General features: G+C 41.9%; 4 protein-coding genes across 4 annotated transcripts; 2 read left to right on the forward strand and 2 right to left on the reverse strand.

Annotated features, from left to right (window-relative positions):
* Nucleotides 1-6129: 6129 nt before the first annotated feature.
* On the forward strand, nucleotides 6130-11427 carry LOC110493624 (keratin, type I cytoskeletal 42-like). The gene is made up of 7 exons (XM_036948364.1): nucleotides 6130-6493; nucleotides 7817-7945; nucleotides 9649-9731; nucleotides 9961-10117; nucleotides 10462-10623; nucleotides 10770-10895; nucleotides 11203-11427. The coding sequence occupies exons 1-7, from the start codon at nucleotides 6185-6187 to the stop codon at nucleotides 11425-11427; spliced, it is 1191 nt and encodes a 396-aa protein (XP_036804259.1). The 5' UTR covers nucleotides 6130-6184.
* A 3411-nt stretch (nucleotides 11428-14838) lies between these two features.
* On the reverse strand, nucleotides 14839-17436 carry LOC118936556 (zona pellucida sperm-binding protein 3-like). Its single transcript, XM_036949612.1, has 11 exons — nucleotides 17280-17436; nucleotides 16936-17120; nucleotides 16756-16859; nucleotides 16391-16482; nucleotides 16051-16231; nucleotides 15777-15882; nucleotides 15609-15697; nucleotides 15446-15537; nucleotides 15217-15324; nucleotides 15057-15098; nucleotides 14839-14975 (listed from the first exon to the last, which is right to left on the reverse strand). The coding sequence occupies exons 1-10, from the start codon at nucleotides 17347-17349 to the stop codon at nucleotides 15082-15084; spliced, it is 1044 nt and encodes a 347-aa protein (XP_036805507.1). The 5' UTR covers nucleotides 17350-17436; the 3' UTR covers nucleotides 14839-14975; nucleotides 15057-15081.
* A 4889-nt stretch (nucleotides 17437-22325) lies between these two features.
* On the reverse strand, nucleotides 22326-24938 carry LOC110493625. The gene is made up of 11 exons (XM_036949614.1): nucleotides 24782-24938; nucleotides 24438-24622; nucleotides 24258-24361; nucleotides 23890-23981; nucleotides 23550-23730; nucleotides 23276-23381; nucleotides 23108-23196; nucleotides 22945-23036; nucleotides 22716-22823; nucleotides 22556-22597; nucleotides 22326-22462 (listed from the first exon to the last, which is right to left on the reverse strand). Exons 1-10 carry the CDS (start codon nucleotides 24849-24851, stop codon nucleotides 22581-22583), a joined length of 1044 nt encoding a protein of 347 aa, XP_036805509.1. The 5' UTR covers nucleotides 24852-24938; the 3' UTR covers nucleotides 22326-22462; nucleotides 22556-22580.
* A 16257-nt stretch (nucleotides 24939-41195) lies between these two features.
* On the forward strand, nucleotides 41196-47703 carry LOC110493626 (keratin, type I cytoskeletal 19). Its single transcript, XM_021567997.2, has 9 exons — nucleotides 41196-41501; nucleotides 44270-44398; nucleotides 44803-44885; nucleotides 45106-45262; nucleotides 45612-45773; nucleotides 45914-46039; nucleotides 46347-46567; nucleotides 47211-47299; nucleotides 47378-47703. The coding sequence occupies exons 1-9, from the start codon at nucleotides 41280-41282 to the stop codon at nucleotides 47482-47484; spliced, it is 1296 nt and encodes a 431-aa protein (XP_021423672.2). The 5' UTR covers nucleotides 41196-41279; the 3' UTR covers nucleotides 47485-47703.
* Nucleotides 47704-71543: the final 23840 nt, after the last annotated feature.

A 71543-nucleotide genomic window follows, 5' to 3' on the forward strand; every position in this document is an offset into this window, starting at 1 on the left:
AGGTGCTCCACGAAAGTCAGAAATAGCGATATAATAAATGCCTTACCTTTGATGATCTTATTCTGTTGGCACTCCAAAAGGTCCCAGATACATCACAAATGGTCCTTTTGTTCAATAATGTCCTTCTTTATATCCATAAAAACTCAGTTTAGCTGGCACGCTTCTGTCAATAATCCACCCAGTTTCCCTCCATCAAAATGCATACAAAATGAATCCCAAACGTTTCTAATAAACTTTTCCAAACAAGTCAAACAACGTTTGTAATCAAACCTTAGGTACCCTAATACGTAAATAAATGATACAATTTAAGACAGAGAATCGTTATTGTCTTTACTGGAGAAAAATACCAAAGAACGCGCTCTCTTCCATGCGCTTGGAAACACTACAGCCAAAATGGGAGCTACCTAGAAAAACAACCATTTCTGGCGAATTTTTCCAGAAACCAGCCTGAAACTCTTTCTAAAGACTGTTGACATCTAGGGGAAGCCTTATGAACTGCAATCTGGGAGGATTTTGCCTTATAATAAAAGTGATGGCCATTGAAAACAGTGGTAGGCTGACATTTATTTATTTGGGGATGGTTTGTCCTCTGGGTTTCGCCTGCCATGTTATACTCACAGACATAATTTTAACAATTTTAGAAACTTTAGAGTGTTTTCTATCCAAATCTATCAATTATAGGCATATCCTAGCTTCTGGGCCTGAGTAACAGGCAGTTTACTTTGGGCACGCTTCTCATCTGGATGTGAAAATACTGCCTCTACCCAAGAGAGGTTAAATTACAGTGCTAGTTCAGTTGTTTCCAACTCCAAGCAAAGATAGACATTTATTTACTTAGGCATTAATCGTGCAAACTGTCACACTGATCTGTTTCACCTGTCTTGTGCTTGTCTCCAAGCCCCTCCCATTTTCCCCATTAGCCCCCGTACATTTATACCTGTGTTTTCTGTTTGTCTGTTGCCATATTGTCTTGTCTCGTCAAGCCTACCAGCGTGTTTTTCCCATACACCTGTTCTCTCTAGTCCCTGTTTTCTAGTTCTTCCGGTTTTGACCATTTTGCCTGCCATGACCCTGCCTGTACCTTTGTGACACTGCCCTGGATTGCTGACCTCTGCCTGCCCTGAGACCGCCCTTCTGTACCTTACTGACTCTGCCCTGTGCTAGTTCAGTTGTTTCCAACTCCAAGCAAAGATAGACATTTATTTACTTAGGCATTAATCGTGCAAACTGTCACACTGATCTTTTTCACCAGTCTTGTGCTTGTCTCCAAGCCCCTCCCATTTTCCCCATTAGCCCCTGTACATTTATACCTGTGTTTTCTGTTTGTCTGTTGCCATATTGTCTTGTCTCGTCAAGCCTACCAGCGTGTTTTTCCCATACACCTGTTCTCTCTAGTCCCTGTTTTCTAGTTCTTCCGGTGCTGACCTCTGCCTGCCCTGAGCCCGCCCTTCTGTACCTTACTGACTCTGCCCTGGATTGTCGACTTCTGCTTGCCCTTGACCTGTAATTTGCCTGCCCCCTGTTTTGTAAATAAACATCTGTGATTTGAACTGTCTGCATCTGGGTCTGACCCAGCAGTCTCCTTCAAAGGAGCCACCATTGGGAGAAACAAGGATATACTTCCAGGTCTTATGGAAGGATTCCAGAACTTGGCGGAACGCCATGACCATGCCTTGAATGTTCTCTGCTGAGAGTGCCTGGAACCCGGAATCCCTGTTTGACAAGTTCCTTCACGGATTATCGGAGAAAGTTATACAAGCTCCCAGCCCGGGAGCTGCCTACAGATCTCGATTTGCTCATCGCCTTGACCATCAGGACTGATGGCCATCTATGGGAATGTACAAGGGAGAGGAGGTCTGCTTCCGGTCCCACTTGCTCACCCAAGGATCCCAATTCCGGAAGTCCTCTGGGCCTAAGTTCCAGAGAGAATCCGAGGTTACCCAAGTTCCCCGGAGAGTCTCCTAAGTCTGCCATCCTCCGGGTTTCACCCCCAGTCTAACGGCCAGTTGGAGTGAGCCAATCAGGACCTGGAGACGACTCTTCGTTTCCTCGTCCCCGCCAACCCCACCACCTTGAGCCAGCAACCGTGTGGGTGGAATACGCCCGCAACACCCTCTCCTGCTCAGCCACTAGTCTTTCACATTTCGAGTCTTAATTGGGTTATCAGCCCCCTGCTCTTCCCTGAGCAAGAGGGAAGAGGTCAGCATACCCTCGGCCCAGATGTTTGTCCGCCTCTGTCACTATACCTGGAAGAGAGCCTGGTCTTCTCAAGACCACCTCCAGGTATTGATGACAGGCGGACCACCACCGGACCCCCGACTCCCCATTATTGTCTCGGGCAGAGGATATGGTTGTCCACTCGGGATCTGCCACTCCGGGTGGAGTCCTGCAAACGTTCACCCCATTTTATAGGCCCTTGCCCCATCTCTAAGATTCTTAGCCCCTCTGCTGTTCTACTGTTGTCTCGTCAAGATTACCAGCGTGTTTTTCCTGTACTCCTGTTCTCTCTAGTCCCTGTTTTGACCATTCTGCCTGCCTTTACCCTGAGTCTGCCTGTTGGTCTGTACCTTACTGACTCTGCCCTGGATTACTGACCTGTGCCTGCCCTTGACCTGTCGTTTGCCTGCCCCCTGCTTTGTAAATAAACATTTGTGATTCAAACTGACTGCATCTGGGTCTTATCCTGAGTCCTGATACAAACATGTATTTGTTATTGTGGTATGGCATCTGTGAGATTCAAACCTATGATCTTCTGATGTATCCATGGAATTAGTCCACTGCGCCACCAGGATGGAGCTAGCATGCCATGTTTTTTTTACTCATACATAGCTGTTCATTTTAGTTTATTCAAACGGATCCTATTTCAAAGGAAACAAGCACTCATTAAGATCAGGTGTGGCCAATTAGTGGGCAGGCCAACACACCTTAACACACTTAACAGGATAGAGGATAAGAAAGTTTTGTTGATGCTAAGAACGGAATATATGTTTTTAAATAACATTCTTAGAACGTTCTTAGAGCGTTACTCATGTTTTCTTGTAGATTTTCTGGAAAGTTTTATTAATGTTCTGAGAACATGACTTTAAATAGAACCACAAGGAAACCTGCAGAAAACGTTATGCTGAAGAATTGAAGTTGTTTCCTAACGTTCTCTGAACAGTCTGCAAACATGACTTTAAATAGAACCATGAGGAAACCTTCAGAAAACGTTACGCTGAAGTACTGAAAGTCCAACAGAAGAACGTTGTTTCTTAACGTTCTCTGAACAATCTGAGAACATAACTTTAAATAGAAACCTGTAGGAAATGTTATGACAGCGTTCCCAAACTACGGGTTGCCTGATAAAAAAAAATGAAGAGAGAAACTCTAAAATAAATAAAAAAGATTGCGCTTGGTTCATAGAACCGGGATTACGTCAATAAACTCTTGTACAGTAGCCGCAAGTGTGAAATGTGACTATCTTTTGAATGGTTTAAGCTCCAAAATATTATGACCCCATCACTGAAAGACAAGACTCTCAGGAACACATACATGGTTTTATGTTTCCCTCTGTCGTGTCTTTGGCTATGCCGGATTAAGTGATATGACATGCTATTCTATAAAATAATGTATCTCTAATTAATATTACCTGATTAAGCTAATCAGGTAAATAATTAACTAGAAAGTCGGGGGACCACAAAATAATGTTTATAGAGCTGTTATCTTCTGAATAAACTCTTAAAGACCTAGTAATCTTTTACCTCAATAGCAGTCAATATTTAATAGGCACTTTATTTAGTCTCATCTGAAAGTTGCAAATTCTTGGTTATCTTCACGAACCCTGGCTAACAAGTTCAATCAGCAATACAAAATTTGGTTTAATTATTAATTTACTAAATACCTAAATAATCACACAGAATTACATATACACAGAATGTATCATACATTGATTACAAATTATGTCAGAGAGGAAAATGTCCCTAGTGGACAAAACAGATACGACGGCTGGTTACACAAAAAGAGGGGGTTAGGTTTGAGTGAAAGAGCGGGAAGACTGAGTAACAAAGGGAGTAGCTATGCTATCGTAAATACAGAATCTTATGCATTGTAAATAACCACCCATTTGAAAAAGGAAAATGCAATAAATATTTACTCTGAGCTGCACTTCGATCGGTTGGTCGTAGATGGGAGGCCGGGTTGTCCAGCATGGATCTCTGGTCCTCTGAAGACTGTCTAGTGGTGAACTGGGGCGTGGTAGAATGGATACTCTGTCCGTCCTTTCCAAACCCACGTTTACAGCAACTGCTGCTAACTCAACGGCTAGGAGGTATCCCTTCTGGAGTGAATAAAAGTTCAAAGTTCATACCAAGTTGCCATACTTTTAAGCTCATGCTATATTCTGGCTGGTATAGTCGAAATTCTTCCTTTCGGTAGGTCGTCACCTTCACATTGAAATTCGATGCCAATTTTGTTAGGTTCTTGCTGACGTTGGCTTAGTTCTGTAGGTGGTCATCAATGATGATGTTCTTTTCTACACAGAAGATCATGAAAAATTATTGACTAATGATCTTCTAAACTTTCCAATACCTTTCTGATGTGTTCAGTCACTTCGAACCATGCTTCCTTCAGATTGAAATACTGTCAAAAGTATTGTCAGATTTATTTGGAATAGACTGTCATAGCCTCAATTAAAAAAGTAAACATTGACCGCTGATTACATCACCTTTTTTTTTACATGGTGGGGTCGCAAAACTTTTTAATATCAAAATGAGGTCATGGGCCAAACAAGTTTGGGAAGCCCTGCTTTATGAGAAGGTTGTATGCAAAATAGCCACAGTACAACCACACTCTCACCAAGCTCTAAGAAACGTGGTTCTCAGAACGCTAAGTGCTAGATGGGATGTGGTTGTCTCACCTAAGCTAGTTTGAAATTAATGCACTTTCTGTAAATTGCTCTGGATTAGACCATCTGTTATGACTAAAATGTCAAATGTAAACATTCTACATACAGATACTGACTATAGTGAATAATATTTTTGTAAAACATTTTTAAATATTGATGTCACAAATTTATAACTTGTACATTTCTTTCTATTTAAAAAAAAAAGCGTTACATTTGACTGTGAAAACTAACAGTAGTAACAAACACATCTGTCATTGAACAACCTCATTAGATAGTGAAAAAACACACCAATCTCGTTCACAATGTCTTTAAACAATAAAAGCTAATTTACCAACATTTCTGAAAATGGATATAGACCGTTTTGGAATGAAACTTACTCAGGCTGTTATGTGGCTGTTTTACATTTGTAACCTTGAACAAAACACACTATCCAAACCAACATCTGAAAGCAAGTACTGAGTAGGCAAAATGGAATGTGAGGAATTATGAGGTTTATTCATATTTCAAACAAGGATGTAGTTACTGAGCAGGACATCTTTGAAGTCAGAAAGAAAGCATGAGAAAATCATCAAAGTGGCATACTCAAAATAGTAAGAATACCTGCTACACATCTTTGACAATGATTGAACACACTATCCAAACCAACTAATCTGAGAGCAAGTATACTGAGTAGACAAAGTAACACAATTGAATTTGTTGAATTTATGAACAGTTCATAATGGTTATCTATATTTGAAAAAGATGACTGTTACTGACCATCTTTTCAAATGGATAGAATTACAGAAAACCATCAAATATAAGTGAAGGAGTGACTTGGTGCAACATTTTAGTTTGGTAAAATAATAACATAAAAATTACAATATTTAGCCTACAAAGATATATTAAAATATTGCCAATTTCAGTAAACAAACCAAAACGTAATTGAAAATGGATATCTGAAACCATGTCAGCTTTACAAAACACATCCCGTAATGTTCTCAAGCTGTCTGACTTGCCAGTCGATACCTGTCAAACCCACTGTCCTTCATAAACCGCAACCTTTACTGAACCATTAATTTCCCTAGAAGTCCTTAGTGACTTGATGTCTCTTGTTACATAGTTGTTGCAAGCCCTATACCCACCCACTGAACAAAACAATTAGACATACCTTAATTCCAAGGAATAATGGTGACGCAGTCAATCATTCTTAATCCAACTGTATAAAAAGCTCGAGGACACGAAGGGGGTTATTTTACCTGACGCCTCCAACTCGGAAGAACGCACTTTAACCTCCCAGGACGCATCGCCAAACCATCTCTCGCTATGTCCATTGCAGCCAGTCGCAGTAGTAGCCGTAGATACCGCTCACTTAGCGGTGTCGGTTCGATTGGCTTCAGTTTGTCCGGTGGGATGCAGTTTTCTAGCGGTTTGGGAGGCGGTAGGTCCCGTATGAGTGTGTCCTCTGTTGGGAGCAGTCGCGCGCCGAGTGTATATGGAGGTGCCGGGGGATACGGCACCCGTATCTCTCAATCCACTTTCTCTATGGACGGGCCAGGCCAGATCACTATCGGTGCCAACGAGAAGCATACCATGCAGAATCTGAACGATCGTTTGGCCACCTACCTGGAAAAGGTAAGGCAGAGTGATGGAGATGTGTCTGGAGATTAGGTGCGCTCCGCGATATTACGCCCAACCCAGATTATGTGCGTGGAGATCGAAAGTCAAGGCACGAACGACAAGGCAGAGTGATCAATCTTTTCAGAACAAAACATATTCGATGATATAGAAAACTGCTATTAGAAAGTGATCTTTAATCTTTGATATATGGCTTTTTTTTTAAATAACCCCTATCATCAATAATCTCCACAATGTTCAATTAAATGTGATTATACAGTAGGCTACAGTAAATTGACTCCATAAAAAAAAGTATTTAAAACAACTTTTACTTAACTTGAAACTTTAAAAAACGATTTATTCCATCATTAATGTTTCTAATTGTAAAATTGCTATTGAGAAGAAGCAGTTACCCATCGTTTGCCTGTAAAGCTCCAAGGAAAGTCTCATTATTAAAAAGACACACCTGTATTACTATCATAAACGCACGTTCCTAAATACATAATGAGGACCAGTGGTGGAAAAAATACCACATTGTCATAAGGATACCTTAATAGAAAATTACTCAAGTAAAAGTGAAAGTCATGCAGTGACATACTACTTCAGTAAAAGTCCAAAAGTCTTTGGTTTTAGTATCAAAACATGTAATTGCTAAAATATACTTCAGTATCAAAAGTAAAAGTGTAAATCATTTCACATTCCTTATATTAAACAACCCAGAATGCACAATTATTTATTTACATTTTTTGTGCAGAAAGCCAGGGGCACTCATACATCATTTACAAACAAAGCATGTTGGTTTAGTGAGTTCGCCAGATCATAGGTACTTGGGATGACCAGGGATGTTCTCTTGATAAGAGTGTGAATTGGACCAACTTCCTTTCCTGCTAAGCATTCAAAGTGTAATGAGTACTTTTGGGTGTCAGGGAAAATCAATGGAGTAAAAGTACACTATATCCTTTAGGAATGTAGTAGAGTAAAAGTAACAGTTGTCAAAAACATGACTCGTAAAGTAAAGTAAAGTAAAGATACCCAAAAAACCTACTTAAGTAGTACTTTAAAGTATTTTTACTTAAGTGTTTTACACCACTGATGAGGACAATAACATAGCAGGATTTGAACATTTATTTAAAATTCCATTATGTTGGGGACTATCTAATGGGAGTGCGCATATTCACATAACGTGATGCCATGCGCCCCAAATGGCACCCTATTTCCTATGTAGTGCACAACAGGGCCCATAGGGCTCTGGTCAAATGTAGTGTTCTATATAGGGAATAGGGTGCCATTTCGGATAGACACATGAACTGAACTGATTCCCTCCACTCCCTGTTTACACAGGTGCGCTCTCTAGAGGCAGCCAATAGCAAGTTGGAGTTGCAGATCAAAGAGTTCTACGAGATGAGATCACCGACTCACAAGAAGGACGTCAGTGGGTTCTATGGCACCATCACAGACATCCGCAACAAGGTGCTTCTGGGTAATGTAGTCTAATGTAGCAACCCACTGGGCTCACACTGGTTGAATCAACATTTCAATGTAATTATATTGAATCAACATCGAATAGACGTTGAATTGACGTCTGTGCCCAGTGGGAAGAGAGGTGGGGATAGGATTGAGAGGATGCCAACAAGTTTGTGAAAGAGTCACTAGAATGAATTACAGTGCATTTGGAAAGTATTCCGACCCCTTGACTATTTCCACATTTTGTTAAGTTACAGCATTGTTTCCCTCATCAATATACACACAATACCCCATAACAAAGCAAAAACAGGTTTTTAGAAACTTTAGCAAATGTATAATTTTTTGGGGGGAAATTTCACATTTACATAAGTATTCAGACCCTTTACTAAGTACTTTGTTGAAGCACCTTTGGCATCGATTACAGCCTTGAGTCTTCTTGGGTATGACGCTACAGCTTGGCATACCTGTATTTAGGGAGTTTCTCACATTCTTCGCTGCAGATCCTCTCAAGCTCTGTCAGATTTGATGGGGAGCGTTTCTGCACAGCTATTTTCAGGTCTCTCCAGAGATGTTCCATCGGGTTCAAGTCTAGGATCTGGCTGTGTCACTCAAGGACATTCAGAGACTTGTCCCAAAGCCACTCCTACATTGTCTTGGCTGTGTGCTTAGGGTTGTTGTCCAGTTGGAAGGGTAAACCTTTGCCCAGTCTGAGGTCCTGAGTGCTCTGGAGAGAGTTTTCGTCAAGGATCTCTCTGTACTTTGCTCCGTTCATCTTTGCCTCAGTCCTGGCTAGTCTCCCAGTCCCTGCCGTTGAAAAACATACCACAGCTGCCACCACCATGCTTCACCTTAGGGATGGTGCCAGGTTTTCTCCAGACGTGACGCTTGGCATTCAGGCCAAAGAGTTCAATCTTGGTTTCATCAGACCAGAGAATCTTGTTTCTCATGGTCTGAGAGTCTTTAGGTGCCTTTTGGAAAACTCCAAGCTGGCTGTCATGTGGCTTTTACTAAGCAGTGGCTTCCGTCTGGCCACTCTTCCATAAAGGCCTGATTGGTGGAGTGCTGCAGAGATGGCTGTCCTTCTGGAAGGTTCTCCCATCTCCACAGAGGAACTCTGAAGCTCTGTCAGAGTGACCATCACCTCCCTGACCAAGGCCCTTCTCCCCAGATTTCTCAGTTTGGCCGGGCGGCCAGCTCTAGGAAGAATCTTGGTGGTTTCAAACTTCTTCCATTTAGGAATGATGGAAGCCACTGTGTTCTTGAGGACATTCAATTCTGCAGAAATGTTTTGGTACCGTTCCCCAGATTTTTGCCTCGACACAATCTTGTCTCAGCACTCTACGAACAATTCCTTCAACCTCATGGCTTGGTTTTCGCTTTGTCATTATAGGGTATTCTGTGTAGATTGCTGAGGATTTTGTTTTTTAAACCCATTTTAGAATTAGGCTGTAACATAACAAAATGTGGAAAAAGTCAAGTGGTCTCAATACTATCCGAAGGCATTGTAGATAAGTGATAGATTAGGGGTGTAATTCCCATTGCCTCTCAATGTTTATCTTGTTGATTGTTGAAAAACTGGGTTCTGTTGTAAATGAATGAACAGTAGACATGAACCAGATCTGTTGATCTAAACACATGATATCCTATACATAGTTGACTCTGTTATTACATCCCATTGACTGTGACTGTGACTGTCCTCCTGTTCCTAGATCCAAGCCAGGTCTGTGGAGAACTCTCAGATGATCCTGCAGGTGGATAATGCCAGACTTGCAGCTGATGACTTCAAGATTAAGTAGGTGCACTTCCTGTTTGTACTGTACACAGCCTCTGTGAGTGTACTGATTCTGTTTGTAACTCTTGGCCTATAGGTTTGAGATTGAGTAGATTGAATCCTCCCAGATCTACAGAAATGCTCATGGGGGTAGGCAGGGCTATGGATCAGTTTATGGTTGGGCAAGTTGTATCTTGGTTTGTTGTGAGGAGGAACTAATCAAGCCCTCTTCTTTCCTCAACCCCTGTAGGTTAGAGACGGAGGCTAACATGCGTATGAAGATGGAAGGGGATGTGGCTCGTCTGAGAGGAGTCCTGGACAGCTTTACACTCACCAGAGCAGAACTGGAGATACAGATTGAGGGTCTGAAGGAGGAGCTGGTCTACCTCAGGAAGAACCACGAGGAGGTCATTTCTCCTCACACACTCAAATCTTAACGCTTGTGCTGTTGGCTGAAGTGCCAATGTGCCAGGACAGCCACATGTGGTTTTTCAATTGGACACAATGGCTTCCCCTGTAGTTTTTGCACAATCAATTTATTTATCAATTCTCAGTGAGTTTGAAACCTTTCCATGTTTGGCCACAAGGGGGCAAAACCCACACACAACAAATCTAGAGCAACTTCACTGTTATTAGTCCCCAAATATAGAGTAACTGATTGTTTTCAGGTGCTTTTGCCCTTCCATCTGTATAAGGAATCTACAAATCCCAGGTATTATAGCACAATTTGTCCCCCTTTTCCTGTTGTTAGGAGATGCATTTGATGCGGACGCAGCATTGTGGTGCTGTGAATGTGGAGATGGACTGTGCTTCCTCAGTGGACATGAGCAAGGTGCTGGAGGAGATGAGGACCCAGTATGAGGGCATGATAACGAAGAACCAGAGAGATGCTGCCAAGTGGTTTGAAAGCAAGGTGAGACAACCTCTGAAAATAGGACAGGGGGACTCCAAAGATGTGGGCCTGGGTCCCTAAATGTGTTTTGTGAGAGGCACAATTGACATGTATTTTGTGAAGTGGTACTACACTTTTGACTAATACGGTGTGTGTGTGTGTGTCAGGTGGAGGTGCTTCAGAACCAGATCACCACCAGCACCACAGAGGTGAAGACCTCTCAGTCTCAGGTGACCGACCTGAAGAGGACCTTCCAGAGCCTGGAGATTGAACTGCATGGCCTGCTCACTCAGGTATGATGTCAAACCATCTGAGTGAATCAACATCCCTAAACATATAGCATTTCTCTTTACCCTACCTCTGTTCCTAAAATATGGAATTCCTTTAGGTTTTAAAAGAACAGTACATTCCAAAATCAAAGTTTGTTAGATGTTTTCAGACCTCCACAGTGGTCTAATGTCAAGGTGTTCTAACACCTTTATGCACAGCAATCTAACTATCTCTACCATTCTTCATCTCCCTCTTTATACATTTCTACTACCCTCTCCTTCTTTCCTTCTCCATTTTCTTCATCCCTTACAAACATAAACACATTCCTAGAAGGGGTACCTGGAGCAGAGCGTCGTTGATATAAACGGCCGCCACGGCTCCCAGCTGAGCCAGCTGCAGGTTTGTATCAACAGCATGGAGGAGGAGCTGCAGCAGCTCAACGTCAGCATCCAGCAGCAGGCCTCTGAGTACCAGATCCTCCTGGACATCAAGATGAGGCTGGAGATGGAGATCGCTGAGTACAGGAGGCTGCTGGATGGAGAGGGACTCAGGTGAGAGGGGATAATGGAGGGGCTGGAAAGAAGGAGGGACAAGGGATGGGGGGATGACAGCTGTTTATTGGCACCTCATTGCAAACAGTGGTGGAAAACGTACTCAACTGTCACACTTGATAAAAAGTAAAGATACCTTAATAGAACATGACTCAAATAAAAGTAAGAGTCATCCAGTAAAATTCTAATTGAGTAACAGTCTAAAAGTATTTGGTTTAAAATATATTTAAGTATCAAAAATAAAAGTAGAAATCACTTTAAATTCCTTATATTAAGCAAACCAGATGGCACCATTTCTTGTTTTTTTTTATTTACGGAAAGCCGGCGCACACTTAAACACTCAGACATAACTAACAAACCAAGCATGTCGGTTTAGTGAGTCCGCCAGATCAGAGGCAGTAAGGATGACCAGGAATGCTTGGTTGATAAGTTTGTGAATTGTACTAAGTATGCAAAATGTAACAAGCACTTTTGGGTGTCGAGGAAAGGTACAATATTTTCTTAAGCAATGTAGTGAAGTAAAAGTAGTCAAATATGTAAATAACAAAGTACAGATACCCCCAAAAACAACTTAAGTTACACCACTGATTGCAAACTAGTAGATCAAGATGTGCATTGGTGAGTTTAGCTGACCGCAAGTGTTCTTCGCCTGTGTCTACCAGTAGGCATGTGGAGACCAGACAGGAAGTCAGGAAGGTGATCGTGGTCGAGAAGGTCCAGGAAGTACAACATATCCAGGAAGTGGCGGAAGGTGAGCAAGCAGAGAATAATTAATCAAATGAATGAATCAATGAAAGAATCATGTGTTGTTCCCCATAATACACACAATGAATGAATGAATGAATTCCTGTTTGGTGGCTCGTTCCACAGAGTATAATCCACAGATGCAGAAGAGGGTGAGGGTGATCGTGGAGGAGATGGTGGATGGGAAGGTGGTGTCCACCTCAGTAGATGAGAAGGTCCAGGATATGAACTAACTGAGAAGGCCAGATAGTTCCGGAATCTGGTGAAGCGTTAACGGACCACCCATACCCCTGGACCACACATACAACTGATGACGGGTGATCAAGCCCTATATATATATATATATATATATATATATATATATATATATATATATATATATATATATATATATATATAAAAATAATGTTGTGGTCGCATACTGTAATATTTCCCTTTTGACAGGATTGCATCAGCTGAATGATAACTAATGTAATTTACTCATGTTACCTTATAACTCTTATATGGCTCTATCATGTGGACAATTGAATATTATTTCTAAGGTGTTTTTCCTGTGGTTCCATTTGTTGCCAACATTTGTTGCCACCAGGTGACATCTCTCATTTAAACATCTTTGGCCAGTGCATACGTGAAAATGATTTCATTTGAATAAAGTGTAAACAGATGATTACAGTTACATAAGTGGCAACAGGGAAACTATGACAACATTGCCATTACTGTTGAAAGTTTCCCTTTTTCTCTCTATTTTTACCCCACATAGTTTTTTTTTGCATCGATAACGACAAAAAGCAAAGTCTCAAATTTTAAGCAACATTTGGTAAAAAATCATTTATACACGTTTTTCCATTGTATACTCCCAGGGCCACAAGCCATGTATGTTCTCTGTACTCTATGACAGGTTTAATGTTCATGTTCTGTAGACCTATGACACTGACGCTACATGATACATTTGGCTGTTATTAAAATATAAATCTCAATGCATTTCAGCACACTGATATCATAAATGAGGGTCTATTGCTGTCCTCTTAAAAGCTGGGAAAAAAACACCTTTGCAGAGTGGATGAAGCCAACACATGCTGTACCCTACATTATATGAGCATAACACTCATAGGAGTTTCACCTACTCAATCGTTCTCAGAGCGGGAAAGGCAACCAATGAAAAAGAAGAGGAGGCGGGAATACCAAACGGAGAGCAGGTAGACATGTCACTTGATAGGCAAAATAAACACGTTTGGGAAAAAAGTGAGGGAGGAATAGGAAGTACAAAATTCTGCAGGAGCGAGCAGCATATAAGCAAAGTTGAATATAGTTCTTCATTTTGTGCATTAATGTCCTGTTTCCAGTTAGTCTAATTAACTGAATAAATACTAAATGTGATGCAAGCTAAAATTAGTTAGGTAAAATGTGTTTTCTACGTTGTTAGCAAGCCAACAGTTTAGCCTTAGTTACCAAGCTGCTAGCTAGCTCAACAGTTTCAGCCTTACAGTGCCTTCAGACCTTTGACTTATTCCACATTTTGTGTTGCAGCCTGAATAAAATGTTTAAATATATATTTTTTAAATCACCCATCTACACATACCCCATAATGACAAAGTAAAAACATGTTTATAGAAATGTTTGCAAATGTATTGAAAATGAAATAAAGAAATATCTATTACATACCCTGAGTCAATACTTTGTACAAGCACCTTTGGCAGAGATTACAGCAGTGAGTCTTTCTGGGTAAGTCTATAAGAGCTTTCCACACCTCGATTGTGCAATATTTGCCCATTATTCTTTACAGAATTCTTCAAGCTCTGTCAAATTGGTTATTGATCAACAGCAGTGTATATTTGGCCTTGTGTTTTAGGTTATTGTCCTGCTGAATGGTGAGTTTGTCTCCAAGTGTCTGTTGGAAAGCAGACAACCAGGTTTTCCTTCAGGATTTTGCCTGTGCTTAGCTCTATTCCATTTATTTTGATCCTAAAATATTCAGTCCTTGCCGATGACACACACATAACATGATGCAGCCACCACCATGCTTGGAAAATATGAAGAGTGGTACTCAGTCATGTGGTGTTTGATTTGCCTCAAACATACTGTAATGCTTTGTATTCAGGACATAGTTCACTTTGACCCATTTCTGTACAGTTTTACTTTAGTACCTTATTGCAAACAGGATGCATGTTTTGGAATATTACATTCTGTACAGACTTTCTCCTCTTCACTTTTGGTTAGTATTGTGGAGTAACAATGTACAATGCTGTTGATCCAGCCTCAGTTCTCTCCTATCACAGCCATTAAGCATGGCCATCAGCCACCTACAATCTCTAAAAACTTGGTTTGTCAATTTGATCTTGGGGTGGGCTACTGCTGAAAAAGTATAGCCGACAATAAGCAGGTTCACTGACAAGCTTTCAAATAGCGTTACCATTGCATGAACACCTGCTGTGACTATCATTAGCAAACTAATTATGCCAAGAGAAGAAAGTGTTACAGTTCAAGAGTAATCAGGACACTGGGAAGTCCAGAACACAAAGTCGCAAAACACTGAGCAATCTCATTGAGATCTTCCTACAACCAGATGGTCACCTCTTGGCTATTTTGTGTAGATACCGGCTCCGCACTACTGGATTTAGGGTACATCTCATCAGGATCATAACATTTTGACAACCATTAGAAACAAACACCATTGTAAAGTACTCATTTTATTGAAACATGCTCAAGTCAAAGGACTTCATATCCATACTGGGGATAGTGGAACGTGATGCACCCTTCTTCAGGCCACCTACAAATAGATGGCTGTAGAGACAGAAAAGACAGCCATCCCTGTAACAGGTTGAAGAATTGTTAGTAACATGCATCTCATTGCTGTTGGATGTTACAGTAAAATAACCAGCACACACACACCTGACAAGCAAAGTGTTCCAGACCATTACACCAACCAGTCAACTGAATACAGAACACAATGACAGATGAGTAGGTTACAGGTTCAAGTTAATTTGGCATCAAAGCTGATACAATTAAAAGCCAAGTGTAAACTATAGTCTTCAATGCCAAAATCACCAACCTTGTTCTACAGTAGGATATTTTACAAATTCACTGGGGATCCGGGTTTCAGAGTTTTCCACTATTGTGAGCGGTCCAAGAACAGAGTTTTGAACCAGGCCCTGGGGTTCTGAGAAAAAATAGATATAAATTACTTCAAGCTGCAGTCCCATCAGAACTCAAGAGTGATCAGCTCAAATGAATATGGAACTACAGTTTAGTCAGGCTTGAAATGAAGTGCCTCAAAATACCTGAATCCACGCCCCTCTTCAACCGAGGCTTGCAACTCGAGTCACAGCACTTGCAGAGGTCACTTTGAGACGGGTCGTCCAGCAGCTCCCATCTATGAATAAAAAAAGTTGGCTGGTGCATTGGCACTAACGTCATTATGGTCGTTATGTGACCAATACTTACCGTCCAGTCTCTTTAATATAGTGGCAGGCCTTCTTTTCGACATCAAAAACCTCAGGGTCCCATGCAACAAGCTTACAATGAATATACACCTGGGGTGAAATAAGAGAACAGTCAAGAGCTACAGTATGAAAACAACCCAGTCATACCGAGAACTTGTGGTCCACTCACTTCCTCGCCTAAGGCAAACTTGAAGGACTGCAGGTAAAGCAGAATAGCAGACGAGTGGTACCTAGGCAGGAACCTGGAGTTCCCAGTCTTCCCATCTGCAAGGCAACTGAAAATGCATTGTGCAATGAGCAGACAAACAGAACTTCCATCCAGCAAATAAGCTAACTTTAAAATGTATTCAATGCTTTTCAACATTTGAGTAGGCCGTTTAGCGCTAGGCAGTCAAAAACCAAAATGTGCACCCTACATGGCCATAGCCAGGTCTGGTACATACCCCTTGTTGGTGATGATGGGGTACACCGGGCTCGCAGACTGCAGTTCTGGTGTTGTGGCCGCCACACACTCCTCCAAGAGCAGCAGCAAGGGCTGATGGTCCTTCTGATCCACTGCTGCCCAGATGGGGATGAAAGAGCCCAGGGGAAACAGGCTGCTCTTAGCCAGACCAGTAAGGTCTTCTACATGCAACAGAGAGGGGAAGGGGCTCAATGCTCATACGTACTGTACAGCCACAGGTTTCAACTAGCTTTGGGCAGTGTCCTCTGCTAAGAATTTCTTTACCAGGTAAGTTGACTGAACATATTCTTACAATAATTGTTGTTGTATGAGTCACTCACCATTGAGGAGTGCCATGTGGAAAACCAATCCTCCATGACCCTCAGCACTACCATAGGCAGGGATAAGGAATGGGGGAATCCATCCCTCAGGTCTACATACAAGGGGGAATGTTTAGTTTAATAATGAAGGTGGCAAAGGCTTAGGAAGATTTGATTCCAACACCATAGCTAGAGTACACTACACCCAATAGAGCCCTAAAACTCAACTCAGTTCCACTGCATTTAAAAATAATTCCCCTCTAATTAGGGACTGATTTAGACCTGGGACACCAGGTGTGTGCAATTAATGATAAAGTAGAACCGAAAGACAGCAGGCGCCAGACCTCTTAGGGTAAGAGTTGAGTAGCCCTGGCATAGATGGTTACCTTATGTAAACACACTTAATATGGTGACTAATAGCAGCAGGTTTGGGCTTTTGGTTAGGTCTGTAAGTCAGGCTGGTTGAATAGATGTGTTTTTTGCCAGTCACCTGGGGAATAGAAGGAGAAGCATTAGTTGTCGCAGGATCCAAAATGGCATACATTGGGTCAAGAGTTAGACATTACCCGTTTCTTGATGGCACAGCCATTGAGGTTGTAGTGGAATGTCGCCATCCCTTCTCCCGTGGGAAGAACAGAAAATGTGGACGGAACACAGTGTCCAAGGAAAAGACGGGCAGCATGTTCAACCAACTCTGGACTGACCTTCCATGTCACTTTAATGGAGTGTTTCTCACAATCCACATTAAAATCTAAAAATATAAATTTGATAATGTCATCATTCACATCTCAAGAGCCAACACCACAACTTGGCTAGTCTGTTAGGCGGTCAGCATGAGATAAGTAGCCTATTCAAGTTAACATGGTATCAGCGCTACATAATCATATTATGCGTTCATTATTAGACGTACCTTCATTGGCAGCGCTTGCTGCTGCTACGACGACAGCCAAAACAATTGCACATTGCCACAGGAGAGACATGACTGAATGATCTAGGAGTGCCTACAAACTAGAAATATTTATGGACCAATTGATCCTAATCATCTTAATTCTGAACACCCGTGAGAGGTCAAGGAGCGATAATTATAGACCTAAAAACTTACCAACATCATCACTTTTGGTATTTCCTGGTCTGAAAACATCCTTGAATTTTTATGGGTTTTAAAAGTAAAAACTGTAATAGTCACATCTTTTCCCCATAAAGTAGTCTGTAAAGCGTCTCACAAAACACGATGGACGGACAGAATAGTGACTTACACAGGAAATAAAGTTGAATCAAAAAGATTGAACAATCTGGTTTGCTCAATTTGACAGTACCACACTAAGTGTGGATTAGGTATTTTTTTACATCGTTTTAAAGCGTATTTTATGCGACAGTCAAAATGCTGATCAAGGATAAGGAAAGACCAGCCATTTAATTGGTGGCCAAACCCGCTAGTTTACATACTGAATGATCATCTCATCACCGATCTAGCTGTCTGCCGTAGCTAAATATATGAATAGATCTGAAAAGCGCTATATAGTGGGCATCGCAGCAGACCATTGGCATACCCGTATAGAATGCAGAGTTCGCTAACGTTAACTATACTGAACCAAAATGTAAACGCCGCAAGCAACAATGAAAGATTTTTCTGAGTTACATTTCATATAAGGATATCAGTCAATTGAATTAAATTCATTAGGCCCCAATCTATGGATTTCTCAGGACTGGGCAGGGGCGCAGGCATGGGTGGGACTGGGAGAGCTGGGGTGCAGCAATGGATGGGACTGGGAGGGCAAGTGCGCAGCCACAGGGGAGCCAGGCCAAGCCAATCAGAATGAGTTCTTCCCCACAAAAGGGCTTTATTACAGACAGAAATACTCCTCAGTTTCATCAGCTGTCAGGGTTGCTGGTTTCAGAGGATCCCTCAGGTGAAGAAGCCAGATGTGGACGTCCTGGGCTGGAGTGGTTACACGTGGTTGTGAGGCCGGTTGGACGTACTGCCAAATTCTCTAAAACGACATTGGAGGCGGCTTATGTAGAGAAATTAACAGTCAATTCTCTGGCAAAAGCGTTGGTGGACTTTCCCACAGTCAGCATGGCAATTGCATTTTGTATGCTATTTTGTATGCTATTGTATGTGTGAACGATGGCTAGCTCCTCGAATGATCCCAGTCCCTCCCATTGTGCATCTGTTGTAGAAAGAGGCAACGATTCTCAGAACATATGTTCTCTACAAATGTTTTATTTCCTTTTGGATGCAGGTATGTGGTTTTATCTATGTAAAATATGTTATGTATAATAAGGAGAGACTGTATTAATTTTTGTATTCAAAATCATTTTGATGCACTGAGAGAAAGAGGCGACGATTCTCAGAACATATGTGCTCTACAAATGTTTTATTTCCTTTTGGATGCAGATGCAACATGCAGAGAGTGAGTTCTGCTTAATTAAAACTACCTGATCTCCAAAGTCCACGTCTATAGTCTCAATCAACCACACACAACGCAGAGTTACAGCGTTACAGTATAGCACCGGTTACATTGGTGCCTTCTAGTCCCGGATTCATCGTTGATCGACGTCAGCTCAATCACCGCGGCGCTGCTGCTCTAGAGACTAATTATATCATTGATGTACTCTTGCCGCCTTGTGGCAAAAATCGGAACTACAGTCTTTTTTCCTGTTGATTTTTTTTCTGACAACGATGTATTGAGAGCGCTGTTTATAGTTAACCAACATAGAAGTGTGTTCATCAACAGACATTTTAACGTAACATTAGTGGTTTAGTGGCATGGCATCTTATAATGGTGATGAACCCAAATTCACTGCTGGGAGGGGGAGGTTTTTCTCATACTCTGATCAAACCCCTGTAAAGTGTGTAGGTGCAGGAGGTTCCCCCATGTTTTGCTCCACAAAAAAATGGGATGAAAGCCCTTCATCTGGTGTTAATCCAAATGCCCCTGTAGATGGTCTAGCTGAGCTGGTCACTCAGCTAGCCCAGGAAATAGGGAGCTCCATTAGGGAAGAACTACAGAGTGGCAGGTCCAGTACTTATGAGCCACCAGTAAGTACAGAAAAGATAAGTGATCATCATTCAGAGTCGGTAGGATATGTAGATCTCAGTAAAATTAAGTTCATCATGCAATCAGACATAAAGGAACCTCCTACATATAGAGGAGATGTTACAGACAAATGCTCCATTCATGAATGGGAGGAGTTGACGAGAATATACTTGAGGAGGAAGGGATGTCCGGTTGAGGAACAATCAGATGAGATAATTAGTCGATTATCTGGCAAAGCAAGAGACATGGTAAAGATACATTTACACAATGAGACAACAGTTGATCCTACAGAGAAGCCAGAGATTGTATTTGACATTCTGAAACAGAATTTCAGCGAATTGGCCTATTCATGCATGCCCTTGGCTGATTTTTACAATACTAAACCTGTACCCGGAGAGGCTGTTATGGAGTATTGGGTTCGATTGAACAAGGCCGTAGATGTCGCTGACGAGGGCCTTAAGAGACAAGGTAAGAAGATTGACTCCGATGTCGTTAGGATGTTTGTAACATACTGCCCTGACCCCAAACTGGCAGCAGTATTCCAATACAAGTCTGCTGAGAAATGGACTGCGAATGAAGTACAGGAGAGAATCTATGAACATGAACGCCGCAGGAAAGCCACCATGTGTCAATCTACCGCTGTATCCTCAAAGCAAGTAACAGTACATCCCCAGATAACTCCATGTGAAGGCGGGGTCAACTGATAACTGATGTAATTTACTCATGTTACCTTATAACTCTTATATGGCTCTATCATGTGGACAATTGAATATTATTTCTAAGGTGTTTTTCCTGTGGTTCCATTTGTTGCCAACATTTGTTGTTGCCACCAGGTGACATCTCTCATTTAAACATCTTTGGCCAGTGCATACGTGAAAATGATTTCATTTGAATAAAGTGTAAACAGATGATTACAGTTACATAAGTGGCAACAGGGAAACTATGACAACATTGCCATTACTGTTGAAAGTTTCCCTTTTTCTCTCTATTTTTACCCCACGTAGTTTTTTTTTGCATCGATAACGACAAAAAGCAAAGTCTCAAATTTTAAGCAACATTTGGTAAAAAATCATTTATACACGTTTTTCCATTGTATACTCCCAGGGCCACAAGCCATGTATGTTCTCTGTACTCTATGACAGGTTTAAAGTTCATGTTCTGTAGACCTATGACACTGACGCTACATGATACATTTGGCTGTTATTAAAATATAAATCTCAATGCATTTCAGCACACTGATATCATAAATGAGGGTCTATTGCTGTCCTCTTAAAAGCTGGGAAAAAAACACCTTTGCAGAGTGGATGAAGCCAACACATACTGTACCCTACATTATATGAGCATAACACTCATAGGAGTTTCACCTACTCAATCGTTCTCAGAGCGGGAAAGGCAACCAATGAAAAAGAAGAGGAGGCGGGAATACCAAACGGAGAGCAGGCAGGTAGACATGTCACTTGATAGGCAAAATAAACACGTTTGGGAAAAAAGTGAGGGAGGAATAGGAAGTACAAAATTCTGCAGGAGCGAGCAGCATAAAAGCAAAGTTGAATATAGTTTTTCATTTTGTGCATTAATGTCCTGTTTCCAGTTAGTCTAATTAACTGAATAAATACTAAATGTGATGCAAGCTAAAATTAGTTAGGTAAAATGTGTTTTCTACGTTGTTAGCAAGCCAACAGTTTAGCCTTAGTTACCAAGCTGCTAGCTAGCTCAACAGTTTCAGCCTTACAGTGCCTTCAGACCTTTGACTTATTCCACATTTTGTGTTGCAGCCTGAATAAAATGTTTAAATATATATTTTTTATATCACCCATCTACACATACCCCATAATGACAAAGTAAAAACATGTTTATAGAAATGTTTGCAAATGTATTGAAAATGAAATATCTATTACATACCCTGAGTCAATACTTTGTACAAGCACCTTTGGCAGAGATTACAGCAGTGAGTCTTTCTGGGTAAGTCTATAAGAGCTTTCCACACCTCGATTGTGCAATATTTGCCCATTATTCTTTACAGAATTCTTCAAGCTCTGTCAAATTGGTTATCGATCAACAGCAGTGTATATTTGGCCTTGTGTTTTAGGTTATTGTCCTGCTGAATGGTGCGTTTGTCTCCAAGTGTCTGTTGGAAAGCAGACTGAACCAGGTTTTCCTTCAGGATTTTGCCTGTGCTTAGCTCTATTCCATTTATTTTGATCCTAAAATATTCAGTCCTTGCCGATGACACACATACCCATAACATGATGCAGCCACCACCATGCTTGGAAAATATGAAGAGTGGTACTCAGTCATGTGGTGTTTGATTTGCCTCAAATATACTGTAATGCTTTGTATTCAGGACATAGTTCACTTTGACCCATTTCTGTACAGTTTTACTTTAGTACCTTATTGCAAACAGGATGCATGTTTCGGAATATTACATTCTGTACAGACTTCCTTCTCTTCACTATAATTGGTTAGTATTGTGGAGTAACAATGTACAATGCTGTTGATCCAGCCTCAGTTCTCTCCTATCACAGCCATTAAGCATGGCCATCAGCCACCTACAATCTCTAAACTTGGCTTGTCAATTTGATCTTGGGGTGGGCTACTGCTGAAAAAGTATAGCCGACAATAAGCAGGTTCACTGACAAGCTTTCAAATAGCGTTACCATTGCATGAACACCTGCTGTGACTATCATTAGCAAACTAATTATGCCAAGAGAAGGTGTTAGAGTTCAAGAGTAATCAGGACACTGGGAAGTCCAGAACACAAAGTCGCAAAACACTGAGCAATCTCATTGAGATCTTCCTACAACCAGATGGTCACCTCTTGGCTATTTTGTGTAGATACCGGCTCCGCACTACTGGATTTAGTGTACATCGCATCAGGATCATAACATTTTGACAACCATTAGAAACAAACACCATTGTAAAGTACTCATTTTATTGAAACGTGCTCAAGTCAAAGGACTTCATATCCATACTGGGGATAGTGGAACGTGATGCACCCTTCTTCAGGCCACCTACAATTAGATGGCTGTAGAGACAGAAAAGACAGCCATCCCTGTAACAGGTTGAAGAATTGTTAGTAACATGCATCTCATTGCTGTTGGCATCCATTGCTGTTGGATGTTACAGTAAAATAACCAGCACACACCTGACAAGCAAAGTGTTCCAGACCATTACGCCAACCAGTCAACTGAATACAGAACACAATGACAGATGAGTAGGTTACAGGTTCAAGTTCATTTGGCATCAAAGCTGATACAATTAAAAGCCAAGTGTAAACTATAGTCTTCAATGCCAAAATCACCAACCTTGTTCTACAGTAGGATATTTTACAAATTCACTGGGGATCCGGGTTTCAGAGTTTTCCACTATTGTGAGCGGTCCAAGAACAGAGTTTTGAACCAGGCCCTGGGGTTCTGAGAAAAAATAGATATAAATTACTTCAAGCTGCAGTCCCATCAGAACTCAAGAGTGATCAGCTCAAATGAATATGGAACTACAGTTTAGTCAGGCTTGAAATGAAGTGCCTCAAAATACCTGAATCCACGCCCCTCTTCAACCGAGGCTTGCAACTCGAGTCACAGCACTTGCAGAGGTCACTTTGAGACGGGTCGTCCAGCAGCTCCCATCTATGAATAAAAAAAGTTGGCTGTTGCATTGGCACTAACGTCATTATGGTCGTTATGTGACCAATACTTACCCTCCAGTCTCTTTAATATAGTGGCAGGCCTTCTTTTCGATATCAAAAACCTCAGGGTCCCATGCAACAAGCTTACAATGAATATACACCTGGGGTGAAATAAGAGAACAGTCAAGAGCTACAGTATGAAAACAACCCAGTCATACCGAGAACTTGTGGTCCACTCACTTCCTCGCCTAAGGCAAACTTGAAGGACTGCAGGTAAAGCAGAATAGCAGACGAGTGGTACCTAGGCAGGAACCTGGAGTTCCCAGTCTTCCCATCTGCAAGGCAACTGAAAATGCATTGTGCAATGAGCAGACAAACAGAACTTCCATCCAGCAAATAAGCTAACTTTAAAATGTATTCAATGCTTTTCAACATTTGAGTAGGCCGTTTAGCGCTAGGCAGTCAAAAACCAAAATGTGCACCCTACATGGCCATAGCCAGGTCTGGTACATACCCCTTGTTGGTGATGATGGGGTACACCAGGCTCGCAGACTGCAGTTCTGGTGTTGTGGCCGCCACACACTCCTCCAAGAGCAGCAGCAAGGGCTGATGGTCCTTCTGATCCACTGCTGCCCAGATGGGGATGAAAGAGCCCAGGGGAAACAGGCTGCTCTTAGCCAGACCAGTAAGGTCTTCTACATGCAACAGAGAGGGGAAGGGGCTCAATGCTCATACGTACTGTACAGCCACAGGTTTCAACTAGCTTTGGGCAGTGTCCTCTGCTAAGAATTTCTTTACCAGGTAAGTTGACTGAACATATTCTTACAATAATTGTTGTTGTATGAGTCACTCACCATTGAGGAGTGCCATGTGGAAAACCAATCCTCCATGACCCTCAGCACTACCATAGGCAGGGATAAGGAATGGGGGAATCCATCCCTCAGGTCTACATACAAGGGGGAATGTTTAGTTTAATAATGAAGGTGGCAAAGGCTTAGGAAGATTTGATTCCAACACCATAGCTAGAGTACACTACACCCAATAGAGCCCTAAAACTCAACTCAGTTCCACTGCATTTAAAAAAAATAATTCCCCTCTAATTAGGGACTGATTTAGACCTGGGACACCAGGTGTGTGCAATTAATGATAAAGTACAACCGAAAGACAGCAGGCGCCAGACCTCTTAGGGTAAGAGTTGAGTAGCCCTGGCATAGATGGTTACCTTATGTAAACACACTTAATATGGTGACTAATAGCAGCAGGTTTGGGCTTTTGGTTAGGTCTGTAAGTCAGGCTGGTTGAATAGATGTGTTTTTTGCCAGTCACCTGGGGAATAGAAGGAGAAGCATTAGTCGTCGCAGGATCCAAAATGGCATACATTGGGTCAAGAGTTAGACATTACCCGTTTCTTGATGGCACAGCCATTGAGGTTGTAGTGGAATGTCGCCATCCCTTCTCCCGTGGGAAGAACAGAAAATGTGGACGGAACACAGTGTCCAAGGAAAAGACGGGCAGCATGTTCAACCAACTCTGGACTGACCTTCCATGTCACTTTAATGGAGTGTTTCTCACAATCCACATTAAAATCTAAAAATATAAATTTGATAATGTCATCATTCACATCTCAAGAGCCAACACCACAACTTGGCTAGTCTGTTAGGCGGTCTGCATGAGATAAGTAGCCTATTCAAGTTAACATGGTATCAGCGCTACATAATCATATTATGCGTTCATTATTAGACGTACCTTCATTGGCAGCGCTTGCTGCTGCTACGACGACAGCCAAAACAATTGCACATTGCCACAGGAGAGACATGACTGAATGATCTAGGAGTGCCTACAAACTAGAAATATTTATGGACCAATTGATCCTAATCATCTTAATTCTGAACACCCGTGAGAGGTCAAGGAGCGATAATTATAGACCTAAAAACTTACCAACATCATCACTTTTGGTATTTCCGGGTCTGAAAACATCCTTGAATTTTTATGGGTTTTAAAAGTAAAAACTGTAATAGTCACATCTTTTCCCCATAAAGTAGTCTGTAAAGCGTCTCACAAAACACGATGGACGGACAGAATAGTGACTTACACAGGAAATAAAGTTGAATCAAAAAGATTGAACAATCTGGTTTGCTCAATTTGACAGTACCACACTAAGTGTGGATTAGGTATTTTTTTACATCGTTTTAAAGCGTATTTTATGCGACAGTCAAAATGCTGATCAAGGATAAGGTAAAACCAGCCATTTAATTGGTGGCCAAACCCGCTAGTTTACATACTGAATGATCATCTCATCACCGATCTAGCTGTCTGCCGTAGCTAAATATATGAATAGATCTGAAAAGCGCTATATAGTGGGCATCGCAGCAGGCCATTGGCATACCCGTATAGAATGCAGAGTTCGCTAACGTTAACTATACTGAACCAAAATGTAAACGCCGCAAGCAACAATGAAAGATTTTTCTGAGTTACATTTCATATAAGGATATCAGTCAATTGAATTAAATTCATTAGGCCCCAATCTATGGATTTCACAGGACTGGGCAGGGGCGCAGGCATGGGTGGGACTGGGAGAGCAGGGGTGCAGCAATGGATGGGACTGGGAGGGCAAGTGCGCAGCCACAGGGGAGCCAGGCCAAGCCAATCAGAATGAGTTCTTCCCCACAAAAGGGCTTTATTACAGACAGAAATACTCCTCAGTTTCATCAGCTGTCAGGGTTGCTGGTTTCAGAGGATCCCTCAGGTGAAGAAGCCAGATGTGGACGTCCTGGGCTGGAGTGGTTACACGTGGTTGTGAGGCCGGTTGGACGTACTGCCAAATTCTCTAAAACGACATTGGAGGCGGCTTATGTAGATAAATTAACAGTCAATTCTCTGGCAAAAGCGTTGGTGGACTTTCCCACAGTCAGCATGGCAATTGCATTTTGTATGCTATTTTGTATGCTATTGTATGTGTGAACGATGGCTAGCTCCTCGAATGATCCCAGTCCCTCCCATTGTGCATCTGTTGTAGAAAGAGGCAACGATTCTCAGAACATATGTTCTCTACAAATGTTTTATTTCCTTTTGGATGCAGGTATGTGGTTTTATCTATGTAAAATATGTTATGTATAATAAGGAGAGACTGTATTAATTTTTGTATTCAAAATCATTTTGATGCACTGAGAGAAAGAGGCGACGATTCTCAGAACATATGTGCTCTACAAATGTTTTATTTCCTTTTGGATGCAGATGCAACATGCAGAGAGTGAGTTCTGCTTAATTAAAACTACCTGATCTCCAAAGTCCACGTCTATAGTCTCAATCAACCACACACAACGCAGAGTTACAGCGTTACAGTATAGCACCGGTTACATTGGTGCCTTCTAGTCCCGGATTCATCGTTGATCGACGTCAGCTCAATCACCGCGGCGCTGCTGCTCTAGAGACTAATTATATCATTGAGGTACTCTTGCCGCCTTGTGGCAAAAATCGGAACTACAGTCTTTTTTCCTGTTGATTTTTTTTCTGACAACGATGTATTGAGAGCGCTGTTTATAGTTAACCAACATAGAAGTGTGTTCATCAACAGACATTTTAACGTAACATTAGTGGTTTAGTGGCATGGCATCTTATAATGGTGATGAACCCAAATTCACTGCTGGGAGGGGGAGGTTTTTCTCATACTCTGATCAAACCCCTGTAAAGTGTGTAGGTGCAGGAGGTTCCCCCATGTTTTGCTCCACAAAAAAATGGGATGAAAGCCCTTCATCTGGTGTTAATCCAAATGCCCCTGTAGATGGTCTAGCTGAGCTGGTCACTCAGCTAGCCCAGGAAATAGGGAGCTCCATTAGGGAAGAACTACAGAGTGGCAGGTCCAGTACTTATGAGCCACCAGTAAGTACAGAAAAGATAAGTGATCATCATTCAGAGTCGGTAGGATATGTAGATCTCAGTAAAATTAAGTTCATCATGCAATCAGACATAAAGGAACCTCCTACATATAGAGGAGATGTTACAGACAAATGCTCCATTCATGAATGGGAGGAGTTGACGAGAATATACTTGAGGAGGAAGGGATGTCCGGTTGAGGAACAATCAGATGAGATAATTAGTCGATTATCTGGCAAAGCAAGAGACATGGTAAAGATACATTTACACAATGAGACAACAGTTGATCCTACAGAGAAGCCAGAGATTGTATTTGACATTCTGAAACAGAATTTCAGCGAATTGGCCTATTCATGCATGCCCTTGGCTGATTTTTACAATACTAAACCTGTACCCGGAGAGGCTGTTATGGAGTATTGGGTTCGATTGAACAAGGCCGTAGATGTCGCTGACGAGGGCCTTAAGAGACAAGGTAAGAAGATTGACTCCGATGTCGTTAGGATGTTTGTAACATACTGCCCTGACCCCAAACTGGCAGCAGTATTCCAATACAAGTCTGCTGAGAAATGGACTGCGAGTGAAGTACGGGAGAGAATCTATGAACATGAACGCCGCAGGAAAGCCACCATGTGTCAATCTACCGCTGTATCCTCAAAGCAAGTAACAGTACATCCCCAGATAACTCCATGTGAAGGCGGGGTCAATGCTGGTGCGTGCAGTGACACTTCTCTCACATCAAGCGCCAAACAAGATGGGCAGAGTGCAAGTATCGAGAGACTCATTCACCTGCTTGAGAGAGAAGAGCATAGAGAAGAGCATACCACCCGTTATGGTTTCACAGACACAGGCCAAGGCACCATCTTTCCACACCCAGCCCTCCAGGCGTAGGGAATGCAGGGTTTGTGGCTCAACAGATCACTCCACTGTGATGCACTGTAGACATGAGAACCTGTGCCTCCGGTGCTTTTCCCCAGATCATTGGAAGTCAAATTGTCCAAAACCGGGGGAACGCTATGCCAATCCCGGTGGTGAGAGACGCCCACCACAACAGCAGAGAAACTCACCACCACAGCAGCAACCGTTAAACTGACACGCCCACAGGTGAAGGGGGGAAATGTGGGTGTTCAACTGTCTACCCCCAAGAAAGAATTTGATGATCTCGAGAAAACGTATGATATTTTGTGCTCTAATGCGAAAGAAGGAGAGAAAATTGTTATGTTAGGTTCACAAGAGGTTGAGGCTTTTTCAGATTTGTTTTTCACCTCTGTGTCTGTACATGGGAAAGTGCAGCTTAAGGGCATGCTTGACACTGGGTCTATGGCCTGTACATTGAGTGAACATGCGGAGCAGAGACTTTTGGAAGCAGGTGCCCTTCCTCAGCATTATCAGCCTCCCACAGAATTAGTATTAGTGGGGTGTGGGGGTAAGAAGACCTCAACAAAGTGTTTCTATGATTTGGAGATGCAAATCTATGGGATTGATGTTAAAGTGGCCACTCTAGTTGTCCCTGGACAGCGTGATGATCTCATCCTGGGATCGAATGTCATTAAGCATCTATTGCATGAGATGAAAGGCACTGACGAATACTGGAAGCTCGTCAACAACATGGATGGCCAGACCCACTCCCCAGAGGGTGAGCAGTTTCTGCAGATGATGACAAGTGTCACAAGATGGAAGGGACAGCAAGTCGATGGCAAGGTTGGGACAGTGAAGCTCACTCAAGCTGTGACTCTTTCGCCCAAGACTGAACACTTAGTTTGGGGTAAACTTCCTAAATATGTGGCATTGTCTCCAGGCAGCACTGTAATAGTCGAACCTACCAGGTCAAAGGTCATGCCCAGAAACATACTCGTGGGTAGAGTTATTACACCTATGTGGGGAGATGGCTGGGTCCCTTTAAAGGTAGTAAACTGTTCTGACAAACATCTCACCCTAAGACGTAACATGAAGTTGGCCGATGTGTCTACATGCTTGGCTGTTGAGGATGCAACAATCTTTCAGGGCCTTCATGAAGTGAGGAAAACCCCAATGGAACAGAAGCAGGATGACAATGGTTGCCAAAATCTGAAACAAAGACTGTCTGATCTAGGATTAGTAGACATTGTCATTGATGGATGCCAGGTAACTGACCAGTGGAAGGAAAAGCTTGTGAATACCATCACAAAATATGAAGAGATCTTCTCAAGACATAATCTGGACTGCGGAGAAGCCAGGGATTATGTTCAACGTATCCACCTGGTTGATGACAGACCCTTCCGGCTACCATACAGAAGAATTCCGCCTGCTCATTACCTGAAGCTGAGGAAGGTATTGACAGATATGGAAGAAGTAGGTCTTATACGCAAGTTAGTTAGTGAGTATGCCTCCCCTTTAGTCATGGCATGGAAGAAAGACGGGAGTCTGAGGTTATGCACTGACTTCAGGTGGATGAATGCACGAACGGTGAAGGACGCTCATCCCCTTCCTCATAAAGCAAATTGCTTGGTGGCAGTGAATTTTTCAGCACCATGGACTTGACCTCAGGATTTTATAACATTCCAGTTCATGAAGAGGACAAGAAGTACACAGCCTTTACCACACCGATGGGACTTTATGAGTACAATCGCATGCCACAAGGTCTGTGTAACAGCCCGGCCTCTTTCATGAGAATGATGTTAAGTATATTTGGGGACCTAAACTTCTCAAATCTCCTTTGTTACCTAGATGACTTGTTGGTCTTTGCACCCACCGAGGAACAGGCTCTACAGCGACTTAAAGTTGTGTTTAGCCGTCTAAGAGCCAACAATTTCAAACTAGGACCCCAAAAATGCCACTTCCTACGAAGAACAGTGAAATTCCTCGGATATATCATTAAAGAGGACAGTGTGTCAGTGGATCCTGAGAAGGTGGAGGCCATTGCCAAGATGAGCCATGCTCAGCTGATGGAGGCAGATGGCTGCACTCCCTCTGCTCGGAGGCTGAAATCCTTCTTGGGTATGGTATTATATTACCAGCACTTCATTCCTGACTGTTCTGCTATAGCCAGACCTTTGTTTGCACTCACTGGGGGTCAAAAGAGAAGAGGAAGAGATGGGAAGAAGGGCAACAGTGGGATTTTCCGGAATCTGAAGCTATCGGATTAGCCTGAGGAGTGTGTCGTTGCATTCCAGAAGCTGAAGGATGCTCTTTTGAATTGTGTCGTGCTAGCTCACCCTGATTTCGAGAGGCTGTTCATTCTCTTCACTGACGCTTCCTAGGATGGTCTTGGGGCTGTGCTTTGCCAAGTACTTGAAGGTCAAGATAAGGCAAGGCCAATAGCATTTGCGAGCAAGACCCTGAGTAAGTCGCAGAGAAGGTATCCGGCACACAGACTTGAATTTCTAGCACTGAAATGGAGTGTGTGTGAGAAATTCAGTCACTGGCTTAAGGGGCACGAGTTCACTGTCTGGACAAATAGTAACCCATTAACGTACATCATGACAAAACCCAAGCTGGACGCTTGCGAGCAAAGATGGGTTGCCAAGCTGGCACCGTACAACTTTGATTTGAAGCGTATCCCAGGCAGCAAGAATACAGTAGCAGATGCACTGAGCCGCGACCCCTTCGCAGTGACTGTCGCGCAGAGACTGATGAGGGAGTCCTACCTAGCACTTCTGTCTGAGGCTGTTGGGACGTTGAATGATGATGTCCAAGATGCCTTCCGTTGGGCTTCTTATCCCCAGGAGATAACCTCCTTGACCACTGCTGAAGTGAAGGCCATAAGTCAGCTCCATATCGACTGGGAATGCTCAACGGAGATGCAAGCAATCCAGCTTGGTTCCAACACCCAACAGCTGCTTTCTCCTGGTATTGACACTTTGCCTGAACTCTCGCACGAGGAACTTCGAGATCTCCAGCTGCAAGACTCTGTGACTTCCAAGGTCATCCCTTTCGTCTTCAATAAGAAACGGCCCACCAGACGAGATTGATACAATGTTTCTTCTAAAGTGTTGTTGCTGATGAAACAGTGGGACCGCTTGATCCTAAGAGAGGGAGTTCTGTATCGTGTCATTAAGGAGAGTCACACAAACCGGAGAAAGTTCCAGTATGTCTTGCCAGAGGTGTTGAGACTCAAAGCGATGACTGGCATTCACGACCTTGCAGGACTTCAAGGCCAAGCTAGAACTCTAGCTCTGGCCAGACAGATATTTTTCTGGCCTGCAATGGAGAGAGACATCAAGGAGTATGTGCGCTGCTGCCAGAGATGCGTTCTAGCAAAGACTCCAGAGCCAGCGGCTAGAGCCCCGTTAGAGAGCATCAAAACTTGCTCTCCCATGGAGTTGGTGTGTTTGGATTTTTGGACAGCGGAAGACCGTAAGAAGAACTCAGTTGATGTTCTGGTGGTGACTGACCACTTCACTAAACTTGCCCATGCATGGCCATGCAGAAACCAGACAGCCAAGCAAGTAGCTCGTAATCTGTGGGATCATGTCTTCTGTGTCTACGGATTTGCATCAAGAATCCACACTGATCAGGGCGCAAATTTTGAGAGTGAGCTAATAGCAGAACTGCTTAAACTCAGTAACTGTTTTAAAGTGACCATTGGCCTCTTGGTGAAATCCCTGAGTGGTTTCCTTCCTCTCCGGAAACTGAGTTAGGAAGGACGCCTGTATCTTTGTAGTGACTGAGTGTATTGATACCTCACCCAACGTGTAATTAATAACTTCACCATGCTCAAAGGGATATTCAACATCTGCTTTTGTATTGTTGTTGACCCATCTACCAATGGGCGCACTTCTTTGCGAGGCACTGGAAAACCTCTCTGGTCTTTGTGGTTGCATCTGTGTTTGAATTTCACTGTTCGACTGAGGGACCTTACAGGTAATTGTATCTGTGTGGGGTACAGAGATGAGATAGTTATTAAATAATGACGTCAAACACTGTTAATGTACACAGAGTGAGTCCATTCAACTTATTATTTGACTTGTTATGCAAATGTTTACTCCTGAACTGTTACTTAGGCTTTCCATAACAAAGGGGTTGAATACTTATTGACTCATTGACTTATTGACTTATTGACATTTCAGCTTTTCATTTTTCATTTGTAAAAATCTCTAAAAACCTCATGCTATTATGGTGTTTAGGCCAGTGACACAAAATCTGAATTTAATACATGCGGAAAAAGTCAAGGGATGTGAATACTTTGAATACTTTTTTAATACTTTCTGAAGGCACTGTAGGTTACTGAGCTCGCTTGCTAATAAACAATTTAACCCTGCAGGCTAACTAACCCGATATATAGTATATGTTGCTGTTCTAGCAGCAGCATGAATGAACAGGGTGTGCTGCTGCTCTTGGAACAGAAATGTGTTAACCACAGTAGATATTGCTGTAACGAGCTGGGTCAGCTCTGGATGGAATTGGGTGTGAGTGAACACACCGTGTTTGGACACATTCAGCTCATCATACAGAGGGAGACCACCTGCCAGTAGTTTTTTTTGTAGATCTTGTGTAGTAGTGATCAGTAGTAATTCAGTAGTACTTTTTCATTAGGGAGACAGTATGTCACAACACACACTCACTCTATAAACAATTGTTTATATTTAACCTGAATCCAATCGAGAATCTGTGGACTCTGTCCATAGGACAACAATCAGTCGTATATTGCACAAATCTGGCCTTTATGGAAGAGTGGCAAGAAGAAAGCCATTTCTTAAAGATATCCATATAAAGTGTTGTTTAAAGTTTGCCACAAGCCACCTGGGAGACACACCAAACATGTGGAAGAAGGTGCTCTGGTCAGATGAAACCAAAATTGAACTTTTTGGCAACAATGCAAAACGTTATGTTTGGCGTAAAAGCAACACAGCTCATCACCCTGAACACACCATCCCCACTGTCAAACATGGTGGTGGCAGCATCATGGTTTGGGCCTGCTTTTCTTCAGCAGGGACATGGAAGATGGTTAAAATTGATGGGAAGATGGATGGAGCCAAATACAGGACCATTCTGGAAGAAAACCTGATGGAGTCTGCAAAAGACCTGAGACTGGGACCGAGATTTGTCTTCCAACAAGACAATGATCCAAAACATAAAGCAAAATCTACAATGGAATGGTTCAAAAATAAACATATCCAAGTGTTAGAATGGCCAAGTCAAAGTCCAGACCTGAATCCAATCGAGAATCTGTGGAAAGAACTGAAAACTGCTGTTCACAAATGCTCTCCATCCAACCTCACTGAGCTCGAGCTGTTTTGCAAGGAGGAATGGGAAAAAATGTCAGTCTCTCGATGTGTAAAACTGATAGAGACATACCCCAAGCGACTTACAGCTGTAATCGCAGCAAAAGGTGGCGCTACAAAGTATTAACTTAAGGGGGCTGAATAATTTTGCACGCCCAATTTTTCAGTTTTTGATTTGTTAAAAAAGTTTGAAATATCCAATAAATGTCGTTCCACTTCATGACTATGTCCCACTTGTTGTTGATTCTTCACAAAAAAATACAGTTTTATATCTTTATGTTTGAAGCTTGAAATGTGGCAAAAGGTCGCAAAGTTCAAGGGGGCCGAATACTTTCGCAAGGCACTGTATTTATATATATACATATACTACCGTTTGGGGTCACTTAGAAATGTCTTTGTTTTCATTGAAAACATACATGAAATTAGTTGCAAAATGGGAAATATAGTCAAGATGTTGACAAGGTAATGATTTATTTTTTATTGAAATAATAATTGTGTCCTAACTTTGCTTTCGTCAAAGAGTCCTCCATTAGCTGCAATTCCAGCCTTGCAGACCTTTGGCATTCTAGTTGTCAATTTGTTGAAGTAATCTGAAGAGATTTCACCTCATGCTTCCTGAAGCCCCTCCCACACGTTGGATTGGCTGGATGGGCACTTCTTACTTACCATACGGTCAAGCTGCTCCCACAACAGCTTGATAGGGTTGAGATCTGGTGACTGTGCTGGCCACTCCATTATAGACAGAATACCAGCTGACTGCTTCTTAACCTAAATAGTTCTTGCATAGTTTGGAAATGTGCTTTGGGTCATTGTCCTGCTTTAGGAGGAAATTGGTCCAATTAAGCGCCGTCCACAGGGTATGGCATGGCGTTGCAAAATGGAGTGATAGCCTTCCTTCTTCAAGATCCCTTTTACCCTGTACAAATCTCCCACTTTACCACCACCAAAGCACCCCCAGAGCTTCATATTGCCTCCACCATGCTTGACAGATAGCGTCAAGCACTCCTCCATCATCTTTAAATTTTTTCTGCAACTCACAAATGTTCTTCTTTGTGATCCGGACACCTCAAACTTAGATTAGTCTGTCCATAACACTTTTTTCCTATCTTCCTCTGTCCGGTGTCTATGTTCTTTTTCCCATCTTAATCTTTTATTTTTATTGGCCAGTCTGAGATATGACTTTTTCTTTGCAACTCTGACTAGAAGACCAGCATCCCGGAGTCACCTCTTTACTGTTGACGTTGAGACTGGTGTTTTGCGGGTACTATTTAATGTAGCTGCCAGTTGAGGACTTGTGAGAGGTGTCTGTTTCTCAAACTAGACACTCTAATCTACTTGTCCTCTTGCTCAGTTGTGCAAAAAAAAGTTTAAAAAGTTTGAAATATCCAAGAAATGTCATTCCACTTCATGATTGTGTCCCACTTGTTGTTGATTCTTCACAAAAAAATACAGTTTTATATCTTTATGTTTGAAGCCTGAAATGTGGCAAAAGGTCGCAAAGTTCAAGGGGGCCGATTTTGACTAAGTGCAGTGGCTAAATGGCTAATATAATTGTCAAAATACAATTTCCATTCTAATCCTTTAGCCACAATGGCGAGTGGTGAAATGTTATTCTTGACGCATACAAATCCAATGTCCAGAGATTGATTCAAGTTGAAAAATAATAATATATTTATTTGTCGTTCTTCTGGACACAAAAATGTATAGAATTTTACCAAAATTAATTCTGATCATTAAACGAAAGAAACAAACAGCATGGTAAACATGGACGGTGTGGTCAAAAGACTGTGTGCTGCCATTCCAGTCACTCCCAGTAGGCCTTGGAGAATGTATGCCTTTCAACTGTATTCTACATTGGCCTGTAGAGGGGGAACACACCTGACAGGGGATTAATGGCAAACACACATTCAACAGAAATGTTTCATGAATTGGAAACAATTCCTACAATAAGTATTCAGACCCTTGGGTATGACGTTACAAGCTTGGCACACCTGTATTTGGGGAGTTTCTCACATTCTTCTCTGCAGATCCTCTCAAGCTCTGTCAGGTTGGATGGGGAGTGTCGATGCACAGCTATTTTCATGTCTCTCCAGAGATGTTCGATCGGGTTCAAATCCAGGCTCTGGCTGGGCCACTCAAGGACATTCAGAGATTTGTCCCGAAGCCACTCCCGTGTTCTCTTGGCCGTGTGTTTAGGGTCTTTGTCCTGTTGGAAGGTGAACCTTTGCCCCCAGTTTGAGGTCCTGAGTGCTCTGAATCAGGTTTTCATCAAGAATCTCTGTACTTTGCGCTGTTTATCTTTCCCTCGATCCTGACTATTCTCCCAGTCCCTGTTGCTGAAAAACACCACCATGCTGCCACCACCATGCTTCACTGCAGGGATGGTATTGGCCAGGTGATGAGCGGTGCCTGGTTTCCTCCAGACATGCCTCTTGGCATTCAGGCCAAAGAGTTCAATCTTGGTTTCATCAGACCAGATAATCTTGTTTCTGTAAAAGAGAGGTGATCTTACGTAACAGTCTGTACAAAATTAAGTCAGCAATTGTGAATGATATTGCCAGTTCTCTATGTCAGGTCTTTTATACACAAAGGCCTATGTAACTAATATGGTCAAAGAGCAATATTTGATAATGTCCAAGATAGATCTCTTGATTGTTTGAAAAAGACGATGGAAACACCATGCGTAATGGATATTTGGTGCCAGAATGGGGCACATCAATATTATAATCGTTCACCTGGAAATGTGAAACAATAAAGTAAAACTCAGTTAGACATTCAATAGTGATTGTTTTTACAAAAGTCTATAACCCTGTCATAACACCTGTATCCAAGGCCAAGGTCCACCAACTCTAACTTCCACTTGCATTGACATGAAAGGAAAACCATGGATCGATCATAGAAAATGCAATGGAATAAGTGGCAAGTTGTCCATCACTTAGAAACACATTTGAAACACAAAGGCACCATATCATTACTGTTGTTCTTAATATACACTAAAAATTAGGGGCTTAACAAAGTTTATTCTAAGATTCTCAAAGTTATTTGAAGAACCTTAGGATTCTTAACACTGAAAATTGCCCCCAAAAGGTTCTTCCAAGAACCCCATAGGAGGAGGTGTTCATCGAGGAACCTCCTTAGTTGGTGCAGGTTCTTGCAAGAACCTAACTGCCCAACTGAAACATTTGGAAGGACAGCAGGAGCAGGCACTTAGCTGAAACAAGTATATATTTCCTTAATTTAAGGTAAGGTCTGTCCCTGTATGATCTAAATTGATATTGTTTGAGGATAGCATCAATCTTTTCATATTTGTGCAAATCTTTCTAAAAGAGAATTGACAATTTAATGGCTATCAAATCAACAAAGAGGTAAGAATATGTAGGCTATAAGAAAATGTTGAAGGCTAGGTGTATTGGGTGCAGGTGACTGAACTGCTCACTTATGTGTCTGTCTGCAGATATACAGAGGAGGCATACAAAGGTGTCACATCTGCTCCTGCAACGCCCCCTCAACAGCTCATCCTGTGTCTCCTTGACCTGCCACCACTCCCCCAGTACTCTCTCCATCTCCCTCTCCTTCTCTCTCTCCTTCTGTGTGTGATTGTGTGGGGGCGGAGACAGGTTTGCTGGAGTCAGAGCAGATCCCCACCAGCTGCAATCTGTTCCATAATCAAGAACTCTACAAATACTCAGCCCTGCCACTTCCACGATGCCAGATCGTAATCTCTGCTCAGTCAGTCTACGCTTCTAGCTATTTGTTACTATTCAGATCCTGTTACCTTGCTGTGTATGTTTCCCTGCCTGACGCTGTTTTTCTCTCTGCTACAGTTCTGCCCGCTCTGACTCTGGTCCCTGTCTCCTGTCCCACATCTTGTCATCCTGCTACTCTGTCCTGGATTATCATAGGTACACTTCAACTGTGAGAGACGGAATCTAAAACAAAAATCCAGAAAATCACATTGTATGATTTTTGAGTAATTAATTTGCATTTTATTGCATGATATAAGTATTTGATCACCTACCAACCAGTAAGAATTCAGTCTCTTACAGACCTGTTAGTTTTTCTTTAAGAAGCCCTTTAAGATGAGTACAACCCCAAGAACACCATCCCAACAGTGAAGCATGGAGGTGGAAACATCATTCTTTGGGGATGCTTTTCTGCAAAGGGGACAGGACGACTGCACCGTATTGAGGGGAGGATGGATGGGGCCATGTATCGCGAGATCTTGGCCAACAACCTCCTTCCCTCAGTAAGAACATTGAAGAGGGGTCGTGGCTGGGTCTTCCAGCATGACAACGACCCGAAACACACAGCCAGGGCAACTAAGGAGTGGCTCCGTAAGAAGCATCTCAAGGTCCTGGAGTGGCCCAGCCAGTCTCCAGACCTGAACCCAATAGAAAATCTTTGGAGGGAGCTGAAAGTCCGTATCGCCCAGTGACAGCCCCGAAACCTGAAGGATCTGGAGAAGGTCTGTATGGAGGTGTGCACCAAAATCCCTGCTGCAGTGTGTGCAAACCTGGTCAAGAACAACAGGAAACGTATGATCTCTGTAATTGCAAACAAAGGTTTCTGTACCAAATATTAAGTTCTGCTTTTCTGATGTATCAAATACTTATGTCATGCAATAAAATGCAAATTAATTACTTAAAAAATAATACAATGTGATTTTCTGGATATTTGCTTTAGATTCCGTCTCTCACAGTTGAAGTGATAATGATAAAAATGACAGACCTCTACATGCTTTGTAAGTAGGAAAACCTGCAAAATTGGCAGTGTATCACATATGTATCAAATACTTGTTCTCCCCACCGTATGTGTTTGAAAAACTATATCCAAACAGCTTTTTCATTCACATTTACCACAAAAACCAAGGTATTCATACTGTCGTGCATGTTTTGTTAAATAATTTTGGATTCAGACTTCACCCTCCCTACACCTCTGAATATTATAGGATACCTGTTCAATCACCATGTGCTGCAAAATCCTTCTGGCTGTGGATACGGAGAACGTCAACATGCCAGAGAATATACCCACTGGACTTGAGGCTCTGCTGGGAGTTTACCTGATATTTTGATTAGTTTATTCTACTTTGCCACTAAAATCAACCTTTTTAAAAGGTTCTTCGAAGAAATTATAGGGGTTCCCCCACAGTTTCAATTTGAAGAACCCCTAAAGGATACTCCAGGAACCTTTTCTTTTTAGAGTGTAGTTGTAAAATGATTATACCACTGATATCGTTAAAGCGAAACCTAAACAACCGACGACAGGTTAAGAGGACAGTGTGTGATGACGTACATCCTCCACTCTTATCTGGACTAAAGAGAGAATCATTGACAGTGACCAACATTAGAGATGTTTACTTATAGATTTTCTAAATAGTTAAGGAACTATCTTCTGTATATATTATTGTCTTTGAAAGCTTCAAAAAATTGTAATTCAAGTCATACAGATATGATATCCGTTTAGAATGTTGTCAATGAAGCTTGTCAATATTATATATTTTTTAACACTGGAGTTGTTGTCAGGATACCACGGCCAAAGTGATATGCTGTTATGGAAATAGGAAACAAGTGATAATGGTTTAACATGGACCTGATGTCTCTTTACATTGTGCACTTCACAAGAATGTAAAGTATCAACTCATTTATATAGAAATTATGTCTGAGTGTTGGAGTGTACCCCTGGCTGTCCATACATTTTTAAACCAAGAATGGTGCCATCTGCTTTGCTTAATATAAGGAATTTGAAATGATTTATACTTTTACTTTTGATACTTAAGTATACAGTGCCTTGCGAAAGTATTCGGCCCCCTTGAACTTTGCAACCTTTTGCCACATTTCAGGCTTCAAACATAAATATATAAAACTGTATTTTTTGTGAAGAATCAACAACAAGTGGGACACAATCATGAAGTGGAACGACATTTATTGGATATTTCAAACTTTTTTAACAAATCAAAAACTGAAAAATTGGGCGTGCAAAATGATTCAGCCCCTTTACTTTCAGTGCAGCAAACTCTCTCCAGAAGTTCAGTGAGGATCTCTGAATGATCCAATGTTGACCTAAATGACTAATGATGATAAATACAATCCACCTGTGTGTAATCAAGTCTCCGTATAAATGCACCTGCACTGTGATAGTCTCAGAGGTCCGTTAAAAGCGCAGAGAGCATCATGAAGAACAAGGAACACACCAGGCAGGTCCGAGATACTGTTGTGAAGAAGTTTAAAGCTGGATTTGGATACAAAAAGAGTTCCCAAGCTTTAAACATCCCAAGGAGCACTGTGCAAGCGATAATATTGAAATGGAAGGAGTATCAGACCACTGCAAATCTTTCTATTATCTATATATTCTATATCTTTCTTTCTATTTAATAAAATGACGAACACTTACCACGCTGCATATTGGTCCGATCCTTCCTACTCCTCCTCAGAAGAGGAGGAAAACCGTTACACACGACAATAAACTCTTGCACAGTAGCAGATAGATGCGGTGTTAATAAACAGTCACATTTTTAAGAAGAAACATAATCCTCTATCTTTTGAATGGTTTAAGCTCCAAAATATTATGACCCCATCACTGAAAGGTAAGACTCTCTGCCCACAAGCCCATTAGAACATAATGCACCAGACCAGGCACTAAATCAAACTGGGTAGAAAGAACATCATCAATGATGTTTTTTTGTACACAGAAGATCATGAAAAAGTATTGCCTGATCTTTTAAATTTCCCAATACCTTTCTGATGCATTTCAGTCACTTCAAACCATACTTCCTTCAAACTGAAATACTGTCAAAAGTACTTTAATACTGATTTGTAATAGACTGTCATACCCCCCAATTAAAAAAGTCAACATTGACCATTGATTACATCACTGTCTTTACATGGTAGGGTTGCAAAAAAATGTAATGTAAAAATCCTAAATATTGATATATAATTTGTACATTTTTTATAAACAATGTATTTATTTGTTACATCTGACTGTGTGAAACCTAGTAGTATTAACAAATACATGTCTGTCACTGAATAACCTCATTGGATAGTGAAAAAAAACACACCAATCTCTTTCATAATGTCTTTAAACAATAAAAGCTAATTGACCAACATTTCTGAAAATGGATATAGTCCGTTTTGGAATGAAACTGTTACATTTATTTCGGCTGTTTTCTGGCTGTTTTGCATACATTTTTCCTTTGAATAAAACACACTATCCAAACCAACATTTGGTTTGTAATGTATGTGAGGAATTCTGAGGTTTATTCATATTTCAAACAAGGGTATAGTTACTGTACAGTACATATTTGAATTCAGAAATAATGAGAAAATCACAAGTGATTTAGGGCAACATTCTATTTTGGCAAAATTGTAAGAATGCCTGCGACACATCTTTGACAATGATTAAACACAATATCCAAACCAACTAATCCGAGAGCAAATAAACCGAGTAGACAAAGTAACACAATTGAATTTGTTGAATTTATGAACAGTTCATAATGGTTATCTATATTTGAAAAAGATGACTGTTACTGACCATCTTTTCAAATGGATAGAATGACAGAAAACCATCAAATATAAGTGAAGGAGTGACTTGGTGCAACATTTTAGTTTGGTAAAATAATAACATAACAAATACAATATTTAGCCTACAAATCCTGATATATATAAACATTGTACATTTCAGTAAACAAACCGAAATGTAATTGAAAATGGATAACTGAAACCATGGAATGTCAGCTTTACAAAACACATCCAGTAACGTTCTCAAGCTGTCTGACTTGCCAGTCGATACCTGTCAAACCCACTGTCCTTCATAAACCCCAACCTTTACTGAACCATTAATTTCCCTAGAAGTACTTAGTGACTTGATGTCTCTTGTTACATAGTTGTTTCAAGCCCTATACCCACCCACTGAACAAAACAATTAGATATACCTTAATTCCAAGGAAAAGTGGCGACGCAGTCAATCATTCTTAATCCAACTGTATAAAAAGCTCGAGGACACAAAAGGGGTTATTTTACCTGACGCCTCCAACTCGGAAGAACGCACTTTAACCTCCCAGGGCGCATCGCCAGACTATCTCTCGCCATGTCCATTGTAGCCAGTCGCAGTAGTAGTCGTAGATACAGCTCACGTAGCGGTGTCGATTCGAGTGGCCTCAGTTTGTCCGAAACGGGATGCAGTTTTCCAAAGGTTTGGGAGGCGGTAGGCCCCGCATGAGTGTGTCCTCTGTTGGGAGCAGTCGCGCGCCGAGTGTATATGGAGGCGCCGGGGGATACGGCACCCGTATCTCTCAGTCCTATTTCTCTATGGACGGGCCAGGCCAGATCACTATCGGCGCCAACGAGAAGAATACCATGCAGAATCTGAATGACCGTTTGGCCACCTACCTGGAAAAGGTAAGGAAGAGTGACGGGAATGTACAGTAGATGGAGATTACGCGCGCTGAGCAATATTACGCACGGCCTAGATTATGAGCGGAGATCGAAAGACAAGGCAGAGTGATCAACATATTCGATGATACAGAAAAATGTTACGAGAGAGTGATCTTTAATCTTTTTTATTGAGCTTTTTTTGTTTTCAGTAAACCCCTATCAATAACCCCTATCATCAATACTACCCAGAATGTTCAATTAAATGGGATAATACAGTAGGCTACAACCAATGGTTTACTTCATATTTAGATTTTTTTTATTCTGCTTTGCCATTAAAATCATAATAAACGCTGACAACTAAAATATTGTTTTATTATTAATAAAAATATTAGGGGAGGGGGTAGTTCACAAAGTTCTTCAAAGGTTTCTTTGAGGATCCATTAAAATGAGTTATTTGAAGAACTTGTATTGGTTCCCCCACAGTTTGTATTTGAAGAACCCCTAAAGGATACTACAGGAGACTTTTCATTTTAGAGTGTAAAACAGAAAATGGACACAATTAAATGGATATCGATCAACAAAGAGCTAAGAATAAGTAGGCTATAAGAATATGTTGAAGGCTAGCTGTATTGGGTGCAGATGACTGAACTGCTCACTTGTGTCTGTGTCTCTAGGTATACAAAGGTATGTCAATTAGTATTGGTATGTTATGCAGATCACATGTACCATCCTCCTCCCTACCTACCTCTCCTCCTTACCTCTTCAATGAAAATCCCATAGGCCTCTACATTATGGACAAGGTATGTGTTTGAAAAACTATATCAAAACAGCTTTTTCATTCACATTTACCACAAAAACCAAGGTATTCATACTGTCGTGCATGTTTTGTTAAACAATTTTGGATTCAGACTTCACCCTCCCTACACCTCTGAATATTATAGGATACCTGTTCAATCACCATGCGCTGCAAAATCCTTCTGGCTGTGGATACGGAGAACGTCAACATGCCAGAGAATATACCCACTGGACTTGAGGCTCTGCTGGGAGTTTACCTGATATTTTGATTAGTTTATTCTACTTTGCCACTAAAATCAACCTTTTTAAAAGGTTCTTTGAAGAAATTATAGGGGTTCCCCCACAGTTTCAATTTAAAGAACCCCTAAAGGATACTCCAGGAACCTTTTCTTTTTAGAGTGCAGTTGTAAAATGATTATACCACTGATATCGTTAAAGCGAAACCTAAACAACCAATGAGAAAAGGTTAAGAGGACAGTGTGTGATGACGTACATCCTCCACTCTTATCTGGACTAAAGAGAGAATCATTGACAGTGACCAACATTAGAGATGTTTACTTATAGATTTTCTAAATAGTTAAGGAACTATCTTCTGTATATATTATAGTCTTTAAAAGCTTCAAAAAATTGTAATTCAAGTCATACAGATATGATATCCGTTTAGAATGTTGTCAATTAAGCTTGTCAATATTATATTTTTTTTAACACTGGAATTGTTGTCAGGATACCACAGCCAAAGTGATATGCTGTTATGGAAATAGGAAACAAGTGATAATGGTTTAACATGGACCTGATGTCTCTTTACATTGTGCACTTCACAAGAATGTAAAGTATCAACTAATGTATATAGAAAAACTGGAAGCCAGTCTGTCAGTTTCTGGCACTCCAAGGATGATGAGAATAGATAGGGGGGCTCTTTCCTAGGAAGACTGGAGGTGTGTTTGTGTGTGGTAACTGGGGTGTGTGGAAGAGGGTGTATAGTAGAAACTCATCTTTTAAGGGAAATAAAAGGATAATTAAAGCAAAAAAAAGCATGTAAGATTGTTGATGTCCTAGATTAGAAATACAACCATTTCGTTAGGGTCCTTCCACCTCCAGCCCTCTAAATTGTGCTGGCCCAGTCTGTGCCATGTCCCTCTTTTTTATATTTAGAAACAAATACTTTTAGACTTTTACGCAAGTAGTATTTTACTGTGTTACTTTTACTTGAGTAACTTTCTATTTACTTTTGCTCAAGTATGACATTTGTGTACTTTTTCCACCACTGATCATTCCACCTGACATTTGGAAGGAATTGCATGTCGTTGTCTTTTGCATGTAGGCCAAAGACAATGACTCACTCTTTCGCTTTTGTTGGGGTCTTTTGCTAAACGAGGCAGAACATCTCTACCTGTGGTAATAGAACCAAAGAGAGACCTAAGACAACAACATTGCAAGGCAGCAACACATGACAACACAGCATGGTAGCAACACAACATAACAACAACATGGTAGCAACACAACATACATAGTGAGGACAATGACATAGCAGGATTTGATCATTTATTTTAAATTCCATTATGTTGGGGATTATCTAATGGGAGAGTGCCGATTCTCATAACGTGATGTGTTACGCTCCAAATGGCACCCTATTCCCTATGTAGTGCACAACAGGGCCCACAGGGTCAATGTAGTGCTCTATATAGGGAATAGGGTGCCATTTCAGATAGACCCATGAACTGAACTTTTTATTTTGATTTATTTCACCAAGCAAGTCAGTTAAAAACAAATTCTTATTTACAATGACGGCCTATCCCGGCCAAACTCTCCCTTAACACAGATGACGCTGGGCCAATTGTGCAGCGCCCTATGGTACTCCAAATCACGACCGGTTGTGATACAACCTGGGATCAAACCAGGTTCTGTAGTGATGACCCTAGCCCCACTGCAATGCAGTGCCTTAGACCACTGTGCCACTCGGGAGCCCAAATGATTCCCTCCACTCCCTGTGTACACAGGTACGCTCTCTAGAGGCAGCTAATAGTAAGTTGGAGCTGCAGATCAAGGAGTTCTACGAGATGAGATCACCGACTCACAAGAAGGACCTCAGTGGGTTCCATACCACCATCTCAGACATCCTCAACCAGGTACTTCTGGGTAATGTAGTCTTAATGTAGCGACCCACTGGGCACACACTGGTTGAATCAACATTGTTTCCATGTAATTGCAACTTAATTATGTTGAAACAACGTGGAATAGATGTTAAATTGATGTCTGTCACAGTGGGAAGGGTGGTGAGGATAGGATTGAGAAGACGCCAACAGCTTTGTGAATGAAGAGCGTCACTAGAATGAATTAGATAAGTGATAGATTTTAGGTATAATTCCTATTGTCTTTCAGTATTTATCTTGTTGATTGTTGAAAAACATGTTCTGTTGTAAATGAATGAACAGTAGACATGAACCAGATCTGTTGATCTAAACACATGATATCCTATACATAGTTGACTCTTATTACATCCCATTGACTGTGGCTGTCCTCCTGTTCCTAGATCCAAGCCAGGTCTGTGGAGAACTCTCAGATGATCCTGCAGGTGGATAATGCCAGACATGCAGCTGATGTCTTCAAGATGAAGTAGGTGCACTTCCTGTACACAGCCTCTGTGAGTGTACTGATTCTGTTTGTAACTCTTGGCCTATAGGTTTGAGATTGAGTAGATGCAATTCTCCCAGATCTACAGAAATGCTCATGGGGGTAGGCAGGGCTATGGATCAGTTTATGGTTGGGCAAGTTGTATCTTGGTTTGTTGTGAGGAGGAACTAATCAAGCCCTCTTCTTTCCTCAACCTCTGTAGGTTAGAGACGGAGGCTAACATGCGTATGAAGATGGAAGGGGATGTGGCTCGTCAGAGAGGAGTCCTGGACAGGTTTACACTCACCAGAGCAGAACTGGAGATACAGATTGAGGGGCTGAAGAAGGAGCTGGTCTACCTCAGGAAGAACCACAAGGAGGTCATTTCTCCTCACACACTCAAGTTGTAACGCTTGTGCTGTTGGCTGAAGTCTGAATGCTGCAGGCATTTGTGGTTTTTCATTAGGACACAATGGCACCCCCTGTAGTTTTTGCAATGTTTTCCCATTGAATGTATTTATCAATTCTCAGTGGGTTTGAGATCTTTCTATGTTTGGCCACAAGGGGGCAAAACTCACCCACAACAAATCTAGGGCAACTTCACTGTTATTAGTACTCAAATATACAGTAACTCATTGCTTTCAGGTGCTTTTGCCCTTCACTGTGTATACGTAAACTACAAAATCCCAGTTATTATGGCACAATTTGTCCCCCTTTTCCTGTTGTTAGGAGATGCATTTGATGCGGACGCTGCATTGTGGTGCTGTGAATGTGGAGATGGACTGTGCTTCCTCTGTGGACATGAGCAAGGTGCTGGAGGAGATGAGGACCCAGTATGAGGGCATGATAACGAAGAACCAGAGAGATGCTGCCAAGTGGTTTGAGAGCAAGGTGAGACAACCTCTGAAAATAGGACAGGGGGACTCGAAAGATGTGGGCCTGGGTCCCTAAAATGTACATGTATTTTGTGAAGTGGTACTATACTTTTGACTAATACGGTGTGTGTGTGTGTGTGTGTGTGTGTGTGTCAGGTGGAGGTGCTTCAGAACCAGATCACCACCAGCACCACAGAGGTGAAGACCTCTCAGTCTCAGGTGACCGACCTGAAGAGGACCTTCCAGAGCCTGGAGATGGAACTACATGGCCTGCTCACTCAGGTATGATGTCAAACCATCTTAGTGAATCAGCATCCCTAAACATATAGCATTTCTCTTTACCCTACCTCTGTTCTCAAAATATGGAATTCCTTTAGGTCTTAAAAGAACAGTACATTCCAAAATCAAAGTTTGTTAGATGTTTTCAGACCTCCACAGTGGTTTAATGTCAAAGGGTTCTAACACCTTTATGCACACCAATCTAACTATCTCTACCCTTCTTCATCTCCCTCTTTATACATTTATACTACCCTCTCCTTCTTTCCTTCTCCATTTTCTTCATCCCTTACAAACATAAACACATTCCTAGAAGGGGTACCTGGAGCAGAGCGTCGTTGATATAAACGGCCGCCACGGCTCCCAGCTGAGCCAGCTGCAGGTTTGTATCAACAACATGGAGGAGGAGCTGCAGCAGCTCAACGTCAGCATCCAGCAGCAGGCCTCTGAGTACCAGATCCTCCTGGACATCAAGATGAGGTTGGAGATGGAGATCGCTGAGTACAGGAGGCTGCTGGATGGAGAGGGACTCAGGTGAGAGGGGATAATGGAGGGGCAGGAAAGAAGGAGGGACAAGGGATGGGGGGATGACAGCTGTTTATTGGCACCTTATTGCAAACGGAGGTGGAAAACGTACTCAACTGTCACACTTGATAAAAAGTAAAGATACCTTAATAGAACATGACTCAAATAAAAGTCTAAAAGCATTTGGTTTAAAATATACTTAAGTATCAATGGTAAAAATGTCAATCATTTCAAATTCCTTGTATTAACCAGATGGCACAATTTTCTTGTTTTTTTTTATTTACAGAACGCTAGGGGCAGTCAGACATCATTTACAAACAAAACATGTTGGTTTAGTGAGTCCGCCAGATCAGAGGCAGTAGGGATTACCAGGAATGTTCTCCTGTCCGGCTAAGCATTCAAAATGTAACGAGTACTTTTGGGTGTCAAGGAAAAATACAATATTTTCTTAAGGAATGTAGTGAAGCAAAAGTAGTCAGAAATATAAATAGTAAAGTAAAGGAAAGTACAGACACCCCCAAAATATACTTCATTATTACTTTAAAGTATTTTTACATAAGTATTTTACACCACTGATTGCAAACTAGTAGATCAAGATGTGTGTTGGTGAGTTTAGCTGACCGTAAGTCTTCTTCCCCTGTATGTCTACCAGTAGGCATGTGGAGACCAGACAGGAGGTCAGGAAAGTGATTGTGGTCGAGAAGATCCAGGAAATACAACAAGTCCAGGAAGTGGTGGAAGGTGAGCAAGCAGAGAATAATTCATCAAATGAATGAATCAATGAAAGAATGCATTCCTTTTTGGTGGCTCTTTCCACAGAGTATCATCCACACATGCAGAAGCGAGTGAGGGTGATCGTGGAGGAGATGGTGGATGGGAAGGTGGTGTCCACCTCAGTAGAAGAGAAGGTCCAGGATATGAACTAACTGAGAAGGCCAGAAGGCATAGTTCCGGAATCTGGTGAAGCGGTAACGGACCACCCAAACCCCTGGACAACACATACAACTAATGTTGGGGGTTCAAGCCTCGTCTATATATACAGTTGAAGTCGGAAGTATACCTTAGTGAAATACATTTAAACTCAGTTTTTCACAATTCCTGACATTTAATCCTAGTAAGAATTCCCTTTCTTAGGTCAGTTAAGATCACCACCTTATTTTAAGAATGTGAAATGTCAGAATAATAGTAGAGAGAATGATTTATTTCAGCTTTTATTTCTTTCATCACATTCCCAGTGGGTCAGAAATGTACATGCACTCAATTAGTATTTGGTAGCATTGCCTTTAAATTGGGTCAAACATTTTGGGTAGCCTTCCACAAGCTTCCCACAATAAGTTGGGTGAATTTTGGCCCATTCCTCCTGACAGAGCTGATGTAACTGAGTCAGGTTTGTAGGCCTCCTTGCTTGCACACGCTTTTTCAGTTCTGCCCACAAATTTTCTATGGGATTGAGGTCAAGACTTTGTGATGGCCACTCCAATACCTTGACTTTGTTGTCCTTGCCACAACTTTGGAAGTATGCTTAGAGTCATTGGGGTGGCAGGGTACCCTAGTGGTTAGAGCGTTGGACTAGTAACCAGAAGTTTGAAAGGTCAAATCCCAGAGCTGACAAATCTTTCGTTCTGCCCCTGAAAAGGTAGTTAACCCACTGTTCCTAGGCCGTCATTGAAAATAAGAATTTGTTCTTAACTGACTTGCCTGGTAAAATAAAATTGTCTATTTGGAAGACCCATTTGCAACCAAGCTTTAACTTCCTGACTGATGTCTTGAGATGTTGCTTCAATATATCCACATCATTTTCCTTCCTCATAATGCCATCTATTTTGTGAAGTGCACCAGTCCCTCCTGCAGCAAAGCACCCCACAACATGATGCTGCCACCCCCGTGCTTCACGGTTGGGATGGTGTTCTTTGGCTGGCAAGCCTCCCCCTTTTCCTCCAAACATAACGATGGTCATTATGGCCAAACAGTTCTATTTTTGTTTTTATCAGACATTTCTCCAAAAAGTACAATCTTTGTCCCCATGTGCAGTTGCAAATCGTAGTCTGGCTTATTTATGGCGGTTTTGGAGCAGTGGCTTCTTCCTTACTGAGAGGCCTTTCAATTTATGTCGATATAGGACTTGTTTGTGGATATAGATACTTTTGTACCTGTTTCCTCCAGCATCTCCACAAAGTCCTGTGCTGTTCTGGGATTGATTTGCACTTTTTCCACCAAAGTACATTCATCTCTAGGAGACTCCTTCCTGAGCGGTATGGCGGCTATGTGGTCCCATGGTGTTTATACTTGCATATTACTGTTTGTACAGATGAACGTGGTACCTTCAGGCGTTTGGAGATTGTTCCCAAGGATGAACCAGAATTCTGGTTTTCGAGGTCTTGGCTGATTTATTTAGATTTTCCCATGATGTCAAGCAAAGAGGCACTGAGTTTGAAGGTAGGCCTTGAAATACATCTACAGGTACACTTCCAATTGACTCAAATGATGTCAATTAGCCTATCAGAAGCTTCTAAAACCATGACATGCATCTTTGGAACTTTCCAGGCTATTTAAAGGCACAGTCAACTTGGTGTATGTAAACTTCTGACCCACTGGAATTGTGATACAGTGAATTATAAGTTAAATAATGTGTCTTTAAACAATTGTTGGAAAAATTAGTTCATATAGAAAGTAGATGTCTTAACCGACTTGCCAAAACTATAGTTTGTTAACAAGAAATGTGTGGAGTGGTTGAAAAACGAGTTTTAATGACTCCAACCTAAGTGTATGTAAATTTCTGACTTTAACTGTATATGTATGCAAATATATTTCATGGTCGCATACTGTAATATGTCCCTTTTGACAGGATTGCATCAACTGAATGTAATTTACTCATGTTACCTCATAACTCCTATATGGCTCTATCATGTGGCCAATTGAATATTATTTCTAGAATGTGTTTTTCCCATTGTTCCATTCAATGCCACCAGGTGGCATGTCTCTCACTTAAATATCTTTGGGTAGCCCAATTAAAAGTGAAAATGATCTCATTTGAGTAAATTGAAAACAGATTGGTACAGTTACATAAGTGACATCAGGGAAAATACAATTTGCTTCATCAGTTATTATAAAGGTATTTTAGCTCCATTGTATACTCCCAGGACCACAAGCCATGAATGTTCTCTGTTCTCTATGACAGGTTTAAAGTTCATGTTCTGTAGACCTATGACACTGACGCTACATGATACATTTGGCTGTGGATTAAATCTAGATGTCAATGCATTTCAGGACACTATCATAATTATGGGTCCATTGCTGTCCTCTAAAAAGTTTAAAAGAAACACCTTTGCAGATTGTATGAGGCCAACACACATACTGTACCATACATTATATGAGCATAACACTCATGGGAGTTTCTCTTACTCAAACATGTTCTCAGAGCAGAACGGATTATGATTGGTCGCATCAGGCACCCAATGAAAATGGAGAGGAGGTGGGAGGAGGCACAGTGGCGACTTGCCATTCACGGTAGGTCGGGCAGAGCAAGAATAAAATTTGCCTTTTTTGCATGTTATTTTGGCATAAATACGTGTCACATATCAGTTTGCGAACAATGTAAAAAAATATATATAATTTAATTAATCAAGCCGCATACAAACATGGTCTCTTTTTTATTTTCTTGAGTAAGGCAGCTCCAAAATGCAGGTGTTCCAGGCCTAGCTCAGTGCTTTCTGTGGTGGTGGGGCATGCTAAGCAGACAATAGGAGCATTGCGCTGTGATTGGCTCAGTGTTCTGTCACTCATGGGGACCTTACGTAATCGCCAAGCTTAAGTCCTTAGAAAGGGTATATAGCCCTTTGGGTTCTGCCATAGAGTTATATTAGAAGTGCCCTTCCAAGAAGGCTCAAGGTCATTGGCCACAGAAATTACATCAAATCACGTTATATGTACAGTAGCTTTGATTGGACTCATGTCAACATCTTACTTTCACAATCTTAGCTAGCAATCATCATCATGAATCAAGTGTACTGGCAAATCCTTTTTATTCCTTGTCGTATGAAGAGAAATAATGAAGAGAAAATATAGATAAAATGTATTGGTGCTCATTGGCCACTGGACGTAAACATTACACAACAATTTTGGTAGATCGCAAATTCAACAATGAGTGTTTTGTAAGGAATCGGTGACAGTGGCTAACTGCAAGCATTGCAACTGGGAAGTCGGGAATAAACAGCCCAAACTGGGAAAATACGTTTTGAACGGTCATACAACTCGGAATTGTAAATCCAGCATCTTTCTCTTTGATGACAAAATTTGCCCACGAAGGACCGCCGCGCCACTTTCCTGTTCAGGCACATCACAACAACGTGAGCCCAAAAATGTCTTATGCTGCTTCATAAATGACGTAGGATGCCAGAGAGATATGTATCCCGTAGCTAAGAAGGTAATACTAGGTGTATGTGTAGTAAGATAATATTAACTAATCAATATTTAATCAATACTTTCGACTAACTGGAAACAGGACATTAATTCACAAAATGAAGAACTTGCTATATTCAAATGAACTTGTTTTACTTATTTGCTGATCGCTCCTGCAAAATTGCGTGTCTTTGTGAGACGCAGAGTAGGTGAACGGATGATATCCGCATGTGTGGTTCCCACGATGAAGCATGGAGGAGGAGGTCTGATGGTGTGGGGGTTCTTTGCTGGTGACACCGTCAGTGATTTATTTAGAAGTCAAGTCACACTTAACCAGCATGGCTACCACAGCATTCTGCGGCGATACGCCATCCCATCTGGTTTGCGCTTAGTGGGACTATTGTTTGTTTTTTAACAGCACAATGACCCAACACACCTCAAGGCTCTATAAGGGCTATTTGACCAAGAAGGAGAGTGATGGAGTGCTGTATCAGATGACCTGGCCTCCACAATGACCTTATCTCAACCCAGTTGAGATGGTTTGGGATGAGTTGGACTGCAGAGTGAAGGAAAAGCAGCCAACAAGTGCTCAGCATATATGGGTACTCCTTCAAGCATTTTGGAAGAACATCCCAGGTGAAGCTGGTTCAGAGAATGCCAAGATTGTGCAAAGCTGTCAAGGCAAAGGGTGGCTACTTTGAAGAATCTAAAATATATTTAATTTGTTTAACAATTTTTTGGATACTACAGTACATGATTCCATATGTGTTATTTCATAGTCTGGATGTCTTCACTATTATTCTACAATGTAGAAAATAGTCAAATTATAGAAAAACCCCTGAATGAGTTGGTGTATCCAAACTTTTGACAGGTACTGTAAGTATTCACACCCCTGAGTCTGTCACGACTTCCGCCGAAGTTGGTGCCTGCTTGTTCAGGTGGCGTTCGGCGGTTGTCGTCACTGGCTTTCTAGCTGCCACCGATCTACGTTTCTTTTTCCATTTGTTTTGTCTTGATTGTACACACCTGGTTCCCATTACGTTATAATTATTTCCCTATTTAACCCTCTGGTTCCCATGATGTTTTGTGTGTGATTGTTCCTTGTCTAGTGTTTTCAGTCCTCGGTGTTATGGTGTGTTTTCCCTGCGTGGAATTTATGGTTGATTACTTTCCGAGTAAAGTACGTTATTTTACTCAGTTCTGTGTCCTGTGCCTGACTCTGTACTCACCTCTGCATACTGATACATGACAGAGTCAATAGTTTGTAGAATCACCTTTGGCAGTGATTACAGCTGTGAGTCTCTAAGATTTTTCTACTCCTCGATTGTGCAATATTTGCCCATTATTTTTTCAAGCTCTGTCAAATTGGTTATTGATCAACTCCAGTGTATATTTGGCCTTGTGTTTTAGGTTATTTTCCTGCTGAAAGGTGAATTTGTCTCCCAGTGTATGTTGACAAGCAGACTTAACCAGGTTTTCCTTTAGGATTTTGCCCATGCTTAGCTCGTTTCCATTCATTTTGATCACACAAAACTCCCAGTCCTTGTCGATGACAAGTATACCCATAAAGTTTATGCAGCCACCACAATGCTTGAAAATATGAAGAGTGGTACTCAGTGATGTGTTGTGTTTGCTTTGTCTCAATCATAATACTTTCTATTAAGGACATAAGGTTCATTGTAGGTTAACAAGCTAGCTTGCTAGTAAATACTTTTACTGCTCTAAGTGAAGTTTGAGTCAACTGGGTCTCTAAGAGCAGAACTGTCAGTACTAGCCATCAAGACAGTCAGTTCCACATTCCTCTTTCCACATTTGCCTACATGATTTTATTCCCTATTAATGATGTTGTGTACTTGTGACCCATGTGAAATGCACTTAAAATAAAACTTGAGTTACTAACGTGTCATTATTTCCTGACTGTAAAACATTCATTATTGAGTTGGTGAGGATCAGATGATATATGTTGGGTCGTCTTTTTTTCTCCTAGGCATGTAACGAGCTGGGTCAGATCTGGATGTAGTCAGGTGTAAGTGAGCACGCCATGTTTGAGCACGTCCGGCTCATCATAGAGAGGTTTTGTGCAGATCTTGTGTAGTTGTGATCGGTAGTAATTCAGCAGTACTTTTTCATGAGGGAGACCGCCTGCTTCGACTGTATGTCACAACACACACTAACTCTATAAGTAATTGTTTTCTAAAGCTGACAAAGCCTGAGAGGATCTGCAGAGAACAGTGGGAGTAGGATTCAATCTTAATCCTGTATTGACACTTTGCCTTTTTGATGGTTTGTACGCGGGCGTAGCGCGATTTCTTATAAGCTTCCCGGATTAGTGTCCCGCTCATTGAAAGTGGCAGCTCTAGCATTTAGCTCGATGTGGATGTTGCCTGTAATCCATGGCTTCTGGTTAGGATGTGTACGTGCGGTCACTGTGGGGATGACGTCGTCAATGCACTTATTGATGAAGCCGATGACTGAGGTGGTATTTGGATGAATTGGATGAATCCCGGAACATATTCCAGTCTGTGCTAGCAATGCAGTTTTGTAGCGTAGCATCAGCGTCATCTGACCACTTTGGTATTGAGCTAGTCACTGATACTTCATGCTTTAGTTTTTGCTTGTAAGCAGGAATCAGGAGGATAGAATTATGGTCAGATTTTCCAAATAGAGGGAGAGAGAGAGCTTAGTATGCGTCTCTGTGTGTGGAGTAAAGGTGGTCCAGAGTTGTTTTTTGTTTTTTCTTCCTCTGGTTGCGCATGTGACATGCTGGTAGAAATGTATTAAAATGGATTTAAGTTTGCCTGCATTAAAGTCCCCTGCCACTAGGAGCGTCGCTTCTGGATGAGCCTTTTTTTGTTTGCTTTTGGCCTTATACAGCTCGTTGAGTGCGGTCTTAGTGCCAGCATCAGTTTGTGGTGGTAAATAGACAGGTACGAATAACATTGAAGAGAACTCTCTCGGTAGATAGTGTGGCCTACAGCTTATCATAATGTACTCTACCTTTTATTTATTTTTTATTTCACCTTTATTTAACCAGGTAGGCCAGTTGAGAACAAGTTCTCATTTACACCTGCAACCTGGCCAAGATAAAGCAAAGCAGTGCGACAACAACAACAGAGTTACACATAAACAAACGTTTATAATACAATAGAAAAATATATATACAGTGTGTGCAAATGTAGAAGAGTAGGGAGGTAAGGCAATAAAATGGCCATAGAGGCGAAATAATTACAATTTAGCATTAACACTGGAGTGATAGATGTGCAGATGATGATGTGGAAGTAGAGATACTGGGGTGCAAAAGAGCAAGAGGATAAATAACAATATGGGGATGAGGTAGTTGGGTGTGCTATTTACAGATTGGCTGTGTACAGGTACAGTGATCGGTAAGCTGCTCTGACAGCTGATGCTTAAAGTTAGAGAGGGAGATATAAGACTCCAGCTTCAGTGATTTTTGCAATTTGTTCCAATCATTGGCAGCAGAGAACTGGAAGGAAAGGCGGCCAAAGGAAGTGTTGGCTTTGAGGATGACCAGTGAAATATAACTGCTGGAGCACGTGCTATGGGTGAGTGTTGCTATGGTGAAAGCTATGGTGAAAGCCTTGGCCAGGTCAATGAAGACGGCTGCACACTCATTCATATATCTTTATGTACATATTCTTTTTCCCTTTACACTTGAGTGTATAAGGTAGTAGTTTTGGAATTGTTAGGTTAGATTACTCGTTGGTTATTACTGCATTGTCGGAACTAGAAGCACAAGCATTTCGCTAGACTCGCATTAACATTTGCTAACCATGTGTATGTTACAAATAAAAATGGATTTGATTTGATTTGACCAGTGAGCTGAGATAAAGCGGGGCTTTACCTAGCAAAGACTTATAGATGACCTGGAGCCAGTGGGTTTGGTGACGAAAATGTAGTTAGGACCAGCCAACGAGAGCATACAGGTCGCAGTGGTGGGTAGTATATGGGGCTCTGTATACTGTGATAGACTACATCCAGTTTGTTGAGTAGAGTGTTGGGGGCTGTTTTGTAAATGACATCGCCGAAATCAAGGATCGGTAGGATAGTCAGTTTTACGAGGGCATGTTTGGCAGCATGACTGAAGGAGGCTTTGTTGCGAAATAGGAAGCCGACTCTAGATTTAATTTGGGATTGGATATGCTTAATGTGAGTCTGGAAGGAGAGTTTACAGTCTAACCAGACACCTAGGTATTTGTAGTTGTCCACATATTCTAAGTCAGAACCATCCAGAGTAATGATGCAAGTCGGGTGGGCGGGTGTGGGCAGCAATCAGTTGAAGAGCATGCATTTAGTTGTACTAGCATTTAAAAGCAGTTAAAGGCCACGGAAGGAGTGTTGTATGGCATTGAAGCTCGTTTGGAGGTTTGTTAACACAGTGTCCAAAGAAGGGCCAGATGTATACAGAATGGTGTTGTCTGCGTAGGGGTGGATCAGAGAATCACCATCAGCAAGAGTGACATCATTGATATATATACAGAGAAAAGAGTCGGCCCGAGAGTTGAACCCTGTGGCACCCCCATAGAGACTGCCAGAGGTCCGGACAACAGGCCCTCTGACTTGACACACCGAACTCTATCTGAGAGGGAGTTGGTGAACCAGGCGAGGCAGTCATTTGAGAAACCAAGGCTATTGAGTCGCCGATAAGAATGCAATGATTGACAGAGTCGAAAGCCTTGGCCAGGTCAATGAAGACGGCTGCACAGTACTGTCTTTTATCGTTGGTGGTTATGATACCTCAGGCGAGACTTCTTTAATATTAGACATTGCTCAGAAGCTGTCATTGACAAATAGACACACTTCTCCGCCACTCGTCTTACCAGACATAGCTTCATTGTCTTGCCGATGCATGGAATATTCCGCCAGCTCTTTTCTATCCATGTTGTCGTTCAGACACGACTCTGTGAAACATTTTTAATGTCCCGTTGGTAGGATAATCTTGCACGTTGGCCAAAAGAACAGATGGTAGCAGAGGTTTACTCTGTCTTTTCTTCACGCAAATGACAGAGATTTTGGCTCATTCCAGAGAAAGCAGTATATCCTTTGTGTCGGAATCGTTAAAGATAAACCTTTGCCCAGTGCGAGGTGTGTAATCGCTGTTCTGATGTTCAAGAAGTAATTTTTGGTCATAAGAGACGGTAGCAGCAACATTATGTACAAAATAAGTAAAACAATAAGTTACAAACAATGCGAAAAACTAACAAAATAGCACAGTTGGTTAGGAGCTCGTAAAACTGCAGCCATCCCCTCCGGAGCCTTACTCGCTACATCCAATGATTTCGATCATGTCATTATGTTAAACTGTCTCTCCCTACTGTGTTTTTCAGGGCAGCCAAAGTGTTCCCGACTGTGCCCCTCAAAAACCTAGCTGCCATTCACATTTAGAGGAGGGAGTACGAGACTGCAGAGTATGAGATAGCCCTGCACATCAGGATGAGAGCCTGGATCCCCCTCTCTGGCCTACAGTACACCCTCAAACACCTGGGCCTGCTCTAAAAATGCAGGGAAGGTTGAGAAGATGGTATGGTTTCAACTCAAGATGCCATGGTGCTGTTGCATATAATCCAATTAAGCCAAGTCCTAGACACATTTTATTTTTACATTTTAAAGGAGAAGTTTTGCAGTGCTAGCTGTGCCACTAGAGATTCTGGGTTCGAGTCCAAGCTCTGTCACAGCCGGCCGTGACCAGGAGAACCATGGGTTGGCGTACAATTGGCCCAGCGTTGTAAGGGGAGGGTTTTGCTGGCAGGGATGTCCTTGTCACATCTCGCACTAGTAACTCCTGTGGCAGGCCGGGCGCAGTGCACGCTGACACAGTCGCTAGCTGTACGGTGTTTCCTCCAACGCTGGTTAAGTGGGCATTGTGTCAAGATGCACGGCTCTCGACCTTTGCCTCTCCCGAGTCCGTATGGGAGTTACAGCGATGAGACAAGACTGCAACTACCAATTCGATACCATGAAATTGGCGAGAAAAAGTGGTAAAACAATTAATAATTACTTTGCTGTTTCTAAAAGGAAGTATTTGGGGGATTTTGGAGCCTTTGTTCATGTTTATACACAGCTCCCATACTGCAGAACAAGCAATGAGAAAGTTTCTCAAAACCAAGTGAAATCACTAAAACAGTGTCTGGACCCTTCTATAACATGCCATTTACATCAAAAATAGAGATTTGGTTGAGAATATGTGAACCACTCCTTTTAACATTGTTATTGATTTTACGGACCCAATAAACAAAGTGAACACCACATAATGCTCCATGCCACAATCAAATAAACACAAAAAATATAAAGACAATGGAATAAATACTTTGGTCAAGTCCTCGTCTAAAGAGAGTACACGTTAAAATTGCATTTAGTCCACTCCAGATGTAGGCTTGATCTGAGTCTGCGCAACCGTCCCATGTCTGGTAGCATTATGTCCATTACTGTTTGGCAGTTAGCCTAGAGACCTTGAATTCTATTAGCTTGTAGCTTGTGTGCAATCCTGATCTGTGAAGCTGACAGAGAAGATGTGTGTGTTGTCCAGGGAAAGCTGAAGAAGTTTATTCCTATGCATAGAGCTGGCTCTGGACATCAGGGAGAAGAAGAGTTTTGGACCCAAACACCCCAGTATGGCCACAGCATTGTTCCACCTGGCTATACTCTGCTGCAAAGTGCTGAGAGGACCAACAATGCTAACAGTTCACTGCATACCAGACACGGGTTCAAATACTTGAAAAGTCCTTTTCAAATACTTGAGTTTGCTTGAGTTTTCCAGGAGTGCCAGATGTACTGAGTTTTCCAGGAGTGCCAGATGTACTGGGGTTTGCAGTTGTGGGTCTTGTTTTGGTTAATTAAGCCAGGCAAGCTCAAACAGGCACAGATAAAGTGTTTGAAATGATTTTTCACAATAAACCCAGGTCTGCTGCATGCATATTAGGGAAAGATGGGAACTGCTGGAAAGCATATAGCATGTGTATGGTTTGATTTGATTTCCCAGGTTAATTGGACTTCAAATCAGACTGTTTCTCCTGGATTCTGTCTGGACATTGGTCTGACTGTGTGTTATTGTGTGTCTGACAGAAAAAGCACAGTGAGGCGCTGCCCCTGTATAAACAGGCTAGGAGAGTGTATGAGGACAGTCTGGGATGCTCACACCCACAGGTCAGAGAGACACTAAAGAACCTAGCTGTACTCAGGTGAGTACACACACCATCTTATTGTTAATATACATACAGTACTATAAGCTGAACGACTAGTTTTATCATCATTGTCATCAACCCCATATCTCTTTCTGAGCCTTATTTTCTCTCTTCATCTTCCTCTCCTCCCTCCCTCCTCCCTCTCTTTCCCCCAGCTATGTGGAGGAAAGCAGCAGAGCTCAACAATCCATGGAGATCAAAAAGGCGGAGCAGTCACTGGTTTGTGGAAGGCCCATGTCGACACTCGTCCAGCGGGGACGAGTGTCGACATGGACCTTTAGCCTGCGAGGGCCCACACCTCTCCCACATGCCCCCAGGTGACCCCTCTCTATTCCGCCCCTTCCAAGAACACAGGTGGTGGATCTCATTTTGCCTTTCAATGATCCTGTGTGTCAATGTCCTCGTCTCCTTCTAGAAATGCATTGGTGGAGAAGGTCAAAGGGAGGGACCTTGCATCTTCTCCTCGAATGCATTTTCAGGAGGTGGAAAGGATAGAGGACATGAAGAATCAATGAAGTACATTTGAAGGCCATCCATGGTTCGCAATCTGCTTTCCTGAGAAGAACAACGTCCATCACACTCTGAATAGTTTGTTATGCTGCTTTGAGATGGAACAGTGTAGTGGTGTCGCCTGTCAAGAGTACTGTAGCTAACTTATAAAATAAATTATGTTTTAATGTCTGTTCAATGGCTATATTGTTAAGTGTTCAAAAAATAAATATATAATATAAATGTAATCATAATGTAACGTCTGCTTCCAGCTCACACTCTCAAACACATAGATACCCTGAATGCAGCTCACTCTCCAGATCCCAATCACCGGAATTCTGATCACTTGTTCACACACCTGTCTGTCATTATCACACACTATTTAGTTCAGTTCTTTGCACCCAATCATTGTAGGTATTGTTTGTTTTGTGACACACTTCTAGCCGGAGCGCTGGGTTTCCTGTAATATACTCCTCCCCAGTACTTTCCTGTTATCAACCTATTGCCTGATCTTCTGGATGATGTTAATAGCTTTTTCCCTGCCTGTACTGTTGCCTTTTTGGACCCCCTGTGTTTGACCTGCCTGACCCTGGACCCTGCTACCTGCCTCCTCCTGTGGTCCTTTACAATAAATACCTGCTGCGCCCTGTGCTTGAAACCAGCTCTCTCTCTCCCATTGTGTTCATTACACATTAAGTTACGTCAACACCAGGTTATGAAGGTTTTTTATTGCATATTCAAACGTTTCCAAATTACCACTGGTCTGTCGTCTGTCAAAATTACATTTCAATTGTATAATGATAAATCACTATCACCATCGACTGCAAGTCCTCTGGCTGCGTGTCTGCTAAATTACCAAAATGTCAATGTAATTTGCTTTTCAAATAGATTTGACACCTACAGTGAGCTCAAAGTATTGGGACAGTGACACTTTTTTTTGGGGGGGGGGGCTCTGTACCCCAGCAATTGGGACAAATTCAATTATATGTTTATTAAAGTTGTCAAGTTTAGTATTTGGTTACAATGATTACGAATAATCCTGAATAAAATTGTGAATCATGATGAGTGAGAAAGTTAGACGCAGAAATATATACTATCCGTAATCATGGTAGCATCCACATGAATGTAGAAGTGTTTAGAATCATATTCTATTCTTATCCAAAATGACACAATACATTATTTTCCATGAATTTCTATTGGGCACAAAATAATCTGAAACACAACCAAGCTTGATGTAATCATCGGGTACTAGGAATATGGGACCAAATACTAAACGTTTGACTTCTTTAATACACAAGTGTGAATTTGTCCCAATACTTTTGGTCCCCTAAAAGGGGGGGGGGGGGACTATGTACAAAAAGTGTTCTAATTTCTAAAATGGTTCACCTGATACGGATGAAAATACCCTCAAATTAAAGCTGCAATCAGCACTTTAATCTCATAGTCATTAGTGCTGGAGTACAGAGCCAAAACAAAAAATGTGTCACTGTCCCAATACTTTGTCACTGTATATGCTTCCATAATTATTTGGTGATCAATTCATCTTGGGCTCCAAAGTGGCGCAGTGGTCTAAGCCACTGCATCTCAGTGCTTGAGCTGTCACTACAGACACCCTGGTTTGAATCCAGGCTGTATAACAACCAGCCGTGATTGGGAGTCCCACAGGGCGGTGCACAATTGGTCCAGCGTTGCCTGGGTTTGGCCGGTGTAGGCTGTCATTGTAAATTAGAATTTGTTCTTAACTGACTTGCCTCGTTAAATAAAGAAGATAAATACAACTATTGGATGCATGCTGACTTAATACAATGACTCAGAGCTGTATTGATAGAGAATACTGAGCTCAGGTACTGTTGCTGTGTCAATTATATAATCAGTGCCAAGTCTCCATGCAGTACAGGAATAGATATAAATACATGTTGTATTTCAGTCATGTAAACTATGACATAAAATGCATATTGTGTAGTACTGACTGTGTTGATGGCCACAACTGACAGTTCTGCTGTTAGTGCAGCAGAAGACCCAGTTGACTCAAACTACTTTTAAAGCAGCAATATCTAGTTAAGTTCTAAGAGCAGCAGCGCTGATAGTTTACCTGAGCTGCTCCTAGAGCAACAACATATGATGACGCAGTACAGATGTTCTACAAGCAGCAGCGCTCCCAGTATACTGCTCATAGAACGGCAACATAAATGACAGTTCAGTTCTGCTTTTAGAACAGCCAACAACCCAGTTGACTCAAACTGTTCTTAGAACAGCAAAATCTAGGCCTAGTTGAGTAGCACCGCTGATAGTTTACCTGAGCTGCTCCTAGAGCAGCAACATCAAGGTAACACAGTAGAGTTATACTCTTGGAGCAGCAGAAGTCCCAGTTGACTGATTTAATAGCAGCACTATCTACTGTGGTTAACAAAGTTCTGTTCCAAAAGCAGCAGCGCTCCCTATTCATTTATGCTGCTACTAGAACAGCAACATACAGTGCAAATGGATAGTATTCAGACCCCTTGACTTGCTTCACATTTTGTTATGTTACAGCCTTATTCTAAAATTGATGAAGCGAAAACAGTTTAAAAAATGTGTGTGCAAACGTATTCATAAAAAACAAAACATATCTATTTAAATAAGTATTCAGATCCTTTGCTATGAGACATTAAGCTCAGTTGCATATTGTTTCCATTGATTATCCTTGAGATGTTCGCATAACTTTATTGGAGTCCACCTGTGGTAAATTCAACTGATTAGACATGATTTGTCAGAGCAAAAATCAAGCCATGAGGTCGAAGCAATTGTCCGTAGATCTCCAAGACAGGATTGTGTCGAGGCAAGAATTTGGGGAAGGGTACCAAAACATGTCTGGAGCATTGAAGGTCCCCAAGAACACAGTGGCCTCCATTATTCTTAAATGGAAGAAGTTTGGAACCACCAAGACTTTTCCTAGAGCTGACCGGCCGGCCAAACTGAGCAAATCGGGGGAGAAGGGCCTTGGTCAGGGTGGTGGCCAAGAACCCGATGGTCACTCTGACAGAGCTTCAGAGTTCATCTGTGGAGATGGGAGAAGCTACTGTACAAGAAGGACAGCCAGCTATGCAGCACTCCACCAATCAGGCCTTTATGGTAGAGTGGCCAGACAGAAGCCACTCCTCAGTAAAAGGCACATGACACCCCACTTGGAGTTTGCCAAAAGGCACCTAAAGGACTCAGACCATGAGAAACAAGATTCTCTGGTCTGATAAAACCAAGATTGAACTGTTTGGCCTGAATGCCAAGCGTCACATCTGGAGGAAACCTGGCACCATCCTTACAGTGAAGGAGGAATGTTTTTCAGCGACAAAGGCTGGGAGACTTGTCAGCATCGAGGGAAAGATGAAAACCTGCTCCAGAGCGTTCAGGACCTGACTGGGGCGAAGGTTCACCTTCCAACAGGACAACGACCCTAAGCACACAGCCAAGACAATGCAGAAGTGCCTTTGGGACAAGTCTCTGAATGTCCTTGAGTGGCCTAGCAAGAGCCCGGACTTGAACCCCAATCGAACATCTCTGGAGATACCTGAAAATAGCTGTGCAGCAACGCTCCTCATCCAACCTGACAGAGCTTGAGAGGATCTGCAGAGAAGAATGGGAGAAACCCCCCCAAATACAGGATTGCCAAGCTTGTAGCATCATACCCAAGAAGACTCGAGGCTGTAATTGCTGCCAAAGCTGCTTCAACAATGTACTGAGTAAAGGGTATGAATACTTATGTAAATGTGATATTTCAGTGTTTTATGTTTAATACATTTCCAAAAATGTCTAAAAACCTATTTTTGCTTTGTCATTATGGTATATCGTGTGTAGATTGATTAGAGAAAAAACAACAATTTAATCCATTTTAGAATAAGGCTTAAATGTAACAAAATGTGGACAAAGTCAAGGGGTCTGAATACTTTCAGAATGCACTGTATTTCGCTGGATAGTTTGCTGGTTGTAGGCTTAAATTGTTTACTAGCAAGCTAGCTTGGTAACCTGAGGCTAAAACTGTTGAGCTAGCTAACATTACTTAGAAAATACCATTTTAGCTAACTAATTTTAGCTTGCATCACATTTAGTATTTCATTAATTATTTAGACTAGCTGGATACAGGACATTAATGTGCAAAATGAATAATTTGCTAGCTATATTCAACTTAACTTGTTTTGCTTTCTTGCTGCTCGCTCCTGCAGAATTTTGTTTTTCCTCTTCTTCCCTCCCCTTTTCCCACAAATGTTTTTGAATCCCGCCATGTGACATGTCTATTTCCCAGCCTGCGCTCAGTTTGGTATTCCCGCCTCCTCTCCATTTTCAATGTTTGCCTGCTCTGAGAACATGTTTGAATAAGTAACATAACAAGTCTATTGTATCAGCCAATGTGAGTGAAATTCTTTGTGTTAAGAATTCACTGAGGAATTAGATGTACTTTGCTGTGCAAAGAGTTGCCTCTGTTGATTCTAGAGTTCATGGGTGAGTCATCATTATACTGGTAAGCAGCTCCAAAAGTGTTGGGCTATATCAAGTAGAGACGTGAGGCTCCTTTTATACAAACAATATGTAGGATAGTCAAATAGACCTGCCAAAAGGAGATGCATCGCCTCGTCAAATTTGAACAGGTTGCTTTGACCATAAAAAAACAGACCTTTACTTAATTGTTCCAGTGACAGTCATTGCCGTTTGGGAAGGCCGTTTATTTTTTTTATGAGCATGGCCTTTTTCTATTACAGCTTATTGGATGACTGTCATTCTTCACCCAGCTCAATGTACATCCATAGGTTTAGGCTACTACTCTCCTCCTCTCACCTTTTCTCTTCAATGTTGGACTTCAGTGCTTGTGACCAAGCCAATCCTATGGCCGTGGAAAAAATGCCACTGACCATGGCCGTGGAAAAAATGTTTGGGGTGCGGGTGCTGAATTTCTTCCCGCTATACTGACTAGTATTTTGCTCTGCTCCACTCATACAGGAGTAATAAAGGCCTAGTGCATTTATATATATATATTATTTTTTTTAAATTGTGATTTATCAGGGGATGCTTCAGCACCCCCCCTTCCCTCTACATCGTTGTCAATCACAGGATGCTGCTGAGGGGAGAACAGCTCATAATAATTGCCAGAACAGAGCAAAATGAAATGGCATCAAACACATGGAAACCAGCCATTACCTCAAGCCTGTTCTCCCCAATTAAGGTGCAACCAACCTCCTGTGATGTCAGTGTCACCATATTAGCTAACCTCATAGCTAACATAGTTATTAGAACTAACGCGGTAGTTAATCCACTACAATCACACAGTACAGTGCATATCAAGCAGTTTACCAGTTACACTGGTGGGCTCCAGTGGCAATAAATAATAAAACTTAAAGCTTATCTTGATTTGGAAGAGTTCCAGTGTTGGATAGCCTTAGCCAGCTAACTATCATAAATAGCATTTCTCTCCGTTTGAGCGGGGTGTTTGAGTAGGCAAAATTAGCTAGCTGCAGTAAGTAGCTAAGTAAGTTAAAAAATACAACTAAGTATATCTCTCTCTCTCCTGCTGCTTCCCCTTAATTTTTGAAGAAATTACTTTGTTCAAAACGGTTAAACTATTGTCTTCTTTTGAGTCAACTACTCACCACATTTTATGCACTGCAGTGCTAGCTATCTGTAGCTTATGCTTTCAGTACTAGATTCATTCTCTGATCCTTTGATTGGGTGGACAACATGTCAGTTCATGCAACAAGTTCTCTGGTAGATTGGAGGACATCCTCCAGAATTAGTCATAATTACTGTGTAAATCTATGGAAGGTGGTGAGAACCATGAACCTCCTAGGTTCTGTACTGAAGTCAATGTACCCAGAGGAGGGTGGAAAAAGCTGTTCACCATAGTGCTACCCCAGAGAGTGTTGTTGAGGCTACTGCAGACCTTCGTTGCAAAACATTGTGTTTTAATCAGTTATTTGGTGATGTGAATATATTTAGCATAGTTTTTCAAAACTTTTAAAAATGTTTCAGTATTTTTATTTTTATGAAATTCGCTGAGTAGGATGGTCCTTCTCTTCCTGGTGTGTTCTCGTTGTATTTCTAGGGTGATGGCGACTTTGGCTCAATACTAGTTTGAGTTATAGGAGAATATTAAACATGCCCAGTTGAGAACCAAAATACAGTATAATCAGATCCTCGTCTTCAGCTTTTAGGTGAACATTTGTATCTTTATACAGACTTGATTTCATTAATACACGGTACAAACCCTCCCCACTTCACTTTCTATTGTATCTCTGCAAGTAAAAACAACAGTAGATCTGGGTGTGGCTTTGCTGTTCACGTGTTCAACATCATGTGGGCGCACTGAAGAGCAGGGTGTGTCCTTGTGACTGACTGACGGACTGACTGATGATCGGTACACAAGTAAGGTGATAACTTGCATAAAAATTGCTTTTTTATGTGACATGCATACACCTAGGGCTGTATTAGCTCGTGAGTCATGACCGCAGTAAAACTCTATGTGCTTGCTGAGTCACAGTTAACTCCTCTGCACTCTGGACATGCATTAGTAGTACCCAACTTGCTAATGATCATCAGGTCACTAATGGCCTGGTACTCAGAGATCTATTGTCCCTCCACCAGGTCCTAATGGCCTGGTACTCAGAGCTCAATTGTCCCTCCATCGGGTCCTAATGGCCTGGCACTCAAAGCTCCATTGTCCCTCTAACCACTCTGACATCAATGCAAATGCGATCGAAAATCACATCAAACACAATCAAAACACTATGTGCTTTGATTGATCAATATGAAGAAAAAAGTTCAACAACAGGTTGAAACTGAGGAAAACATGGTCGTTGTGGATGTGGTTTCAAAGTTTAACACAACGAAATGGATAATGATTTCTAAGGTGATGATTAATACAAAATCCCTTATGCATATTAGAGTTTATGCATAGGCCTATATTAGAGCCCAAGCCTGAAGAAATACCTGAATTAAAATAATGATTGTGCTATTATTCAATACATAGCCTACCACATATTACACGAGGCAGAAAAACACAAATTTAAGATATCTTTGGTGCATAATTGGTCTTGCCTAAATTAAACCGATTCAGAGTTAGCCTACAATTATAGTGCATTTGTATTTGATTTTGAGTAGCCTAGTAATAGGGCATGTTTTTATATTTTCATAATTAATAGGCTGACATTACTTTTATCTATCTCACCACCGTGCATTTCCATCTCCTCTCTGCTCTTCTTCATTCCTTTCTCCAGCGCCCAGGGAGACGGGCTCTCAACAGTTGAATTAAATATGTTTCGCTGTGAAAACATGTTACTATCGATGTTCCCAAACAGATTTCACTTGAATTCCCAAATTAAGCAACAGGGTAGGAGAGCCTATGGCATACAGAGTTTGGGCAGAATATCACCTGTTGCATGGCAACAACAACTGGAGTAGCCTACTCAAAATGAGTGAAAGGAACTTGTGGGAAAGTTGCCTCCATTCTCTATTTGATTGTATATGGATTACATGTCTTTTTTGTATTGCACCTGTTCCTGCCCATTTGATAATAGGCCGTTCTAAATCAAAACAAATTGTAAATATTAGGAAAGGCAACAGTCTGATGGGTGAAAATATGATCATTTGATGAGAGAACAGCGTGTGCAGCCTGAGGCAAGGAACAGAGCCTAGCCCACATCTTTTGATTTCTAAGGCGTTCTATGGTTTGTATCATTCACAATTGAAGTTGCCAAATAACTCTAAATCTAGCATATAAGACCTGTTTCAAATGATCACTCATCAAGCTCAACTTAGTCACTTCATATGTGCACCCTGACTCCGGAATGGGAAAAATATCCTTTCTATTTTATTCAACTAAGTTAAATTATATTCTTCTTACTAAAATCATATAATATAAAATAATTGCATGGGACTTATAAGGATATCTTGTCTGCTAAATGAGCAAGCCTACAGCCTAGGCTAAGGCGCATAGCCAGATAACATACAGTAGGCCAACTCATATTCTGTTCTTCTGAAAAAAAGATTCTTCATATCATAATGTTTCTTTGGATCTGCCTAAAATAAATAATGGATTTATTGTGTGGTTTATATTCAATTGATTTATGTATATATATGTTGAAACGTAGATGTTCAACAGCTTGTATCCATGGAGGCCTGGAGATGCTATATGTGTTTATGTTAATGAATGGTTAATTACCATGAGCCTGGCAGTCTTTTGACCGACATTAACCGACTGACAAAATGTCAGGACCGCCACAGCCCTACATACAACTACAGTATGTCCATAACCTGATAATCTATACCAATGTTAATTAATAACTTGCATTCACTTTCTCCCCTGGCTTATAGCAGTTCAAGCATGACTGTCTTTATCATGACTATAATTATCATGACAGTCTTTATCTTCACTGTGTTTATCATGACAGTCTTTATCACGGCTGTCTTTATCACGACTGTCTTTATCATGGCTGTCTTTGTCATGGCTGTCTTTGTCACGGCTGTCTTTATCATGGCTGTCTTTATCACAGCTGTCTTTATCACGGCTGTCTTTGTCACGGCTGTCTTTATCACGACTGTCTTTATCATGGCTGTCTTTGTCACGGCTGTCTTTATCACGGCTGTCTTTATCATGACTGTCTCTGTCATGACTGTCTTTATCTTTACTGTCTTTATCTTTACTGTCTCTGTCATGACTGTCTTTATCGTGAATGTCTTTATCATAAAAGACATCCCATCTCAAGTGTCATTATACAAACAGAAAGACATATGTCAATGTTCAACCATATAAAAACTCCTGTCGGTGTTCCAACAGTGGTACATTCTAATGAAGGATAGAGTGTATTACCTAATGTGGCACCAAAGCAAACAATGCTTGTGGGAAGATCTGTGTGTTCCATATTTGTTTGAGTCAATATTTTTTACTCTGTAGCAAGTTTATCTGAAACCCTTATGCTAAGCTTTATTGTATGTTTAACTGAAAGGGTTCTATTCAATCTGTATTGCTGAAGCGTTACAGATTGACCAATAGAAATGAAAAGGTCATTTCCGATTGAGCCAACATTTGCAGCGTTTACCATGAGTGCAGTCTCTGCTAACGCCAGACCATTGCCATTCAATTTCAATCACGCTGTAACACTGAACTCCGCAATACAGATTGAATAGAGCTCGAACTCGCTTCTTGTTGATTTTAATTTAGATTTGTATTCGCATTCACAGTGCTATCTAGTTCTGTTTGCACACAACAGCATGTGAGGCATCATTCCATTGCATCCAGATTTATCCAAGAGGGCGTGGCAGTCAGACGTCTTTTGTCCTCGTCTTGTCGTGTCCCGTGTATAAATCGTGTATATATCTTTTTATATATATTTTCTTCGCATATATTTTTGGTATTTTTCTTAACCTCAACTTTAACATACTCTCCAGCAATCAGGCTCACCCAATGTGGTATGGATCTGCTATTTTCTTTACTTCGAACCGGAACCCCCAACAGAAGCTAGCCAGCTAACTAGCTACTAGCTAGTAGTCAGCTAGCCACTGCTAGCGGTCATCAGCTACCTTTAGCCCGGCCAACTCTCGCCAGTTTGCATAGCGCGACTCAAACCAGAGCAAATCAGACTTATTTTTCTCCATATTTTCACCTGGATCATCACTGCTAGCTAGCTGCTATTCGAGTGGCCACTCCTGGCTAACGCCTCTGTCCAGAAGCAAGAACCAAACAGCCTGGAGCTAGCCTTTGCTAAGCCCATTTCCCAGCTAGCCAAAGAGGTCCATCAGCCACTCCTTGGGCTACAATACCCATTTTGCCTATTGGCCTGGACCCCTGGCCGACCCATCACGACTGGACTACCGACGTAATTCGACCGAGGTTTTTTTTCAACTGGCTCCTCCATCTCGACGTCCCCTGAATGCCCATCTGCTAGCCTACTAGCCTCGGCCCGCTAGCTGTCTGGAGCATATCGGACTGTTAGCTTAAGAGGCCCATCGGACAAATTCTTTGGCCACTATACCTATTTTGCCAATTGGCCTGGACCCTTTCACCACATGGAACCCTGCTGATCCACGACAACTGGTCTGCCGACGTTACAGCAATAGGGGGCTACAACTGACTTCTTCCGTCTTGACGTCTCTCTACGGCCCATCTGCTAGCTTGCTAGCCCCGGCCCGCTAGCTGCCAGAATCGCCGTGTCTCCGGCCCGCATGAGCCACTCACTAGACCCCTATGACACATGCCTCTCCCTACTGTCAATATGCCTTGTCCATTGCTGTTTTGGTTAGTAATTATTGCCTTATTTCACTGTAGAGCCTCTAGCACTGCTAAATACGCCTTAATTTACCCTTTAGTTCCACCTCCCACACATGTGGTGACATCACTTGGTTTAAATGATGTTTCTAGAGACAATATCTCTCTCATCGTCACTCAATGCATAGGTTTACCTCAACTGTATTCACATCCTACCATACCTCTGTCTGTACATTATGCCTTGAATCTATTCTACCGTGCCCAGAAACCTGCTCCATTTACTCTCTGTTATAGCCTTTAGCCATACACTTATCCTACTCCTCTAGCCTGCAGAGTTCTGTCTTATTATCCAGGTCTGTGCCCAAACAATTTGAGCTTCTACTTGTAAAAATCCACCTATCCAGAAACAAGTCTCTCACCGTTGCCGCTTGCTACAGACCACCTTCTGCCCTCAGCTGTGCTCTGGACACCATATGTGAACTGATTCCCCCCATCTATCTTCAGAGCTTGTGCTGGGACATGCTTAACACCCCGGCCATCCTACAATCTAAGCTTGATGCCCTCAATCTCACACAAATTGCCTCAATGAACCTACCAGGTACAACCCCAAATCCGTAAACATGGGCACCCTCATAGATATCATCCTAACCAACATGCCCTCCAAATACCCCTCTGCTGTCTTCAACCAGGATCTCAGCGATCACTGCCTCATTCCCTGCGTCCGTAATGGGTCTGCGGTCAAACGACCACCCCTCATCACTGTCAAACGCTCCCTAAAACACTTCAGCAAGCATGCCTTTCTAATCCACCTGGCCCGGGTATCCTGGAAGGACATTGACCTCATTCCGTCAATAGAGGATGCCTGGTTATTCTTTAAAAGACCCATTCAAAAAATGTAGAAACAGGAATAGATATAGCTCATGGTTCACTCCAGACCTGACTGCCCTTGACCAGCACAAAAACATCCTGTGGTGTACTGCATTAGCATCGAACAGCCCCTGCGATATGCAACTTTTCAGGGAATTTAGGAACCAATATACACAGGCAGTTAGGGAAGCAAAGGCTAGCTTTTTCAAACAGAAATTTGCATCCTGTAGCACAAACTCAAAAAAGTTCTGGGACACTGTAAAGTTCATGGAGAATAAGAGCACCTCCTCCCAGCTGCCCACTGCACTGAGGCTAGGAACCACCAAAAATCCGTGATAATTGAGAATTTCAATAAGCATTTTTCTACGGCTGGCCATGCTTACCACCAGGCTACCCCTACCCCAGTTAACAGCCCTACATTCCCCACAGCAACTTGCCCAAGCCTCCCCCATTTTCCTTTCACCCAAATCCAGATAGCTGATGTTCTGAAAGAACTGCAAAATCTGGACCCCTGCAAATCAGCCGGGCTAGACAATCTGGACCCTCTCTTTCTACAATGATCTGCCACAATTGTTGCAACGCCTATTACTAGCCTGTTCAACCTCTCTTTTTCTGATCGTCTGAGATTCCCAAAGATTGGAAAGCTGCAGCGGTCATCCCCCTCTTCAAAGGTGGAGACACACTAGACCCAAACTGCTACAGACCTATATCTGTCCTATCCTATATCTATCCTTTCTATGGTCTTCGAAAGCCAAGTTAACAAACAGATCACCGACCATTTTGAATCCCACCATACCTTCTCCGCTATGCAATCCAGTTTCCGAGCTGGTCATGGGTGCACCTCAGCCACGCTCAAGGTCCTAAACGATATCATAACCGCCATCGATAAGAGACAATACTGTGCAGCTGTATTCATTGACCTGGCCAAGACTTTCGACTCTGTCAATCACCACATTCTTATCGGCAGACTCAACAGCCTTGGTTTCTCAAATGACTGCCTCGCCTGGTTCACCAACAACTGATCACTGCCCACACCTGCCCGCCCGTCCAGCATCACTACTCTGGACGGTTCTGACTTAGAACATGTGGACAACTACAAATACTTAGGTGTCTGGTTAGACTGTAAACTCTCCTTTCAGACTCACATTAAGCATCTCCAAACCAAAATTAAATCTAGAATCGGCTTCCTATTTCGCAACAAAGCATCCTTCACTCATGCTGCCAAACATACCCTCATAAAACTGACTATCCTACCGATCCTTGACTTCAGCGATGTCATTTACAAAATAGCCTCCAACACTCTACTCAGCTAATTGGATGCAGTCTATCACAGTGCAATCCGTTTTGTTACCAAAGCCCCATATACTACCCACCGCTACCCACCGCTGCGACAAATATGCTGTAAATATGCCTCGCTTCATACTCGTCGCCAAACCCACTGGCTCCAGGTCATCTATACGTCTTTGCTAGGTAAAGCCCCACCTTATCTCAGCTCACTGGTCACCATAGCAGCACCCAGCCGTAGCACGCGCTCCAGGAGGTATATTTCACTGGGCATCCCCAAAGCCAATTCCTCCTTTGGCCACCTTTCCTTCCAGTTCTCTGCTGCCAATGACTGGAACGAACTGCAAAAATCACTGAAGCTGGAGACTCATATCTCCCTAACTAGCTTTAAGCACGAGCTGTCAGAGCAGCTTACAGATGCACATGTACATGTACATAGCTCATCTGTAAATAGCCCATCCAACTACCTCATCCCCGTATTGTTATTTATTTTCCTCCCTTGTCATTCCTCATTTGCACACAT

This window comes from Oncorhynchus mykiss, chromosome 17, assembly GCF_013265735.2.
Source record: "Oncorhynchus mykiss isolate Arlee chromosome 17, USDA_OmykA_1.1, whole genome shotgun sequence".
Taxonomy (NCBI): domain Eukaryota; kingdom Metazoa; phylum Chordata; class Actinopteri; order Salmoniformes; family Salmonidae; genus Oncorhynchus; species Oncorhynchus mykiss.

Bases quoted from the DNA above. Each gene is read 5' to 3' on its own strand.
- LOC110493626 (XM_021567997.2), top strand. From the start codon at position 41,280: ATGCAGTTTTCCAAAGGTTTGGGAGGCGGTAGGCCCCGCATGAGTGTG. The intron at 44,399-44,802 runs GTACTTCTGGGT...TCCTGTTCCTAG, and splicing joins TCTCAGACATCCTCAACCAG to ATCCAAGCCAGGTCTGTGGA. The intron at 47,300-47,377 runs GTGAGCAAGCAG...CTCTTTCCACAG, and splicing joins AGTCCAGGAAGTGGTGGAAG to AGTATCATCCACACATGCAG.
- LOC110493625 (XM_036949614.1), bottom strand. From the start codon at position 24,851: ATGTCTCTCCTGTGGCAATGTGCAATTGTTTTGGCTGTCGTCGTAGCA. The intron at 24,362-24,437 runs GTAATGTCTAAC...TCTATTCCCCAG, and splicing joins GCTGTGCCATCAAGAAACGG to GTGACTGGCAAAAAACACAT. The intron at 23,382-23,549 runs GTATGTACCAGA...ATGCATTTTCAG, and splicing joins CCCATCATCACCAACAAGGG to TTGCCTTGCAGATGGGAAGA.
- LOC118936556 (XM_036949612.1), bottom strand. From the start codon at position 17,349: ATGTCTCTCCTGTGGCAATGTGCAATTGTTTTGGCTGTCGTCGTAGCA. The intron at 16,232-16,390 runs GTGAGTGACTCA...TGTTGCATGTAG, and splicing joins CCACATGGCACTCCTCAATG to AAGACCTTACTGGTCTGGCT. The intron at 15,698-15,776 runs GTGAGTGGACCA...ATTTCACCCCAG, and splicing joins AGTTTGCCTTAGGCGAGGAA to GTGTATATTCATTGTAAGCT.
- LOC110493624 (XM_036948364.1), top strand. From the start codon at position 6,185: ATGTCCATTGCAGCCAGTCGCAGTAGTAGCCGTAGATACCGCTCACTT. The intron at 6,494-7,816 runs GTAAGGCAGAGT...CTGTTTACACAG, and splicing joins TGGCCACCTACCTGGAAAAG to GTGCGCTCTCTAGAGGCAGC. The intron at 7,946-9,648 runs GTGCTTCTGGGT...TCCTGTTCCTAG, and splicing joins TCACAGACATCCGCAACAAG to ATCCAAGCCAGGTCTGTGGA.